Genomic DNA, 72,089 nt, shown 5'->3' on the forward strand with positions numbered 1-72,089 from the left:
TGAAATTCTAATAAAAATTATTCTGGGTAGAAAAATAAGCAACTGTCATAGATGCTAAAAAATGTGTTTTTTTTTTTAGAAGGGGTGGTTCACCTTTAAGTTAACTTTTAGTATGTTATAGATTGGCCAACTTTTCAATTGTCCTTCATTTTTTCTTTTTATGGTTTTTGAAATATTTGCCTTCTTTTTTCTGACTCTTTCCAGCTTTCAAATGGGGGGGGGGGATCGATGACCCCATCTAAAAAACAAATGCTCTGTAAGGCTACAAATGTATTGTTATTGCTAATTTTTATTACTCCTATTCATATTCCAGTTTCTTATTCAAATCAGTGCATGGTTGCTAGGGGAATTTGGACCCTAACAACCAGATTGCTGAAATTGCAAACTGGACAAACTGGAGAGCTGCTGAATAAAAAGCTAAATAACTCAAAAACCACAAATAATAAAAAATGAAAACCAATTGCAAAATGTCTCAGAATATCCTTCTCTACATCTAATTTAAAGGTGAACAACCCCTTTAAGGGAAAGTTTGTCTTTAATTGAACTGTCGGTATGTTATAGAAGGGCCTATTCTAAGCAACTTGGCAGTTGGTCTTTGTTATTTATTTTGCCTAGTGAATTATAGGCCTTCCTGTTCTGGCTCATTCTAGCCAGTAGCTGAAAATTCTGTTGGCAGAGGTCACTGACCCCAGCAACCAATAACATATTGACTGTAAGGCATCAGTGTTATTGTTATTCTTATTTCGTTGCTTATTGGTTCTTTTCAGGCCCTCTCCTGTTCACCTTCCATTCTGATTTTAAAACTGCTCCCTGGTTGCTATGGTAGTGAACTGCTAGCAACCAGATGGACAGAACAAAAAATGAAAAAAAATGGACTGATTGCAAATTATCTGCACCATGCTAAGGATTCATTTGAAGGCGAGAAACCCCCTTACACCAGCAATTTTATATATAACTGGGGACGTCCTGTTCCTCATTGAAAATCATTTTCCTTGTATCATCAAATCTGCTGTCATTGGTCCAATCATATTGATCAGATGGGTCCGTTTCCCCTTTAATCCATAACCACTGATTCCAGATCATTTTGTCCCATTGGGAATCTTGGTGTTGAGTGGAACCACTGACTTGCTCGGAGTCTCGGCTCCATGAGAAATGTCCCTTTCAAACAAAGCGGCGTCTGACTGGCCTTTCAGGGAGAGATATCGCACCCCGATATTGTGCCAGTCTGTCATGTCCTCAATCTTTACAGGGCCGGGGTAGTGCTGCTCTCTATTCCGCTCACCTGGGTAAATAGAAAGATAGTTTCACTTGCAAGGAATGCCCCCAAACATCACCAGGCATGTGTTTTATTACTGTGTCTCATATTTAGTTTATTCTGCATAAGGTTCCATACAGTCCTATAATCATCATCATCATCATTTATTTATATAGCGCTGTCAAGATACGCAGTGCTTTTATCTAACAATACCATGTTTGAGCTGCTATACTGCCTCCCATAGTATCATCCATAGAGTCTAAAGGAAGAGCGCCCCTCTGTGGGAACATTATTAGGAATGTATGACAGGCATGTGGGTGCAGGGACAGTTTTAGGGTGCGCAATGGTCCGCAGCATCACTGGGGTCACGTCGATCGACTAAAGCTCAGGGGATTCATGTCAAGATGGAGAAACCATCCCTGAACAGAGGCGGGGGCCTTTGACACCACCTGTCTGCTACATACAATGCTGATCTAACATCTGTACCCCTGCGGATTCAGAACACTTCACACATCCATTCATACAACTCTCACAAGTAACACCTGTATCTAGGAGTCACATGACACATTGGATAATCCTATCACAGTAACTACACAGAATCAACACCTCTGTGAATTTCTTCAGATGTCACCTCTCTGAAGAGTTACAATGGGCCATTGTGATTGGATTAGTGGAAGAGATTATATGACGAGAATTTCCCACACCAGTCAGTTGTACTGGAGAAGCTGCTCGGATGAGTAGTGAAACGTCTTCATTGATTACTCAGCAAGTCCAGTTGTTTTTAGATTGACCTATACTAGATATACCATGACCTGGATGAATGAAAATCTTCAAAGTCAATGGCCTATGTACCTCCCTCTGCCTGTCCCTTAGTTATACAGCACTCCCGACTACACACAGCACTCTATTCATGTAGTGTGGGTCCAGAAACAAAGTGCAAAAAACATGGCAGATTGTGCCTAGTCCTTGCACTTTGGTCTGTGTGTGCCAGATAAGTAAATTACCCCAGTGTTGGACTAGGCAAGCAGGTCCCATGAATGCCGGGCCAAGCAGGTTTTATCCCAGTGCCCTGAAAGTCCAACACAGGCCAGCTGTAGTGCCCAGATCCAGGCCCACTCCTCCACCCGACCCAGACCATCCTCTCTCCTCACTCAGACCCTCCTCTCTCCACACCCAGACCCTCCTCTCTCCTCACTCAGACCCTCCTCTCTCCTCACTCAGACCCTCCTCTCTCCTCACTCAGACCCTCCTCTCTCCACACCCAAATCCTCTATTTTGATGCAAAAGGTGCAAGGGAACCATGTACTTAACACCTGCCTTGACCCAACATTATGTAAAGGGTTCCTGTTATTTATAATAACACCCAATACACCCAAATCTCTCTCCCCACCCAAATCCTCCCCTCTCCTCACCCAGAACCTCCTCTCTCCCCACCCAGAACCTCCTCTCTCCCCACCCAGACCCTTTGCCCTCCTGTCGCCTCTCTGTGATCGTAGGAGGAAATTGTACAAATGTACGGGGCACACAAGTGCGGGTGGTGGGCCCTTGAAGTCAGCACTGGTGGGCCCCACACGCCCCAGTCCAACCCTGAATGACCCTCATTTTGTTGTTTCACAGTTGGGGGAAAATAAAGACCTGGAGACAAAAGCCCCTTAACCATTAATATGCTGCCTCCTCAGCAGTGTTATCATAGGCATCTGTACAATTCCACCGCTTATTTGTCATTGTTCTGCTTTTCCATATTTGTCCAGTTTTGTGTTTATATCTTATTATCATCCAGCAGAGGTCGGAGCAACCTGACATGAGTCTCCCTCCGTTCTCTTCCTTCTGTCCCCGGGAAACACTGGGAATCTCTATGGAGACTCAGAACTGGACAAGAATTCTTCTCTCTATAACATTGCCCTCTTTATAGAGTTGAACCCTTTTCTTTGATCCATGCCAGGTAACACCATTGTGCAATTCAATAATATTATAAATAACAGGAACCCTTTACATAATGTTGGGTCAAGGCAAATGTTAAGTCCAAAGTTCCCCTGCACCTCGTGCATCATAATAGGTGCAACCGGGAATATTGCACAATGCACTTTCATGGATGCACTTTGTGCATGGAGTCTAAGTGCTAAATTTCCCTTTAACATTAACGGGAATACAAAATAACAAAACCCTCAGCACATGGAGATTCTTACCCTCCGGTGCCACTTGCATTGTTCTTTTGGCCGGAGTTCGAATCCAGCTGAGCGATGTTTGCGCCAAGAGGTCAATAGAGCGCGTGTCCGAGAATCCATCAATATCCTCTTCGCTCATCAGATTTCTGGCATTTGCCGAGCACAATTTTCCTAAAAGAAATCAAAGCTCGGCTCAGTAAGAAATCTCTGCCTGGAATCTTCATATTTGTCTTGAATCGGCTATTTTTATCCAAATTAATTGTGCCCTTACTGAAAGAGAAGCATTTCCTGGAACGTTCCATTTAGCAGCAAGATGATGAGTATACTTAAAGGGGAAATTAACTTTGTACAGATATGGGACCTAATATCCAAAATGCTTGGGACCTGGGGTTTTCCAGATAAGGGATCTTTCTGTAATTTGGATCCCCATGCTTTAAGTCTGATAAAAAAAAAATTTAAACATTAAATAAACCCAATAGGCTAATTTTGCTTCCAATAAGGATGTACTGTTTTATTATTACAGAGAAAATGGAAATATGTTTTAACATTTTGAATTATTTGATTAAAATTTAATCTAAGGGAGCTGAGCTTTCTGTAATTCAGAGTTTTCTGCATAACAGATTTCTGGATAATAAACTTTTAGTGTGATGTGGAGCAGTGATGGCACAGCCTGTGGCTCCACCCCAGGCTGCAAGTGATCTTGGTTCTAATTTAACCATTTATACAATTTACCCAAAACCTGGGTCCTCCATGAAAATCACTGAAAATGGAGCGATCTCTCAGTCTCTCTTCTGGTCCTTATGTATAGAAACATCACACTGTGAAGAATATACATTATACTACAAGAACTGCATTCAGCCCAATTAGACAAGGGTAGATCCTTTCCCCCAAAGTGAAGGTAAATCCAAAGCTGAGCTCAGTGGGTTCTTAATTTATATAACCTTCAGTTATATTATTTTCCCCATTTTACAATTCAGTGGAACCAAATATCTGTTGACAAAGCAGCTGCCTTGGATGCAGAGGACTTATCATTCATAGTGCGGCTCCAGCAGACAAAGAAACAAAGATTTTTTATATTTAATTTTGAAATTTTAGAAATTTTAGAAATTGTGAAATTGTAGAAATTTTTAAATGTTTGCGTTCCATGGGGGATGCAGTTTGGCCCCTGTTAATAAATCAGAGCCCCTGCACTTTCACTATTTTTACAAATGAAGATGTTACCCATTACCATCTTAGAAAGAAAAAAAGCTGTTTGATATTTGCACTTATCAGCGTCACTTTAATGATTTTTCTTCCCTAACGAGGAACAGGGCAAATGAAACACAAACAGTAGTGATCTATTTATATTTGTCTCATTAAAGTCTTTGTACAGAGGGCAGCTCGGGTCTAACAGGAGTCTGACCCTTTTGCTAAGGACACTCTGTTCTTTAATGCTTCCGACTTTCAGGAAATAAACACTCGAGAAGTAAAATACAATTTATTAAAGAAATAAACTATCTGGGGCTGGAAATAGCAACAACACTCACAAATGTGTCAGATTATAAGAACAACACAAGGACCTCTGATCGGCAAAGCCACCAAAGCACAAAAGTCCTAAACAATCTCTGCCCGTGATACATTTGCTGTAGAGAACGCTGGGGAAATTAAAGGGTAAGTCAACCTAAAGTTCAACTTTACCATGTTTTAGATGGAAGTAAGTGACTTTGCAGTTGACAGTTGATATTTCTTTTAAATGTTTTGTAATTAACTTGTAACTCTTTTCTGTGGCAAATACACTGCTGCTAGGGACATTCAAAAGATCTCCGACGGGAGGTCCGGTGAGGGGCGCTTTGTTAGAGCAGAGTGCGAAATATCGCTCTCTGTGCTAGAAAAGCCGAATTTCCAGTTTAATAACCGTAAATTCAGCTCTTAAAGTTACAAGGAGCAGCTTTTTGCCACCCCTAGTATCTTCTGGGGAGCTGCCGCGTGAGGCAACGTACTCACCTTGCCTCATGGCAGAAACGCCCCTGGGTATCACCACCCAGGATAGGACTCCTTTGTTCCACCATGTTGGTTGCAGTAGTGTGCCATACACCAACACATTTGCTAGCTGTAAAGCATATAGTTATTGGACCCATTCACATTACTTTGATACATAAATACACTCTACTAGCGATGTTATCCTAAGTTATATTCCAGATAGTTATCTCTGAAGCCATTTGTCTTTAATGATCAGGCTCAAGAAAATCTTTTTGACATGTGGGATAACTCTAGCTCCATATGTACCCTTAGGTTCCAAGGCATTCCCTAGCATAAGAATATCTCAAATCTACATGGTTTACCTTTGTGCTTGCAAAGTAACTTGATGTAATAGAAGAGGTTGGTGAATAAGTTGAAGGGTGAAGGTGTTCCTGGCTTCCTGGTCATGTCTCTGATCAGTGTGGCTCTTCCAAATTTCCACTCGGTGTCAGATTGGGCTTGTATTCGCTGGTAAGTGTCACTCATCATCGCAATCAGTAGGTTGATCAGGACAATCAAGGTGACAATCAGGTAGACGCCAAACACAAAACGGACAATAACAAAAGTAAACTGGGGAGTTCTGTTGAGTGAGGGAAGGCACCCTGGTTCAACAAGACCAAACAGGGAGAAGAACAAAAGAACTGTAATGTCAATGGGATCTTGAATGTTGGACTCACTGTGGACTGTTTCAGTTTCATTTAGCGATTGAGTAGCAGTGTCGTCGGGATAGACTGGCTGGTAGACGGCCGAGAGTTGCATTGTGAAGGCCACGTGAAACAAAGCCAGTATGACGGCAAATCGAGTCAGGTCCTTTATCAGATCTCTAATGATTATTGCCCAAGGTCCAAAAAGATGGTGGAAGGTGAGGAACTCCAGAAATTGGACAAATGAGAGAGTCATGGCCATGCCAAGTAAAATGTTCCTGGCAAAAAGGCAGTGTAACCGATCTCTGTCGGAAAATAGAAAGGCAAGCAAATGGCAGAAGAAAGCCGCAGCAGAAAATCCCAGAACAAATACTCGTATCCACGCAAGGCCAGCTCTTTCTCCATGGTGGGTGAGTTCAGAGACAAGCATTCCTGAGAGCCAAGCTAAGAGCAACCACTCATTCCAACATGGAACCATGTGCCCTTCATATATAGGGCTCAGTGGTGGGTAGACGATGGTCAGTATGAACAGTACAATCAGGAAGATATGAGATGCCAAGTAACTCATGAACTTCATGATAGGGATCTTGTTAAACCGATGTTTAAGAGGTAGAGAAAACACAAGCCACACAGGTGGACATGCTAGAAATGTAAAGAACAAGAGAACTAATTTCCACGTGGTCCAGTCCAGGTTCCCGTACCAGACTTCTGTCAAGTATTTCTGAACTGCTGGGTGAGCCACCACATCCTTCTGTTCACACTCAATCAAACAATCCAGTATGGTTGTGCATCTGTGGTCTACAGCTCTCAATATGAATCCAGCATTTGTGCTTCCAGACGCAATGGTGAGCAGCTCCGTGGCCATGTTCTCACTGTATTTGGCAGCATTCAGAAGATCCATTGCTCGTTCTTTCTCCTTAAAGGCAGTGATGTTCAAAGCTCTAGAAAGCTTGACTGCAGTGTCCAAGGGGGCACTTGAATTAAGGATAAATTCCTGTATGATCCTGTTATCGTTTAATTTCCCACAGACCATGAGATCAAAGACGAACTGAAAGACAAAGCAAACAAGTAAACAGCTCGTTCCTCCACAATTGTTTCCAGTACAGTAAGATACCTTTGCCATTGGAGTGTTATGGTAATGGGCCAAGTCAACCCTATGGTTACACCCCCCCGCAAATGAGATAATAAAATGTCTCCTTGGGGAAAAGGTTATGCCTCATGTTAGATTATAACACAATAGGATGGTTATGTGAGAGTTTCAAGAGAAGGAAACATACCTTTCGGTCCTCAATAAGCTTTAGGGTGTTGTGGTTTTTTTTCAGCAGGAAGCTCACTACATCCTGATGGTTTTTTGCTGCAGCATACTGTATGGCCGTCTTCCCATCTTTACACTCAAGCGTAGGATTGGCTCCACATTCCACGAGGAACCGAACAGTATCTAAGAATCCAGATCTGGCAGCGAAGTGCAAGGGGCACCATCCATTCTACAGAAGGAATGGACCAAAACAGATAATAACCGCTTGTATTAGACTTCAAATGATTCTGTTTTCTGGATGCTAAGCCTAAATACTCGAAGGCAAATTACATTTCAGGTACGAGAGAGGCATAATAGTTGGACAAATACTTAAACACATAATGAAAGACTATTAGTAAAGTTGGCTGCATTACTTTTGCCCACAAACGCAGAACTTTGATTAAAATGATGTCACCTTGTCTGTCACATTAATTTCTGCTCCTTGTCCAATAAGAGCTCTCATCATTTCAATATGGCCGTTGGCAGCAGCGAGGTGCAGACAGGTTCTTCCCCGCTTGTCCTTCATGTGGAGCTGAGATGTTGATTTACTAAGAAGAAGGCCAACAACTGCAGTGTGACCATTCTGGGCAGCGAGGTGTATGGGTGTTGAACCCTGAGGAACACATGAAAAGCCTGAAATGCATTGAGAGCATCCACCAAAGGTCATCTTTGCCTGCATGGTCAATGACTTATAATAGATATTAATTATTATACTATAGGTACATAAAACATAGTTGGGATTCTTGTTTAATTGGATAATCACAAATTTACAGAATAAAATGGTGATGTGGTATAGTATCAAGATATCATACACGAGTCATTTACTCAAGGGACACTGGAGACAATGAACGCAAGGCCTCATTTTCAGAACCATTCTGGAAAGATCTCAACCATCTAAGGCCTCCACCCCAGAAGCATTCTGGAAGGATCTTGAACATGCAAGGCCTCCTTTCAGAACCATTCTGGAGAGATCTCAACCATCTAATGCCTCCTCTTCAGAAGAATTCTGGAAAGATCTCAACCATCCAATGCCTCCTCTTCAGCAGCATTCTGGAAGGATCTTGTTCATGTAAGGCCTCCTTTTCATAAATATTCTGGAAAGATCTCAACCATACAAGGCCTCCTCCTCAGAACCATTCTGGAAATATCTCAGCTGTGCAATGCCTTCTTTCCAGAAGCATTCTGGAAAGATCTTGACCATGCAAGACCTACTTTTCAGAACCATTCTGGAAAGATCACAACCATGCAAGGCCAGAGGCATTCTGGAAAATTTTTGACCATAAAAGATCTCTTCAGAACCATTCTGGAAAGATCTTGATCATGCAAGTCCTCCTTTTTTTTCTGTTAATATCTCAGCCATGTAAGGCCTTCTCTTTAGAGTCAATATGGAAAGATCTTGACCATGCATGGCCTGCTCTTCAGAACCATTCTGGAAAGTTCTCGACCATGCAAGGCCTCCTGTTCAGAACATTCTGAAAAGATCTCAAGCATAAGGCCTTATGTTAGAGAATGATTCCAGAAAGATCCCAGATGCAAGGCCTCATCTTTTAGCCTTGCATGTTTGTCAACTTTTAGGAATAGTTCCAACATCACTCCTTTTGGAGGCCCCTAATAATGTAAAAAAGACATTGCAATGTTGTCCCTGTGTTATAGACAAGTAATGACTTTCCCTTATTTTGATGTTTATGGCAATACATTATGATTATAATCACTGTAATGTTCTTCTAATATTACAGTGGCACAATCAAAGTTATTGCCTCTGATAAGTGGTATTAGTAGATGATGTTGTCATGAGCTGAGAGCCGGATTATAAGGCAATTGAGTTATTCAGTTACCTGGCGAGTGGTAGCAGTGTCGGCCTGAACACCAGGGTAGTTGAGCAGCAATCGAACCAGACTTTCATGGCCGGACTGAGATGCCAAGTGCAGTGGGGTGTACCCTGACTATAACAGAGAGAAGCGCAAATAACACATTTATTTTTAAGAAGCTTCAAAAAGTTATTTGATTACATTTAAAGCGCCAACATATTCCACAGCGCTGTACAACAGAAGCAGACAAATGACATGCAAAGACCGACCAATCCAGGAGACAAATATTATCCACAGGCTCACCTCCCCACGTTGCTCTTTCATGTGCAGCAAGTCGGGTACTGCTTTTGGGGGTTCACTGGTCATGGTTGCTGGCACCTTGGTCAAAATTTCACGGACAAAATCCAACTGACCAAAATGCGCCGCTACGTGGAGTGCCGTGAATCCGGTCTATAGGGGGAGAAGAACAACACTGGAAGGTTCTCATTGCAAAATTGACTGTAATATGGGCAAAAGTGGCAAAGCTTGGACCCCAGGGGCTGATCCACATACATATATATATATCCATAAGTGCAAGAAGATTTACTAACCTCTTACACCTTGGGACAAATTCACTAAGATCCAAAGTTGCGCCAGCGACAGCTTCGCCGAACTTCGCCAGGCGTAGTTTCGCCAGCGCTACGTATATTCACTAAAATGTGAATTTGCGCTCAGGGAGGCGAACGGTAGCGAATTTGCGCTAGCGTTAATTCATCAAGCAAAGCGAAGTTACGCTAGCGATGCCTAATTTGTATATGGCGCCAAGTTAAAGTTGAATGGACGTATACGTTGCAACAAATACATTACATTACACAAGGAGGGAAAGCTTCATAAAATAAAATAGAGTTATTATATTGCCCTACACATGAGCCCACTGTATAGTTTATGTTCCATGTGTTAGGAAATGTAGGGGGGAAGGAGGTTACCCCAAAAAAATTTACGATCTTTTTCAGCCTATCACCCTTAAAAAATGAAAAAACGTTTTTTGGGACTTAAAAAAAATTTCAACTATTTTTGAAGCAATCCCTATCTACTCTTGGTCTGAGGTGGCGAAGGCAAGTCTGGCGCAAGAGGTAACGTTCAGTAAAATGCGCAAGTTAGTGAATTAGCGTAGTTACATTGACCCTTCGCCAAAGCGCAACTTCACCTGGCGTAAGGGTGTGAAGTATCGCTAGAGTAGGTCCACTTCGCTAGCGAATTTACGCCAGCGCCCGTTAGTAAATCGGCGAAGTAACGCTGGCGAATTTGTGCTAATGTTAGACGCTTCGCGCTTTAGTGAATTTGCCCCCCTGTCTCACACTGAAGCCATTAATGAAAGATGCGGCACAAGGTAAAACAATGACACAAACAGAAATCAGCTAAAAGGAAGAGAACAAAAAAATTGGGGGAATAAAGGGAACATTATAAAATGGAAAAGCTCTAAACTTGGTTCAGTAAGAGAGCGGGTAATGTAACAGGAGGGTGAGTGTTGGTTAAAACCTAGTGCCGTACCTTGGTGCTGGTAATGCGGAAAGAGACACTGCCCTTTAATGCCTCAAGGACATTGATGTGCCCGTTCTTGGCTGCCAGGTGTATTGCGGTCATGCCTTCCTGTCACCAGCAGAAATATCACTATTAGTTGGTTTTTTATAATAGGTTTTTATTTTGCATGTTACAAACAAAAAGAAAACATATTAATATAAGGAAAAAAATAACAACCATGCTCGGCACTTACATAGGACTGGCGACGATTGTTAACCCAAAACTAGTGACTGTTACAGAGAAGAGGGAAGAACAAATAGTCAGGTTATCAGGGTATAAACCAAATTATACATACTGGGGCCCATTCACAAATGGTTATTCGTTATTCCTTACTGCACAAGGTTTATTTAAGGAACGATTCATCAAAGTATTTTCGCATGTGCGAATAGACGTATCGCAAGCGTTAATTCTACATTGTGATAATTCTGCATTGCGATATTTATAGAATAGAATAAATCCAAACGCATAATTCACATTTAGCCATAAAAGAATAAAATAGTGGGATAATTACTGTGAAATTTAACACCTCCCAGGAATAGTCGTTACTTAACAACATCAGATGGATTAATAGCAATTAAAGGCCTTTTATAAGGAGCTGGAGCCTTACCTACAGCCACTAACACATTTTAATGATACTGTGGGCAGATCCACTAATTTCTGTGTCGTGGAATTAGATCAAGTTTCCCAGGAAAACAAATGACTGGAATACTGTAAAAAGAGACTTCTACTCTATCAGTGGCAATGTATTAGGTGCTATAGATTGCACTATTAACGGGTGACAATATCAAATGGCTCAAAATAACGCATGTAATAAAATACTGCACACAATTCAGTGAAAATTTACTTCTTAACTTAAGTCAGACAAGTGGACTTTTAGTGAATCGATCGTTAATTCTAGAAATATAAGAAGTGATGATGATATTGAATTATCCTTCCGAGTCCTACCCGAAGGCATGGGCTCCGTTGCCCAAGTGTCCCAGGCTACCGCCCGTGGACAGCTTGAACGGGTGGGTCCCCCTTCGCCGAAGCTAGTTAGGGCCCACCATCCCCCCCGAAGGGGTTTGGGATTGTTTGGACTCCCCTTCGCCGAAGCTAGGGGGAGTCCCGTCTACCCTGGGTTCTGCCGAAGCTTCCCCCAGGGCGTGTCATGGCCTGGGGTCCAGCCAAAGGACTATGACCCCATCCAGGGTGCTCAAACCAAACATCAAAAAGGTGCTGGAGTGTGCGGTGCAAGGCCATTGATTGCCTTTAGTAAGGCTCCAGCTGGCACCCGGAAAAAGCAAATCAGGTACCTCCCTCATGGGAGCACAGCAAACCAGCTTTCATCCAGCTTCCGCTTGCCAGCCTAGTCCAGAGGACCAAGTGTTTCTCCGTTCTTCACATAGGATCATAAGAAAAGATACTCCTCCTTGATCTTACCAGCCAGAGGACCAAGTGTTTCCAAAGGTACTACACCTGATCTTAGCCAAAAGTGATCTTAGGTGAAAACCGAGTGATGCCATTTTTAAGGCTTGCTATAAATAACGCTCACTTTTGCGACCTTTTGTGAATTGGCCACACCATGGTCGGACTGGAGCCATAGGGGCCCAATGGGGCTGCAAAACAGTTCCCGGGGGCCCCCTCTCAACTTTAAAACTCACGCCGCGAGTATGTGTGAATGCAATGCGCAAAAGACGCGGCAAATGTACGCTGTGGTGGATGTTGTTATGGGCAGCCGGTTGAGCAAGCCAGGGTAGGAGGCCGGGGTAGGAGGCCAGGGTAAGAGGCCAGGGTAGGAGGCCAGGGTAGGAGGCCGGGGTAGGAGGCCGGGGAGCCCAAGAGGGCCGGGGCCCACAGTTCAACCTTGGGCCCCACTGAGTTTAGTCATCTGGTAGAGATACTTTGGTTGTCATTTTGATTAGAGGCAGTGCAGCATTTATTAACTCAACCTATTGTTGGAGTTGTTTGAGAGTTGGGACTCATCCATCTCATATTTACTAACTTTTTTGCATAAAGCATGAGAGAGTGAAACAGTATTCTAGACTTTTGCTGAGGTACTACTACTCTCTGATCTATTATACTTAATAGGAAGGTCTCGGGGGACCTGGGACCTCAGGGAAGGATAAGTATTCATTGATGTATCAAATTTCCAATATGCTGTTACCCTAGGACAGGGGAGCCCAAACGGTATATCGGGATCTACCAGTAGATCTTTAGCCGGTGAATCAGTTAATAGTGCTGCTCCAGCAGAATTCTGCCCCCAGTCATGTGACTTGTGCTCTGATAAACTTCAGTCACTCTTTACTGCTGTACTGCAAGTTGGAGTGATATCACCCCCTCCCTTTCCCCCCAGCAGCCAAAACAACAGAACAATGGGAAGGTAACCAGATAGCAGCTCCCTAACACTCAATAGTAAAACCCATGTCCCACTGAGACACATTCAGTTACATTGAGAAGGAAAAACAGCAGCCTGCCAGAAAGCATTTCTCTCCTAAAGTGCAGGCACAAGTCACATGACTGGGGGCAGCTGGGAAACTGACAAAATGTCTAGCCCCATGTCAGATTTCAAAATTGAATATAAAAAAATCTGTTTGCTCTTTTGAGAAATGGATTTCAGTGCAGAATTCTGCTGGAGCAGCACTATTAACTGATGTGTTTTGAAAAAAAAAAATGTTTTTCCCATGACAGTATCCCTTTAAGGTCACATAAGTAATAGTTGTTTGTTAAATATAACAATACACATTTATTCATAAATCAATATACAAATAATATTTTCCATGGAACAGAACGTGAACGATGTTTTATGGATGTAGATCATAATGGGACTAAAAGTAGACCTGACATTAGTAAATTATGGGCCCTCCTTCTCTAGGACATTCCCATATTCAATAAAGGAATCTGGCCTCCCCCAAACCACATTTCACACAATTGGCTCCTTCAGGCCTTCCCATAGCTTTAAGCCTCAAGGGTTAATGTAGATTTGGTGGATCATTAAATTGGACCATTCTGTCCTTGAGTGATATAAAAAAGGAATATAAATTTCCTCCCATCTAAGGAGGGGATAATTGACAGCCACTTCCATTTGGGAGGATTGAATTATACTATATCCAGTGTATATAGTTGGACTATTACACACACACCAGGGCATTTCAGATCACCGACCCTGCAACTCACCCCATTCTCATCAGAAGCCAAAGCTCCGGTCTCTAACAGAACCTTCACCACATCAGTGTGGCCCCCCGCGGCAGCCAGGTGTAGGGGCGTGGAATCATTAGTCTGGAACAATATACAACAATGTGGGAAACAGGTAGAGACGTCCCCTAGAGACAGGCCAAATAGTAAGAGTGCCCAAGGCAAGACTCCAGCATCATTTTGGGCATCTCCGTCGGTGTACAAGTTGCAGTGCAAGTTTTTCTTATTACATTTGTGTGTAAGTGGCGTCTCTTCCATTCAGTGTCATTAAAGAGGTTGTTCACCTTTAGATTAACTTTTTAAACTTATAAAAGAGATATTCTGAGACAATTTGCAATTGGTTTTCATTTTTAATTATTTGTGGTGCCTCTCCCACCCGTCTCTATTGACTGGAGCACTTTCTATTGCAGACATTGTTTCAGGGCATTGAATGAAGCTACTTGCACAATGACCTGCACCTTGGGAAAAATAACATTTTATTTTTGCACTTTGCCCACCGCATGGGACACTGTAAATGAGGCCTCTAGACTCTTTCATTAGCAATTACATTTCCAACTCACTTTAAAACCAGTGAGAACGAGGAATGAATGGATATTGGGAAGTTGTATCAGGAGTCAGAAGCAGCAGTGCAGAGAAAGGGACAGACACAATGACAGTTACACAGAACTATAAACCCAGTGAGAATGAGGAATGAATGGATATTGGGAAGTTGTATCAGGAGTCAGAAGCAGCAGTGCAGAGAAAGGGACAGACACAATGACAGTTACACAGAACTCTAAACCCAGTGAGAATGAGGAATGAATGGATATTGGGAAGTTGTATCAGGAGTCAGAGGCAGCAGTGCAGAGAAAGGGACAGACACAATGACAGTTACACAGAACTATAAACCCAGTGAGAATGAGGAATGAATGGATATTGGGAAGTTGTATCAGGAGTCAGAGGCAGCAGTGCAGAGAAAGGGACAGACACAATGACAGTTACACAGAACTATAAACCCAGTGAGAATGAGGAATGAATGGATATTGGGAAGTTGTATCAGGAGTCAGAGGCAGCAGTGCAGAGAAAGGGACAGACACAATGACAGTTACACAGAACTATAAACCCAGTGAGAATGAGGAATGAATGGATATTGGGAAGTTGTATCAGGAGTCAGAAGCAGCAGTGCAGAGAAGAGAAAGGGACAGACACAATGACAGTTACACAGAACTATAAACCCAGTGAGAATGAGGAATGAATGGATATTGGGAAGTTGTATCAGGAGTCAGAAGCAGCAGTGCAGAGAAGAGAAAGGGACAGACGCAATGACAGTTACACAGAACTATAAACCCAGTGAGAATGAGGAATGAATGGATATTGGGAAGTTGTATCAGGAGTCAGAAGCAGCAGTGCAGAGAAGAGAAAGGGACAGACGCAATGACAGTTACACAGAACTATAAACCCAGTGAGAATGAGGAATGAATGGATATTGGGAAGTTGTATCAGGAGTCAGAGGCAGCAGTGCAGAGAAGAGAATGAGGAATGAATGGATATTGGGAAGTTGTATCAGGAGTCAGAGGCAGCAGTGCAGAGAAGAGAATGAGGAATGAATGGATATTGGGAAGTTGTATTAGGAGTCAGAGGCAGCAGTGCAGAGAAGAGAATGAGGAATGAATGGATATTGGGAAGTTGTATCAGGAGTCAGAGGCAGCAGTGCAGAGAAGAGAATGAGGAATGAATGGATATTGAGAAGTTGTATCAGGAGTCAGAGGCAGCAGTGCAGAGAAGAGAATGAGGAATGAATGGATATTGGGAAGTTGTATCAGGAGTCAGAAGCAGCAGTGCAGAGAAGAGAAAGGGACAGACACAATGACAGTTACACAGAACTATAAACCCAGTGAGAATGAGGAATGAATGGATATTGGGAAGTTGTATCAGGAGTCAGAGGCAGCAGTGCAGAGAAAGGGACAGACACAATGACAGTTACACAGAACTATAAACCCAGTGAGAATGAGGAATGAATGGATATTGGGAAGTTGTATCAGGAGTCAGAAGCAGCAGTGCAGAGAAGAGAAAGGGACAGACACAATGACAGTTACACTGAACTATAAACCCAGTGAGAATGAGGAATGAATGGATATTGGGAAGTTGTATCAGGAGTCAGAGGCAGCAGTGCAGAGAAAGGGACAGACACAATGACAGTTACACAGAACTATAAACCCAGTGAGAATGAGGAATGAATGGATATTGGGAAGTTGTATCAGGAGTCAGAAGCAGCAGTGCAGAGAAGAGAAAGGGACAGACACAATGACAGTTACACTGAACTATAAACCCAGTGAGAATGAGGAATGAATGGATATTGGGAAGTTGTATCAGGAGTCAGAAGCAGCAGTGCAGAGAAGAGAAAGGGACAGACACAATGACAGTTACACAGAACTAAAAACCCAGTGAGAATGAGGAATGAATGGATATTGGGAAGTTGTATCAGGAGTCAGAGGCAGCAGTGCAGAGAAGAGAAAGGGACAGACACAATGACAGTTACACAGAACTATAAACCCAGTGAGAATGAGGAATGAATGGATATTGGGAAGTTGTATCAGGAGTCAGAGGCAGCAGTGCAGAGAAGAGAATGAGGAATGAATGGATATTGGGAAGTTGTATCAGGAGTCAGAGGCAGCAGTGCAGAAAAAGGGACAGACACAGTGACAGTTACACAGAACTATAAACCCAGTGAGAATGAGGAATGAATGGATACTGGGAAGTTGTATCAGGAGTCAGAGGCAGCAGTGCAGAGAAGAGAAAGGGACAGACACAATGACAGTTACACAGAACTATAAACCCAGTGAGAATGAGGAATGAATGGATATTGGGAAGTTGTATCAGGAGTCAGAGGCAGCAGTGCAGAGAAGAGAAAGGGACAGACACAATGACAGTTACACAGAACTATAAACCCAGTGAGAATGAGGAATGAATGGATATTGGGAAGTTGTATCAGGAGTCAGAGGCAGCAGTGCAGAGAAGAGAATGAGGAATGAATGGATAATGGGAAGTTGTATCAGGAGTCAGAGGCAGCAGTGCAGAGAAGAGAATGAGGAATGAATGGATATTGGGAAGTTGTATTAGGAGTCAGAGGCAGCAGTGCAGAGAAGAGAATGAGGAATGAATGGATATTGGGAAGTTGTATCAGGAGTCAGAGGCAGCAGTGCAGAGAAGAGAATGAGGAATGAATGGATATTGGGAAGTTGTATCAGGAGTCAGAGGCAGCAGTGCAGAGAAGAGAATGAGGAATGAATGGATATTGGGAAGTTGTATCAGGAGTCAGAGGCAGCAGTGCAGAGAAGAGAATGAGGAATGAATGGATATTGGGAAGTTGCTTAGAAATACATTTTCTCATTTTACAATAAACTTGGCTGGAGTTCCCCATTGAGTCAGCTACTCCCTATAGTAACTCCAGTTGGAAATCTTTCAGTGAGTAGGAAAGTGCAGGATGAGTTGGAGCCACTTATTCTGATTAATGAAGAATGTTGGGAAGAGAAAGGGAAGCAGCAATGTAAGCTCGGGGGTGTCCCTATAAGGGGGGGCCCATTAACCTTTCAGCAGAGAAGGATTTGGCCCCAGAACAATTCTATGAGCCTCAGAGGAAGCGGCTAATGGAGCGGCCGGTACAATGCGCAGCTCACATCAAAAGCCTCACAGGAAGGACGGAGACGTCAACAATGGATTTTTCCAAGAAGATTGGGGGGGGGCAATTATAAAGATTTTAAAGGGACACAACCAGGAAAACAATGTTCTATTTGTGTCTGCAAACCTATTAACATTTATGTAACTCATGGGGGGGGGATATCCAAGACAAGATCCCAGCAGCCCCATATCATGACCAATTCTAAGCAACTTTTCAATTGGTCTTCGTTATTTATTTCTTATAGGTTTTTGTTACCTTCTTTTTCCAGTTGTCAAATTGGGGTCACTGACCCCATCTATAAAACAAATGCTCGGCAAAGCTACACATTTATTATTATTGCTACTTTTTACTTCTCATTTTTCTATTCAGGTCACTGTCTCTTATTCAAATCAAGGCATGGTTGCTAGGGTAATGTGGTCCCTAGCAACCCGATGGCTGAAATTGCAAACTGGAGAGCTGCTGAATAAAAGGTTAAATAAGTCAAAATCCACAACTAATAAAAAATGAAAACCAATTGCAAATTGTCTCAGAATATCACTCTCTATACCATACTAACAGTTGATCTAAAGGCGAACAACCCCTTTAATAAGAAACCCTGAAGGCAGTCAGGTGATATAGTGGCAGGCAGTGGTGTAACTCAGGGACCACCCAGAGCAACCACCAGGTGGCGCCGTTCTCTCACCTTATTCCGTGCCGTGGTCACTCCAGTCTTGTTGAACTTGAGCAGCTCCTTGATGACAGCGGCGCTTCCTTTAGAGGCCGCAATGTGGGCGCAAGTGGAGCCCTCCATGTTGGCAGACGTCACCAGCTCAGGTTTATGCTTCAAAAACACCTTCACCACCTCGGAATGATCATTCTCAGCTGCCAGGTGCAGGGGGGTCTGGCCTTCCTGGGAAACCACATGGCAGTCAGTACTGGGTAGGTGTGCTGCAATATTAGACCCTGCCTGCAGAGGGAATGTTTTCATCTCCACTCATTCCATTTAGACGCGTATTTAATTCACCATTTGATAAATATGCCTCTAAAAATCCCACAATAAAAAGTGGGTGAGTTCTAATTTCACGCTTTGATAAACCTGCTCCCAAATGTATCTCTCCTTATGGAGACGGATTCAGATGTTTGCTCTGGATTAGCCAGACATTAGGCATAATTTATGTGGACAAAAGGCTGAAAGGATAAGTAAACCTTAAAAAAAAAAAAGTGAATATAAAATTCACAAAGGGGCTATTCTAAGCACTTTTGCAATGTACGTTGATTTATTTATTTTCTTTAATTCCAAGATATTAAGGGATACATGTGATGTTAATATGAATGAATTTTGTTACAACAGCGCCACCTGCTGGTCATTTTCCCCACCAGTCTGACCAGCAAGTAGTCAAGGAAGTTGTCAGGAGAAAGAAAGAGGCAGATGTTCTTCTGCTTAGGAATAAAATTAGAAACCTTTCTCACATCTTTCCTAAGCAGAAGAACATCAGCCTCTTTCTTTCTCCTGACAACTTCCTTGACTACTTGCTGGTCAGACTGGTGGGAAAATGACCAGCAGGTGGTGCTGTTGTAACAAAATTCATTCATATTAACAGTACATGTATCCCTTAATATCTTGGAATTAAAAATAAAAAAATAATGAACATACATTGCAAAAGTACTTAGAATAACACTCTTGTCAATTTTACATTCACTTTTTTGTAAGATTTACTTATCCTTTAACTAGATGAATACAGGTCTTTTTTTAAACCTTAACTACTATGTAAGGTTTGTCTTGGTGTATCTAAGCTCCTCTGTGTCTGCTGCAAGTCTAGGGCCAGGGAAGAGAAAGCTGCCAGGGAATCCACACTCCTGGCACAGCCAATCACAAATCCTGCTAATATGACAGTTAGTGCTGGTCTGTCGTGGGCACTAAAGACTGTTGGGCAGGAAGGGGAGTTGTGGAGAGTTTCCTGAAGTCCCTTGTGTCCTCAGACTTCAACAATACAGGAAGGAATCCAGTCTGAGACAGACGGACACAGCTTTAAAGTCTCACATTATGCGCCCGGCTGGTGAGCCCTCCATGTAACTGACTGCCGACTAAACACGTCATTGAGCCGGGCACACGGCATGGCAGTCGCCTTCCTGACACGCACACACGTGTATATACTGACAGCTGTGTAATATTGTATTTAGTGACATAAAGGGAACGGCCGCTGCAGCCAAATGAAACTCACATTTATTAAATTCACTTATTTGTGACGCAACAATGGGTTTTCCCTACTGTACTCACTCCCCGGAATCATGGGAAATGCGTGAGGTTTATCGAAATGTGAAAACTCGTCTTGAATTTCTCACCGAATTTCACGTGTGACTGTTTCTTGACTATTTTATTCATCATTTGTCTCTGGAATTTCGGAAAGGGTGAAAAGGGACTTGGGATTTGTGGAGTGTGTGGTTTGAAAGGATCTTGAAAACTTTTCATAAAAAATATCAAAACAAATGAGACAAAATGATAAATAAAAGGAAAAATTTAAAAATGATAATTTGCAGGAGTAAGACATTTTCTTCTCAACATTTAATGCCCCTTTAGTCATTCCCTGTCCCTAACCCTAATACACAGGCTCCTTTAGTCATTCCCTGGCCCCAGAGAGCTCAGCAAATATCACCCTCTAAGGCTGCCGTCATTGGTCAGATTCAGTATGACTGGTGGCAAATTAGATCTTGATTCCCTATCAAAGAAGTAATTTAAAGGAATTGTTTGGTGTAAATATAAAAACTGGGTAAATAGTATGTTTAAAATAAAAAAAACGTTTCTAATATAGTTAGTTAGGCAAAAATGTAATGTATAAAGGCTGGAGTGAGTGGATGTGTAACATAATAGCCAGAACACTACTTCCTGCTTTTCAGCTCTCTTGCTTTCCACTGATTGGTTACCAGGCAGTAACTTGACTTGATGGGAGGCCACATGGGTCATATCTGTTGCTTTTGAATCTGAGCTGAATGCTGAGGATCAATTACAAACTCACTGAACAGTTACTGTATGTCCCATGTGGCCCCCCCTTATAGTCACTGACTAATAGTGTTAGAGTTAGAGCTGAAAAGCAGGAAGTAGTGTTCTGGCTATTATGTTACACATCAGTCACTCCAGCCTTTATACATTACATTTTTGCCTTACTAACTAATTATATTTTTTATTTTGCACAGTCTATTTACCCAGTTTTTATTTTCACACTGAACTGTTCCTTTAATAGCCTAGCTCCAGCACCCCAACCCTAACACCAACCCCAACCTTAACCCCAGCTCACCAACCCTAACTCCAATCCTAGTACCCCAAACTTAAACCCCAGTTCCCTACCCCAGCTTTCCAACCTTAACTCCAAACCCAGCTTCCCAACAATAACCTTAACCTCATTCCCAACCCCCTAACCTTAACCCCCAACCCAGGTTCCCCAATACTAATCCCTGTTCCCTAACACCAAACCTAACGACAACCCTAGTTCCAGCTCCCCAACCCTAACCCCAACCTTAGCCCCAGTTTCCCAACCCTAAGTCCAGATCTAAGACTCCAGCCATTGGGAATCCACAAGGAATGCAACCAATGAATGCAGATTGAGCATCAATAACGTGAGTCTGACAGTCTTGTTAGATAGAGTTTAGGGCACTGGTACCCATGTTGTTTAACAATTTATAAACACATTTTTAACTGTTTTTAATCTACAGCTTCAGGTTAAAGAGTAGGGAAATAATAATGATGATGAATAATGACAGTTAGGCTGAAGGTGCAGCTGCCACTTACAATATCAGTTGCATTGACATCGGCCTTCATGTTCAGCAGGCTGTTGCACACGTCCAGTTGGCCATTCAGTGCCGCCATGTGGAGGGGGGTCCTCTTGGTCTGTAACAAGGAAACTTATTAAAAAGGAACCAACATTCTTTATGGAAAACTTACTACTGTTTGTATTGGACGAATGGGGAGCCAATGGGGAGATAAAGACCTACCTTGCTGGTACCTATAGCACTGCCTCTTTGCTATTTACAGGGCCACCATCTATGGGAACATGTGGGTGACCTGCCAAGGGTTTGGTCCCAGCAGGGGGTCAGATGTATTACTATACCCAAGTTTTCTGCTAGAGAATCCATCTTACCAAGGCCATGGCATCGATGCTGGCTGAGTGGGTGCCCACGAGCAGCTTCACCAGGTGGTTGAACCCATTCTGAGCGCAGAGGTGAAGAGGCGTCAGGCCCAGTTTGGTTTTTGCATTGACAAAGGCTTTGTGCTTCAAGAGGATATCCGCTATCTTGTCGTGCCCGTTCTCCGCAGCGAGATGCAACGCAGCTTTACCATGCTTTAGGAAAGGAGACAAACTGCACAGATTGCAACAAGTGGGGTGCATGGGTCCCTATGTGAGGTGACATCTATCTCTGCTAGAACTGGACCAATGAGCAGTGAGATGGACTAATATAATGTTCTGACACTTACAAATGATGGATTACAGTGGGTGCTCCCTACCCAGAAATTATGGTTACAGTAGGTGCTCCCTACCCAGAAATGATGGACTACAGTAGGTGCTCCCAACCCAGAAATTATGGTTTACAGTAGGTGCTCCCTACCCAGAAATAATGAAATACAGTGGATGCTCCCTACACATAAATTATGGTTTACAATAGGTGCTTCCTACCCAGAAATGATGATTTACAGTGGGTGCTCCCTACACAGAAATTATGGATTACAGTAGGTGCTCCCTACCCAGAAATTATGGTTTACAGTAGGTGCTCCCTACCCAGAAATTATGGTTTACAGTAGGTGCTCCCTACCCAGAAATTATGGATTACAGTAGGTGCTCCCTACCCAGAAATTATGGTTTACAGTAGGTGCTCCCTACCCAGAAATTATGGATTACAGTAGGTGCTCCCTACCCAGAAATTATGGATTACAGTAGGTGCTCCCTACCCAGAAATTATGGATTACAGTAGGTGCTCCCTACCCAGAAATGATGGATTACAATGGGTGCTTCCTACCCGGAAATTATGGATTACAATGGGTGCTCCCTAACCAGAAATGATGGATTACAGTAGGTGCTCCCTAACCAGAAATTATGGTTTACAGTAGGTGCTCCCTACCCAGAAATGCCATTACACGGCAGCAAGTTGACCCGCTAGTAATATCAAGGGCAGAACAGTCAGAACAACCATGGGTCCTACTTACCTCATCAAAAACATCCACTCGGGCCTGATTCTGGAGAAGGATTCGCACTATCCCCGTGTGACCCTGTTCCGCCGCTACCAGCAGAGGGGACCTTCCATTCTGATTAAAGGGGAAATAACCATCAGTCCTTCTTGTTCATGAGAATTATTTTGATCAGTTACAAACATATGTTAATGTTATCCTACATTACAAGGAGCCTCGAGCTCCTATATCATTGCTCTTTCAGCCCTCCAGCTGCCCAGGTCCAACTACACTCCCCAGAATTCCATTCCCAGGGTCAGTTCCTACCTTTGCTTGTTTGTTCATCGTCTGCTGCATTCGGCTGGAGCTAATGTGTCTAATCATTTCCAATAAAACGTCTTCATTGCCCACCCTGGCGCAGTAATGCAGGGGGGTCTCCAAGGTCTGCAATGAAATACATTAAAGTCAATGGACGTATTTTCTCAAATTTTTTCTCATTCCAAATACATTAAAGTCAATGGGTGTTTTGTCTTACTCCAAATGCATTATATAGGGGTTGTACACCTTTAAATTAACTGTTAGTATGATGTAGAGAGGGATATTCGGAGACAATTTGCAATTGGTTTTCATATTTTATTATTTGTGGTTTTTGAGTTATTTAGCTTTTTATTCAGCAGCTCTCCAGTTTGCAATTTCAGCTGTCTGGTTGCTAGGATCCCAATTACCCTAGCAACCATGCATTGATTTGAATAAGAGACTGGAATATGAATAGTAGAGAAAGATGAGTAATAACAAATAGCAATGGCATTAAATGTGTAGCCTTACAGAGCATTTGTTTTTTTAGATGGGGTCAGTGACCCCATATGAAAGCTGGAAAGGATCAGAAGTAAAAGGCAAATAATTCAAAAACTATGAAAAAGAAAAAATGAAGGCCAATTGAAATATTGCTCAGAATTAGCCATTCTATAACATACTAAAAGTTATGTTTTTCTCTAACTCCAAATACATTAAAGACAATGGATGCTTTTTCTAAAGTTTTTTCTCACTCCAAATTCACTGAAGGGAATCTGCATTTTTTTCTTGGCAATTCTCTTATTGGGGTGACTTTGTGCCTGTAGTTTTGCAAAAACTCCTCCGATGGCAAAATGCGGAATTTTTCAGCAAATCCATGAATGTTGCTCATCACTAGCCATTGACAATGACTATTTATTGGGCCAGAGGTGGCAGTTTGGGTCTATTTTGAGTCTAAGTTCAGACCTGGATACAGGGATATATCAGACTATACTGGGATAGTAGTAAGTCCCGCTGGAAACAAGCCTGGAATCACAGGAAAACATTTCACTCAACACAATTGTACAAGGGTACGGCCCCTCCTCATTCGCATCCACATTAACAGTCTAAATATTGAAGCTGACAGTTGGTGCAGATATTGGAGGCAAGACAAGACCATTAAAGCCAGTGAATAAATTCAGCCCAGTATAGAGGTCTTTATCAGGAAGAGGAGGAGGGAAAATGTATATTGGGAAATAGACTTGCTATGGGATAGATTATCACTGTTTATTGCAGTTGGTCTCTTTTTAAGGTGAAGTCACCCTAAAACTTTAGCTACAAGATCTGGCTAATTCCTTGTTTGCCATAATCCTGGGGCAACTCCTTGGTGCAGAACAAACTGCAGTAAATATTTTGAAAACCCCCCCTCTGCTCTGAGCTCAGAGCCCCCTGGATTATTTATAAGGATTGAGTGTTCTAAACAGAATGGTGATGAGAAAGAAGCTGGATCTGGGCCACTCGTGTATCAGAACTGTCCTAGGAGAACCCGTTGCTGGAAGCAGTTCTTATAGCTGGGATTATACTTAACATAAACAGAGAAGGAGACGTGGCTATTAGAGGGGAGATTTAAGAGCAAATGTAACAGCCTCTAGACGCCTCCTATAGCCTTTGATGAGTGTCTGGATTCTGGATGTGGCTCTTTTTGACCATTGGTCCATACAAAATCTCTCCAGTTCAGTTAAATGTGATGGCTGCCGAGCATGGACAGTCTGCTTCTAATCATTCGGGAGGACCCCAGAATACTGTACTTGTCCCTCTGCATAAATGTCTTTGTAGATTTCCAAGTGAGTTTAGGGTCATTGTCTTGTTGGAATATCCAACCCCTGCAGAGTAACTTCAACTTTGTGACTGATGCTTGAACATTATCCTGAAGAATTTGTTCATATTGGGTTGAATTCATCCCACCCTTGACTTTAACAAGGGCCCCAGTAGTCCCTGAACTAGCCACACAGCCCCTGAACTAGCCACACAGCCCCACACCATGATGGAAACTCCACCAAATGTGGAGGTAGCAGGTGTTTTTCTTGGAATGCCGTGTTCTTCTTCCGCCATGCAAAGCGCTTTTTGTTATGACCAAATAACTCAATTTTTGTCTCATCAGTCCAAAATGACTGTGACTTGTTTAAATGAGCTTTTGCAACAGCAAATGGCGCCGAATTGTAGAACGATGTACAGATACACCTGCATCTGTAGCAAGATGTTTTTGCAGGTCTTTGGAGGTGACCTTTGGGTTGTCTGTAACATTCTCAGAATCCTCCGTATATGTCGCTCCTGTATTTGTCTTGGCCTGTCAGACCTGGGTTTTACAGCAACTGTGCCTGTGGCCTTCCATTTCCTCATTACATTCCTTACAGTTGTAACTGACAGTTTAAACCTCTGAGATAGCTTTCTGTAGCCTTCCCCCTAAACCATGATACTGAACAATCTTTGTTTTCAGATCTTTTGAGAGTTACTTTGAGGATTCCATGCTGTCACTCTTCAGAGAAGAGTCAAACAGAAGCACAACTTGCAGTTGGTCACCTTAAATACCTTTTCTCATGATTGGACACACCTGCCTTTAAAGTTCAAGGCTTAATGAGCTAATCCAACCAATTAGGTGTTGCCAGTAATCAGTATTGAGCAGTTACATGCATTCAAATTAGCAAATTACAAGGGTACCCACATTTTTGCACAGCCAGTTTTTCACATTTGATTTAATTCCATACAACTGAATACAGCTTCACTAAAAATCTTTGTTCAGTAAACACCCCAGTACTGGGAAATGAAAGACATACCACTGTTATCTTTTTTGCTGAAAGTGGAGTCAATTATTATGCAGGCTGAGAGGGGTTCCCAAACTTTTTCACATGACTGTATATACACTAAATAGCAGTGTTACACAATCCAAATACCCGGAGTATCAGTCAGATATAACTGCAAAATTGTGGCCAAATATGTTTGCTCTGCTTACTTTAGACTTTTACACCTTTATAAGGGGAGTTTATGTTGTATCTTATCCTCTGATTGGGTCCTGGATTTGCACTGGCTGGGGCCAAGCTACATTTAAATGGGTTGTTCACCTTTAAATCAACTGTTAGTAGGATATAGAGAGTGATATTCTGAGACAATCTGCAGTTGGTTTTAATTTTTTATGATTTGTGGTTTTTGGGTTATTTCGTTTTTTATTCAGCAGCTCTCCAGTTTGCGCTTTCATTAATCTGGTTGCTAGAGTCCAAATTCCCCTAACAACCATGCGTTGATTTGAATAGGAGACTGGAATATGAATAGGAGAGGCTTGAATAGAAAGAGGAGTAATAAAAAGTAGCAATAACAATACATTTGTTTTTAGATGGGGTCAGTGACTCTCATTTGAAAGCTGGAAAGAGCCAGAAGAAGAAGGCAAATATTTTAAAAGTATTTAAAAAAACTAAAAAAGACCAATTGAAAAGTAGAATTAGCCATTCTATAACATACTAAAATTGAATTTAAAGGCAAACCTCCCCTATAATCACACAAATACAAACAGTTACCGTGTTGGTGGGACGAGAGATATCGCCATCATGTTCCATTAGGATCCCAATGATTTTAACATCCTCCTCTTTCGTGTGGATCATTTCTTTCTTCACTGCCGCAGCCAAATGCAGCGACGTCTCCCCGGCCTGAAACAGAAACAAGCAGAGGGTTACTAATGCCTGTGGTGCCCCAAAAAATGGCCATTTCAGCATTTTCATGGCAAAATTCTACTGTTAAAAGTGTTGGCATGTGGTTGTCCTTTAAGGCTCAAAGCAGAGTGAGGAGATGCACTTGGTGCCCCAGTCTAATCCCTGGAGTAGGAACACTAATGAGATCAATGGTAATTGCTAGAAATTGCTTCAGCTCTGGGGGTAAATCTAACAACTATGGCAACTCCCAGTGACCACGAACGAGTCCACTCACCTTATTAGCTTGATTAACACAGCCGACTGCATCTGCTCGACCTCTCTCATTTATAAGGTGTTGGAGGAGAACTTCTACTATAGGCAAGTGGCAGTGTCTCACGGCAGTGTGAAGTGGGTTCTCTTGATTCTGCAGGTGAAAAAAGTACAGTCATCTACGGTCTTTATATTACTGTATAACTCAGCCTGCAGCCTTGTGCCTTTATATGGTCACAGAACAACCCCTCAGTGACTTCTAATATCCTTATCATTTACAGTAGGGGGTACATTATCCCTTATAATACATGAGTGATACTCAGAGTTCCCTGTATAACTCAGCCTGCAGCCTTGTGCCTTTATATGGTCACAGAACAACTCCTCAGTGACTTCTAATATCCTTATCATTTACAGTAGGGGGTACATTATCCCTTATAATACATGAGTGATACTCAGAGTTCCCTGTATAACTCAGCCTGCAGCCTTGTGCCTTTATATGGTCACAGAACAACTCCTCAGTGACTTCTAATATCCTTATCATTTACAGTAGGGGGTACATTATCCCTTATAATACATGAGTGATACTCAGAGTTCCCTGTATAACTCAGCCTGCAGCCTTGTGCCTTTATATGGTCACAGAACAACTCCTCAGTGACTTCTAATATCCTTATCATTTACAGTAGGGGGTACATTATCCCTTATAATACATGAGTGATACTCAGAGTTCCCTGTATAACTCAGCCTGCAGCCTTGTGCCTTTATATGGTCACAGAACAACCCCTCGGTGACTTCTAATATCCTTATCATTTACAGTAGGGGGTACATTATTCCTTATAATACATGAGTGATACTCAGAGTTCCCTGTATAACTCAGCCTGCAGCCTTGTGCCTTTATATGGTCACAGAACAACCCCTCAGTGACTTCTAATATCCTTATCATTTACAGTAGGGGGTACATTATTCCTTATAATACATGAGTGATACTCAGCCTGCAGACTAACATGCGTATAATGCTCAGTAGGGGTCACATAGACACTATGAACCCTCTTTCTAGGTGGCTACAAGTAGCAGCTACTAATCTACCTGTGCCTTTAAGGAGAAAACTCACTTCTAGATTAAATAAAATATAGTCTGAAGGGGCTGAAGGAAAGAAGACAGTTGGGTGTCTCTAGAACGTTCTCAAGCACTGAGCACAAAGCCGTGAGCTAAAAGGTTCCAGAGTGATGGATAATATGGATTAATATGAATTACCTTTGACTGCCAGGTGGGTTCTCCTCCTTCCTCTATGAGGGCAGTTATCATCTTTAGGTTTCCGTGCTGGGCAGATATGTGCATCGCTGTCTCTCCATTCTATTAGAGGGAGTCAGATAATTAATAGGGATCATGAGGAGCAGTGACCCAGTCAGATACATTAATTGGCCTCTATAGACATTGTGCCTCCCTCAGGCTGGACAGGGAATAACATGGGAACTGTTTGTTTATTCCAGTAGCAAATCTGCCCCTTCCCTTTTTGTACATGTTCTGGGACAGAAAGCAAACGTTCCTGATCTGCCCCTTACTGACAGTTGTACAAGTTCATCTCAATGAGCGTCTGCATCTGAGGGTCGGTAGTTGCCCCATGGGCCTCCTGTGGAACATTGACACCTCTCAGAGAGGCCAGGAATGGGCAGAGTTAATGTTATAGACAGATTTATACATTTAACCCCAATCAATTACCTCCTGTTCCACATTAATGTCGGCTCCGCTCTTTATTAGCATCTCAGCCACCTTCTCCCCATCTTTGATCCGAGCTGCAACATGCAGGGGGGTCTCCTGTGCCTGAGAAACAAGTTCAGAATTAATAAATATATTCAGTACAGGCTATGAGCAAACTTAGGGGGCAGTAATGGAACTAAGGAGGGGTGGGACCAGGTGCAGGCTGTGCCGCTTGACCCCCCTGCATCCACATCCATAGGGCCCCAATGGGGTGCGGACCCAGGTACGAACACACCTACTGCACCCCCAGTAGTTATGTTAGGGGACTGTTCCTGCTGAATTGTGCTTAGTACAGGGAATACCTATGCTGCCATAGTTTTATGGGATCTCTCTGTACAGACTATGAGCAAACTTAGGGGCTGTTCCTGCTGAATTGTGCTTAGTACAGGGAATACCTATGCTGCCATAGTTTTATGGGATCTCTCTGTACAGACTATGAGCAAACTTAGGGGACTGTTCCTGCTGAATTGTGCTTAGTACAGGGGAATACCTATGCTGCCATAGTTTTATGGGATCTCTCTGTACAGACTATGAGCAAACTTAGGGGACTGTTCCTGCTGAATTGTGCTTAGTACAGGGGAATACCTATACTGCCATAGTTTTATGGGATCTCTCTGTACAGACTATGAGCAAACTTAGGGACTGTTCCTGCTGAATTGTGCTTAGTACAGGGAATACCTATGCTGCCATAGTTTTAGTACAGGGAATACCTATGCTGCCATAGTTTTATGGGATCTCTCTGTACAGACTATGAGCAAACTTAGTGGCTCTAGAAACATTATTTTATCAGCAGCCTGTGAATTTCCCTCTATCGTGGTATTGTGATTGGCAATGATAGAGATTTGGTTATTAGTACAGATGCCCCCCAGCTGCCCCTATGCAATTGTTTCAATAATCAGGACAAAATTAACCATTTTCTGGGGATTAAGTGAGGAATCAGCAGCATATTAACTGCACATAATATTGTAGCCTGGGATACAGTTTGGCGCCACCTAGTGTCCATGTAGTGCAGAAATTCAGCCCCTTTATACAGAGTCTGCAGTTTATTAGACCAGGTAGGGGCCCTGGGAATAATTGTTGGTTGGAAATTGGCCACATTGGGTTTGAAAATCCCATTAGACAAGGATTTGCCTAATTTTTATACATTATTCTTCTCCACAATAGATCACCCTCTTCTACTGCAGTTTAAAGGACCAGTAACATCAAATTTTTTTTTACAAAAATTCATTAGTAAACATCAAAAAATAAACACCAACACAAATTAAACTTTTAAATTGTAAAGCCTTTATTAAAAAATAGCTTACTGAAACTCCACTTCCGTTCTTCTGGAGAAAAGGCGAAAGGGCGACCATCCGTTCTGCAGCAGTTGATTTCTCCTCCCTGGCTATCTCTCCCGGCCGCTCTGCTGGCAAGATGGGGCAGCACTTCTAAGCGATACACAGACATGTATCCTCCAGCCGACGTCGCCATTGCCTGCCAGTTGCTCCATACCACTTCACAGTATTGCTCCTCCGTCTCACGCTGACTTTTTTTTCCCGCACCTTGCAACTTCTTGCCTTGCTTCTCAACAAGTTGCGCACACCCGTGTCAGTAGATGCTGTGCGCGATCGCACCATGACTAGTGCGTGTTGCAAGTTCCGACTCTTGCCAATCATACCTGGAAACTTTTCAGAGGCAAATTCGCAGAAGGTACAGAGGTAGAAATGTCTTTGTACTGAAAGCGCAGTTCCCTCAGCACAACATAGCGCTCAATACAGTGCAGTTACACTAATGCGCTTTCATTTTCTTCCCGCACCCCCAGCCCCCACACTGCGCTGCCCCCCTGGAGCAGTGTAGGCAGCGTGGGGAGAAGAAGGCAAAGTTGGCAATTAGCAAAAAGGATTTTTCACTTCAGCGGGCAGACGAGCAAATGTCAGGGCGGCAGGTGCAGCTCTCTCCTGGAGGCGGAGCCGGGCTGGTCGAGCGGCAAGGCAAGAAGCTGCAAGGTGCGGGAAAAAAAAGTCAGCGTGAGACGGAGGAGCAATACTGTGAAGTGGTATGGAGCAACTGGCAGGCAATGGCGACGTCGGCTGGAGGATACATGTCTGTGTATCGCTTAGAAGTGCTGCCCCATCTTGCCGGCAGAGCGGCCAGGAGAGATAGCCAGGGAGGAGAAATCAACTGCTGCAGAATGGATGGTCGCCCTTTCGCCTTTTCTCCAGAAGAACGGAAGTGGAGTTTCAGTAAGTTATTTTATAATAAAGGCTTTACAATTTAAAAGTTTAATTTGTGTTGGTGTTTATTTTTTGATGTTTACTAATGAATTTTTGTAAAAAAAAAAATTGATGTTACTGGTCCTTTTTAAGGATAATGCTTTAACTAAATGCAGCACCTATGGCAGCTCCCACTCATATATATAAATGATAATATGTTCAAAGCACAAAAGAGAATCTATTTACCCATTTACCGCTCTTCCTAAGGGAAGTGAATTATAGAGCTGTCTGATAAGTTTGCCTTTAATCATTAACAATATTATTATACGAGGGTCTCATTCATTATAATTTACCTTTCCTCCTTTGAGTTGCACTTGGGCCCCAAATCCGAGCAGAGTCTGTACCACTTGGGGTTTGCAGTTCTCAGCAGCGATGTGCAGGGCCGTATAATTATCCTTGGTACGAGCATCTACGTGCGCCCCCTTCTGCAGCAGAGCTTTCACCACCGCCGTGTGCCCCCTCTTGGCCGCAGCATGGAGACACACCGCTCCAGACTTGGTGGGAGGCAAGAAAAATAGAGAAGAGGGGGTGCGGGTAGAGGGTAAATATCCCAATTGATCTACTGTCATATTTAAGAGGAACTATGCTAAAAAAATGAAGCAATTTTTGCAGTTTTATGCTGCTAATACTAGGCTTTCTGCTCAGCCGCTCTCTTTCAGTCAAAGTGTCAGTGATCCTTGGTTTAACTGCCTATGCGGGAAATGAACAGGCAGTTAGGGTCACTCTTTTAACGATGGCTGTTAAAGGAACAGTAACATCAAACAATTTAAGTGTTTTAAAGTAATAAAATTATAATGCAGTGTTGCCCTGCATTGGTAAAACGGGTGTGTTTGCTTCAGAAACTCTACTTTAGTTTAAAGAAATAAGCTGCTGTGTAGCCATGGGGGCAGACATTCAAAGGAGTATAGGCTCAGGTTACACAGCAGATAAGCTCTGTAGAACATAATGGTGTTATCTGCTATCCAATATTCAACCTGTGCCATATAGTCTTTTTTCAGTTTTCACCATTGCTACACAGCAGCTTGTTTATATAAACTATAGTAGTACTTATCTGTTATCTACTGTGTATCCTGTGCTTGAATGGCTGCCCCCATGGCTACACAGCAGCTTGTTTATATAAACTATAGTAGTACTTATCTGTTATCTACTGTGTATCCTGTGCTTGAATGGCTGCCCCCATGGCTACACAGCAGCTTGTTTATATAAACTATAGTAGTACTTATCTGTTATCTACTGTGTATCCTGTGCTTGAATGGCTGGCCCCATGGCTACACAGCAGCTTGTTTATATAAACTATAGTAGTACTTATGTTATCTACTGTGTACCCTGTGCTTGAATGGCTGCCCCCATGGCTACACAGCAGTTTGTTTATATAAACTATAGTAGTACTTATCTGTTATCTACTGTGTATCCTGTGCTTGAATGGCTGCCCCCATGGCTACACAGCAGCTTGTTTATATAAACTATAGTAGTGTTTCTGAAGCAAACACACCAGTTTTACCAGTGCAGGGCAACGCTACATTATGTTTTTTTATTACTTTAAAACACTTTCATTTTTGGTGTACCTTTAAGCCAAAGGCCAGGTATTAGCAGTCTATAACTCCAAGTATCTCAGGAACCACTAAAAATTTAAATGAATGTAAATTGCAAAAGTGCTCAGAGCAGCACTGACTATTTTTTGGTTTTTAGATCCCCTTTAATACCAGAAAACAGAACATTCCGCAAACCCTTTAAAACTGCAAAATGTTATCCGGGTGACGCTACCTTGTTAGGCATGTGCAGCAGGACCCCTCTCTTTAGGAACGCCAGGGCTGTTTCGGGGTGACCACACTGAGAAGCAATGTGCATTAGAGTGTTTCCATCCTGCCCGAAGAAACAGAGAGAATAAAGATCAAACAATATATAAGAGTAGAGGAGAGGAATGAACACTCGCTGTAGGGGGCGCCGTGGTGCACCAGGCACAATCCTTTATATATTTATAATAGGAACAAACAAGATTTACTGCCCCGGGACCCATGATGATGATGATGATGACAAAGAATTGCACTTGTGGATCCCAATAAACACGGCTGCCCCCGTATAGGAATAATAACTGGGGTCTCATCGACTTGCCTTGGTCCGAGCCAGAACATTGGAGCGGAATTTCTCGGTCAGAATTTCTACGACATTGGTGTTTCCTCGTTCTGCTGCGACGTGCAAAGGAGTCCGCTCCATCTGTAGCCACAAGTGCAGAATGTTTACTGACCAATCGCATGCACAGTGGGAGGGGTTAAAGGGGAAGTCTAGACCATTCAATGTCAAGTTCAATGTAAATTATTTTCGTTTTTGTTTTAATCATGTTGGTTCTGCAACTCTGCAGTGCAGCATGGGAAATACATGGTGAAATGACTTCTCTTTCATTCTTTTAAAGGGAACAGTAACACCAAAAAATTAAAGAGGAGGACAACAGGACATTATATTGTCATTCCTGTAAACTACTTTCATATTTTGGTGTTACTGTTCCTTTAAGTTAACTTTTAGTATGTTATAGAATGGCTAATTCTAAGCAACTGTTTAATTGGTCTTCACTATTTATTTATTAGTTTTTTAATTATTTGTTCTTCTGACTCTTTCCAGCTTTTAAATGGGGGTCACTGACCCATCTAAAAAAACAAATGCTCTGTAAGGCTACAAAAGTATTGTTATTGCTACTTTCTATTACTCATCTTTCTATTCAGGCCTCTCCTATTCATATTCCAGTCTCTTATTCAAATCAATGCATGGTTGCTAGGGGTATTTGGACCCTGGCAACCAGATTGCTAAAATTGCAAACTGGAGAGCTGCTGAATAAAAAGCTAAAAATCTCAAAAACCGCAAATAATAAAAAAATTAAAACCAATTGCAAATTGTCTCAGAATATCAATCTCTACATCATACTAACAGTTAATTTAAAGGTGAACAACCCATTTAAAGGAGAACTAAAGCCTAACTAAAGAAGTAGGTAGAAATGTTGTACAAGATGTTTTGTGCTTCTCCAGCCCAAGGCAACCACATCCCTTTAGCAGTAAAGATCTGTGTCTCCAAAGATGCCCCAGTAGCTCCCCATCTTCTTTTCTGCTGATTCACTGCACATGCTCTGTGTTGCTGTCACTTACTGAGCTTAGGGAGCCACTCACAATATACAGTACACATAGAATAGAAATGTCACAATATAAGGCTGATTAGTAATTAATACACACAATTACTACATGGCAGCACAGAAACCAGTGCAATTAGCATCAGAATTGAATAATCAGCAAACCTGTAGCATCGGCTTATATTACAGCCAGGGAAGCTCATTTTCTGCTGGATAATTAGTGACGAGCCCTAAGCTTAGCTTCTCAACAGCCAATCAGAGCCCACTGAGCATGTGAGTGTCACAGACACTTTCCAAGATGGTGACCCCCTGTGACAAGTTTGAAGTCCTGGATCATTGCTGCTATTGACAAGCTCAAACTTTAGCCTCGTGCAATAAGTTCACTATATAAAATATGCCAGTTTTAGCCACATTCATTTATAGGGTTTAGTTCTCCTTGAATCTGCTCCACTGCTACAAACAGCTCCTAGTTACTACAATATTACCAAACTGCTAATTGCAGAGTAACCACTAGATGGTGTTCCTCATTCAGATTCTTACTGCACTTTTGTTTTTGGTTTTTTTAAACATTGGGATTTGTGTGTGTGGGGGGAGAGGGTGTTGGGAATTTATTACCAGCCTGGCCAGTAAAAAAGATGTGTGATGCCAATGTTATTAATAGGAAAAAAACTGCAAGAATATAGGCCTGGAATTTTTTTCAAGAAACAATGGCAACCCTATTGGGCAGTGGATATTTGGTGTATGGGGCCACAGTGTTCCTTACAGCAACCCTCAGACTGTCAGAAGGAACATTCCCGCCCCAGGATTAGGAGAAACTTTAAAGGAACAGTCGGTGGGTGCTGCACTCTACTGACCTTATCTGTTATATTAGCGTTTGTCTTACACTGGTGCAGGAACTTCAGCATCATCTCATCTCCTGCCCAAGCCACAATGTGCAACGGTGTCTGTCCTTCCTCCTGAAACAAAATATAACCAGCGTAGGGAATATACACTATATGCTAATCCATATATATGATAGGGGTAAGTGCAACAATGATGGGAGCAAATAGGATCTGTGCAGCCACTGGGACAGAATGTTCTGTTATACAGATAGATAGAATCTCAGCTGCCATAAAGCAGGACAGGACTGCTGCTTACAATGGGGATCAGATATGATCTGTGCAGCCACTGGGACAGAATGTTCTGTTATACAGATAGCTAGAATCTCAGCTGCCATAAAGCAGGACAGGACTGCTGCTTACAATGGGGATCAGATAGGATCTGTGCAGCCACTGGGACAGAATGTTCTGTTATACAGATAGCTAGAATCTCAGCTGCCATAAAGCAGGACAGGACTGCTGCTTAGAATGGGGATCAGATAGGATCTGTGCAGCCACTGGGACAGAATGTTCTGTTATACAGATAGCTAGAATCTCAGTTGCCATAAAGCAGGACAGGACTGCTGCTTACAATGGGGATCAGATAGGATCTGTGCAGCCAGTGGGACAGAATGTTCTGTTATACAGATAGCTAGAATCTCAGCTGCCATAAAGCAGGACAGGACTGTTGCTTACAATGGGGATCAGATGGGATCTGTGCAGCCACTGGGACATAATGTTTTGTTATACAGATAGCTAGAATCTCAGTTGCCATAAAGCAGGACAGGACTGCTGCTTACAATGGGGATCAGATAGGATCTGTGCAGCCAGTGGGACAGAATGTTCTGTGCTATACTTGGGAACAGGGAATGCCTGTAGAACTGAGTAGAAAGATAGTGAAAAATCAGTAATACTCACATTCTGGCAGTCGACATTGGCTCCATATTCCACCAAGAGTTTAGCCGCATCCACGTCCCTTTTTCTACAAGATGCATGAAGGGCCGTGTCACCATATTTCTGTTAATAACAACGTTTTCATGAGAGATTCTGCAGCAAAATCCTTTGTGCATTTTATGAGCAACATTCCGAGGCATGTGAAGGAGAGCTAAATCCTGGAAATGACTATGGAATGCGTTTACCAATGAGATTCTCTAATACATTCCAAGCTGAGGAGCTGATAAGTCTGAAGGGATGGATCATTACTACTATATACAGTGGAACCTCAATTTTACATCCCCTCATTTTAAGTTTCCCCTCATTTTACATTGTTGTTTTCTGGTCCCACCATATTATACATAATACATTTCCCTGATTTTACATTTTCCTGGATTTTACACCGTTTTTTTTCTGGTCCCCTGAAAAACGTAAAATTGAGGTTCTACTGTATTCTATTAGCCCTCCCTGTCGTGGCTCAGAAATAACATGATAAATAAATGCACTGATTTACCCTCTTACTTTGCTAACGGCTCTGAGTTGGGATTCGGGGTTCACCAGCAGCAGCTCTTTACAGATCCCCAGATTTCCGGCTTCTATGGCTAAAAACAGAGGGATGCAGCCGTCCTGCAAATTGCAATGCACAATAGGAAATATATTTCACAAGAGCTCCGAGCAACACCTATAGGGTTAGACATATAAGAAGCAGCAGGTGTATCTCTGGATAAAAGTGGAAGCGTTATTTCCCTGAGTCGTGCCAATATCCTGCATTTAATGCCCAATGAGCAGCAGCTAAATAAAGGGTCTGTATTTACAGATACTACTGAGCTACACACCTTGTCTGGGGTCAGCCTTGCGTCCTTGTGTGATGCTCTCAGTAGGGTTTGTGTCACATTGATGGCGCCGTTGGGTCGGAGAGCTGTGTAATGAAGGGGCAACTGGTCCTTGGGCTTAGGAAAGAACATACAGGATTAAACAAAAAAAAAGTCTTTGTCTTGAGGGTCCCCTAACCAGCGAGACTAGAAAGTCCTAACTGGAAGTTCCATGGTTCTTCCAAAAAACCCTTCTTTCCTGTGGGCCTCACTTACATCAATACTTCCAGTCTGTGCACCCCTTTATTTAGCTCCCTATAGCTGGTGGAATTACAGGGAGTTTAAGGGAACACCCAAGCCCTACAATAATGTATTTAACATTGTCTGTGCCAATCCGTGCATGGGCAATATTGCAGAAACGATGGCGGGCTCAGCTATGCCGAGAAGCTTGGTAAAGAAGCCAAACAGTGGCACGGCCATGGGAGAAGTGTCCTTGGATGAAAGAGACCAATAGAATCAATGTATTACGGACTGTGTGTATTTAGAGAGAAGCTGCTCAGGATATATATGGAGTCATTGTACAGTAGGGGAAACACAAGGGCCCTGAATTGGCACCGGCGTTGAATTAATTCAGACTCTCAGCCAAGGATTCTGCTTTTTGGGCATTGCCATTTATGAGCGGATTAGACTGCTGAGAAATACCTTCTTTTATGTGACTCGTTTAACCCCTTTTCTGCCACACAGACGACCAAATAACCATATAAACATGGGATTTCTATTGTTTATCCCACTGTGCAACAGCAACCAGAAATGGGTTAGAAACTATTATTTCTGAATATCTTCCCACTATTGGCTGGGGAATTTAGGAATATGCTGAATCACTCACGTACCCCTCCAGGGATGTTGGGCTCGGCCTTTTTGAGGAGAAGAAGTCGTACGATCTCGTCCTTGGAATGAGCGGCAGCGACGTGGAGAGCCGTGAGACAATCCTGAAGTGACATTTAGATTTGTCAGAAAGCAAAAAAAAAAACCCGTCAGTCTCATGGACAGTTTCATCAGGGTTTAGTGGGGGGTTTCCATGCACTAAACTTAGGGTTGGCGCTCCCATGTATAGTCAAAAGATTAGTTCCATAGCCCCATAGGGGTTGGAACATAACTTGTGAGCACTATATTGCAAATGGTCTCAGAATATCCCTCTCTACATTATACTAACAGTTAACTCAAAGGTGAACGACCCCTTTAAAGGATCAGTAACATCAATTTTTTAATTAAAAAATTTCATTAGTGTAGAACGAAAAAAAAACCACAAAGACAAATTAAACTTTTAAATTGCTAAGTCTTTATTAAGAAATAACTTACTGAAACTAGCGATTTAAAAGTTTAATATGTCTTTGTGTTTTTTTTTGTTCTACACTAATGAATTTTTTAATTAAAAAATTGATGTTACTGATCCTTTAAAGGGGTTGTTCACCTTTCAATTAACTGTTAGTATGATGTAGAGAGTGATATTCGAATTTGTTTTCGTTTTTTATTATTTGTGGTTTTTGACTTATTTAGCTTTTTATTCAGCAGCTCCAGTTTGCAATTTCAGCCATCTGGTTGCTAGGGTCCACATTACCCTAGTAACCACACACTCATTTGAATAAGAGACTGGAATGTGAATAGGAGAGGACCTGAATAGAAAGATGTGTGATACTCAATAATAACATATTTATAGCTTTACAGAGCATTTGTTTTCAGAGGTCGGTGACCCCCATTTGAAAGCAGATTTGAACAATTAAACTATAAAAAATAAAGACCAATTGAAAAGTTGCTTAGAATTGGCCATTCTATAATATACTACAAGTTAACTTAAAGGTGAACCACCCCTTTTATAATCGCTGGTAACCAGAGAACTGATTCCAAGTGAGACGCCGGCTCAGAGGTTGGGGTAACGTAATCCAATCATTAACTAAGGTACCAGTCACAGAACTCAACTCCCAGCATTCCCTGCGAGGCAAATCAATAGACTGTGTTTGTTCAACCCCACCGGTATTTTCTTCTTCGCTCCCCTCTCAGATTCCCTTGGTGTTGGTTCACACTCACATTAAAGGTACAGTGGGTCTCATTTATAAACATTGGGCAAATATGCACATGGGCAGTAACCCATAGCAACCAACCAGTAACTGGCTTTTCTCAGGCAGCTGCAGGTTGAACAGTAATAGCCAACATTTGATTGGTTGTCATGGGTTACTGCCCAGGTGCAAATTTGCCCAGTGTTTATAAATGAGCCCACAGTCACAATTTATTACTCTACTGGTTAACAGCAATATATATATATATTATGGATCTTTCCCCTGGACCAACCGGTACCTTAAAGCAGCCGTGGCTCTTAATTGATGCATTTAGAGTGAACGTCCCTGAGCTGCTCATAAAAGAGAGATCCTAAACAGTGTATTAGATAGACTTGACATTATTGTCTAAATTATTGGTTTTTGAAGACTGATAATTTGGTGGAGGGATTTCTCCAGCATTCTTTATAACAGTAGTTCATTATTCGCTGGAGACCCATTGTTGCTAATATTTTGTGATGTGAAGGAGGAGACCTATGTTTCTTCTCTTCTAGGCGCTATCAGCAGTTTGATCACTCAGATTCCAATGGCAGATTGTCCATCTTGAGCCATAATAATCCAAGTTCAGGAGAAAGAAATACTCATTGGCTTGAGCTGTTATATGTTTATGTAGGGAGCATTGTCACCTATAGAGGTTTGAGAATGGCCAATGCCACCACATATACATATTGTATCACACTGACAACTCCCAGTTCTGCCAATTCCTTATGTTCTTGCAATATTGTGTATTTGGCACTTCCCAAAGTCTACAATACTCCACAATTAGCGCTGCCTTCCCTTAAGTACTTCTCCTTAGATATAGAGGAGCAGCTCCTATGTTGGAGGCACAAGCACCTACACAACAAGATACATCACTACATAAGCCACAGATACTAATTTTGTCACTGTCTTTCCAAAGGTGGTCTACTCACTGGGTCCACACTGGAGGGCAGTTTCACTGGAATTCACAGTAAGCTCTATGGTGCTGACACTCTCAACTGTGCCATTGTATTTCTCCTTGTTGCCTTGTAGCTTGCCCAGCAGCAGGCCAACCTCAGTGTGTGGTGTGGTGGAGATCCAGGTCTCCTGGCCAAGTTCCCTGTCTACTCTGCTTAACAGTCTTCTTGAGAGTTGCAGCAGGGGGCCTTTGGTCATCCTTGTTTTAGGGTGACAAACCCAGGCTCATCCTGGTTACTTCTTCCTTCCAATGCATCTAGTGGTGTTTCTAGCATCTGAATCACATCACTGGTGGTTGGGGGGAGGTGGACAGCCCAGAAAGATTGTTGGAGGGCTGCAGAGAATGGGAGTCAGCACCCTACATCAAGAGAACAGTTTGATTTATTTATGGCCAATAGGGGTGCTAAATCATCAATATGTACAGTCTAGGGCGAAGTCAAAAAAGTTTCAGATGTATCTAGGAGAGCAAATGGCCCTTCTCATGAATGATCACCTGTGTGCCTGCCCTATGCTCCCTGTGTGTGCCCTATGCTCCCTGTGTGTGCCATACTCTGCCTGTGTGTGCCATACTCTGCCTGTGTGTGCCATACTCTGCCTGCCCTATGCTCCCTGTGTGTGCCATACTCTGCCTGCCCTTTGCACCCTGTGTTTGCCATACTTTGACTGTGTGTGCCATACTCTGCCGGCCCTATGCTCCCTGTGTGTGTCATACTCTACCTACCCTGTGCTAGCTGTGGGACATGAGCCTCATAGTGTTGGTTCTGGGGGTTTGTTAGCATTTGGAAATTGTTGTTAGGGGCCTCTAATCATGTGCTGGGGGGAGCTGTGTTATCCACAGGGGAGGAGGAGGCATGTAGATTCAAGGGGTTGTCTTAATATGACTTTTCTATTACTTGGCATATGAGCACCAAACATTTTTTTGTGTAATACCACCTTTAATGTGGATATGGTCTTAAAACGTCTTGTAGTAACATGGGTGTGGTTTAAAGTGGGTGTGGTTTAAAAACAGGGAGTGGCCAATAGTGACTTTCATTATTGGCTCTCCATGACATAGGCTAGGAAAAATTCCAGCCCTCTGTACCACAGAAGTCGGATAGCACTGAGCTAAGGAAATACATTGATTATTGAAAACTTTGGGTGCATCTTCCTTAAAAAAAAAACCATGATTCCTTTAAATTCCGAGAAAAGCTCTAGCCAGGAGACTGCAGGCCAGCTTTCAATGAAGGAAGTTCATACAAAACAGAATTATCAGACTTTTCTAATTGCTTGTTGTAATTACCCGTAATTATCGGCCAACAAAGCAGCTCCTGCATACCTTATTCAATGTATCACGCATCTCATGTTTCTCCTACCTAGGGAACACAAAGGCCGGTTACCTTCAAGGGGCGCTTGGTAAAGGCTGGAATTTTCGGCTGTAAAACTCAGCTTCTCGGCATGGCCTTTGAGACAGAGCAGTAAAAGTTCCTTTATTGTGGCGGGGGGAATGTAATAAACACAGATGTGTGACTCCTTTGTGAATAGCGTTCTATTGATTCCCCATCTCAGCAGTAGGAGGTCATGTCTACAGAACAGTTTCCAAGGGCAATAAATACATTGAAAGGTCATTGCCAGGCTCCAGGTTGCTCCTATTGCTTCACTATGCCCCGTGCTGCTTTGTATTCCCCTCACCCAATGCTCAGAGTGAAAGGTCACCACCCACATTCCATAAATGAGTTATGAGAAGAGTCAAGGGGGCCCCTTATCACAACACTTATTTGCCCTTATTCATCTGCTTCATTATCATAATGTCTAAACCCAAGGCTTCAACAAATTGGACTATAAATACATGTCGTCGTCATCATCATCATCAACTTTTACACTTTTTAGAAATGGTGGACTATCACTACCACTCTTCGGTCTTCAGCTTCCTTGACTTGGCCTGGACAGTTACAACTCCCTGTAACTCCCAGTAAAGCATGCATGGCACAGGACTCTTTCTCCCAGTTGGGTCCCATTCTGTGCGATGGAGGAAGGGTTATCCATACTGATCATGGAGGAAAGTTTATCCATACTGATAAATATATAGGAAGGCTGGTATTTTTTTCCAGAAAAGGTGGCAACCCTGGACCCAACTGGCAGAATGAGTCCTGTGACATGCAGATCGTTCAATAAGTTGGGGGCCAGTGCTTCTTTAAAACAACAGTTGACAGACCTGCTACATTCCCATCACAGATATTTCAGATAAAACCTTGAAGGTATCAGGCACAGGTAGGGCAGTAGACTCAGACAGAGTTAGGACTCACTAGCAAGTGTCCAGTCCCCAGGGTATAAAGCCCTCACAGTGGTGGGGAATCTCTCTATTCCTGAGCTTGGCCACTAGAGGTGCTATGCTGATAGGCCACACCCAGGGTATTTATTGCTAACTACCCTCAGCCTGACTCTCACTGCTAGAAGGAGCTATAACCAGATCTATTGTCATGCTGGATACTTCTACTGATGCCTCCTACCTCAGGCTCTCACCAAAGACTAATTGAAGGCTTTCCACTGGAAAGTAATTTTTTTTTGGGGAAGACATTATGGTCTACCTATGTCCATAAGTTCCTACACCAAAGGGTAGTGCCATCTTTATACTACTAGGTGGAGCTTCAGGTATCTCTACTAACTAGCCATAACCATCCTTTGCTAGCCTAACTAACGTTCCTTAATGGGTTACCAATCCACAACTTCCACTAAAGTCTGATCTTACCCCATGGTTCTTTCACTGGGGCTATTCCTACTATAGGATTCTGGCACCATATACCGTCCTCCATAAAAGGAGTCCAAGTGACCAAGAATCGTTACCTTTAAATTTAAACATTTTTTGCCATTAGGGAAAGCACCACTTGATACCCCTATAGCAATGAGAACCTTCCCACCATCTCCAGTCAACACCTAGATGGTACAACACTTCACACCACCTACACAGAGCAGCTTAAGGAGGTAACGTTTAGCCAATGATTTGTTTGTTTAGTAGCCCAAACACATTGGCTCCTATGAGAATCTCCTGCAGTTTCCATCTGTAAATGACCTTCTGTGTGATTTATCCTTCATGTGATTAATTGCTATTTTGTGTTCCCCCAAAAGATCTAATGTATCTGCCTCACATTCCCCCAAAACTGACAGCTGTGTTTTATTTCTGTCTTTGAAACCAATGGGCAAACTCTTGTTACATGATGAGATAGTGAAACCACTGAAGATCTTCATCTGTAGAGAAGACAACTGCCCCATCCTCCCATCATGCTCAGCTGGTGGGAGGAGCAGGACTCAAACATGGTGCTTACCTGTGTCCTCTCATTAAGATCGACTCCCAGTTCCAGGAACCTCTCAACAATGGCCAGTCGGTTTTCCCTCACAGCGATCATAAATGGCGTTAATCCTGATTCCTAAAGGGGAAGTAATAATTTAGGATACTTTCATATCTGCCCACAGAAAAACTAAGGCCCCAACAAAGATTTTAGCCAATGGAAAAGGTTCTTTCATAAATATTATCCCTTATAATGCACAAGTGATCCTCAGAGTTCCCTGTATTACTCAGCCTTAGGGTTGCCACCTGGCCGGTATTTTACTGGCCTGGCCGGTAAAAATTATGGTTGATCCTAATGTTATTAATAGGGAAAAACGATAAATAAACAGGAAGGCCGGTATTTTTTTCTAGAAAAGGTGGCAACCCTACTCAGCCTGCAGCCTTGTGCCTTTATATGGTCACAGAAAAACCCCTCAGTGACTTCTAATATCCTTATCATTTACAGTAGGGGGTACATTATCCCTTATAATACATGAGTGATACTCAGAGTTCCCTGTATAACTCAGCCTGCAGCCTTGTGCCTTTATATGGTCACAGAACAACCCCTCAGTGACTTCTAATATCCTTATCATTTACAGTAGGGGGTACATTATCCCTTATAATACATGAGTGATACTCAGAGTTCCCTGTATAACTCAGCCTGCAGCCTTGTGCCTTTATATGGTCACAGAACAACCCCTCAGTGACTTCTAATATCCTTATCATTTACAGTAGGGGGGTACATTATTCCTTATAATACATGAGTGATACTCAGAGTTCCCTGTATAACTCAGCCTGCAGCCTTGTGCCTTTATATGGTCACAGAACAACCCCTCAGTGACTTCTAATATCCTTATCATTTACAGTAGGGGGTACATTATCCCTTATAATACATGAGTGATACTCAGAGTTCCCTGTATAACTCAGCCTGCAGCCTTGTGCCTTTATATGGTCACAGAACAACCCCTCAGTGACTTCTAATATCCTTATCATTTACAGTAGGGGGTACATTGTCCCTTATAATACATGAGTGATACTCCGAGTTCCCTGTATAACTCAGCCTGTAGCCTTGTGCCTTTATATGGTCACAGAACAACCCCTCAGTGACTTCTAATATCCTTATCATTTAAAGTAGGGGGTACATTATCCCTTATAATACATGAGTGATACTCAGAGTTCCCTGTATAACTCAGCCTGCAGCCTTGTGCCTTTATATGGTCACAGAACAACCCCTCAGTGACTTCTAATATCCTTATCATTTACAGTAGGGGGTACATTATCCCTTATAATACATGAGTGATACTCAGAGTTCCCTGTATAACTCAGCCTGCAGCCTTGTGCCTTTATATGGTCACAGAACAACCCCTCAGTGACTTCTAATATCCTTATCATTTACAGTAGGGGGTACATTATCCCTTATAATACATGAGTGATACTCCGAGTTCCCTGTATAACTCAGCCTGCAGCCTTGTGCCTTTATATGGTCACAGAACACCCCCTCAGTGACTTCTAATATCCTTATCATTTACAGTAGGGGGTACATTATCCCTTATAATACATGAGTGATACTCAGAGTTCCCTGTATAACTCAGCCTGCAGCCTTGTGCCTTTATATGGTCACAGAACAACCCCTCAGTGACTTCTAATATCCTTATCATTTACAGTAGGGGGTACATTATCCCTTATAATACATGAGTGATACTCAGAGTTCCCTGTATAACTCAGCCTGCAGCCTTGTGCCTTTATATGGTCACAGAACAACCCCTCAGTGACTTCTAATATCCTTATCATTTACAGTAGGGGGTACATTATCCCTTATAATACATGAGTGATACTCAGAGTTCCCTGTATAGCTCAGCCTGCAGCCTTGTGCCTTTATATGGTCACAGAACAACCCCTCAGTGACTTCTAATATCCTTATCATTTACAGTAGGGGGTACATTATCCCTTATAATACATGAGTGATACTCAGAGTTCCCTGTATGACTCAGCCTGTAGCCTTGTGCCTTTATATGGTCACAGAACACCCCTCAGTGACTTCTAATATCCTTATCATTTACAGTAGGGGGTACATTATCCCTTATAATACATGAGTGATACTCAGAGTTCCCTGTATAACTCAGCCTGCAGCCTTGTGCCTTTATATGGTCACAGAACAACCCCTCAGTGACTTCTAATATCCTTATCATTTACAGTAGGGGGTACATTATCCCTTATAATACATGAGTTGTCCCTACATTAACAACAATTCATGGCACCCACTTGGTCGATTTCGGAGCTGCCCATCTCCCCTTTATCGATCCCTTTTAACGTCTGCTCCAGGGTGATCCACTCGGCCCGGCACGTCAGGTGTAGGATTTTACTCCTCACATCCAAATTGCCGGAGGAATTCCTTTCCGGATCTGACATTTTTTCTAAATCACATGAAATTCTTCATCCAATTCAATAAATATTTCCCTAACTCTCCGACCGGCCAATCACAATGTGCTCCATTATATGAAATATAAATCAATAGAAATATTCAGATTCTTCTCTGTGTCTCAGTTGCAGGTGGAGCAGCCGAGCCCGGGAGATGGATGGGGAGTCTCTGTGTCTTGGTAGGAGGTCGGGAGAGTTTCTCTCTTTACTTGCACTGACTCCCAATCACAGGGACCGGCCCGGTGCCCTCCTGCCCCCCCAGCTCCTCCTTTGTGTGCCCGTTACCTTGGCACCGGCTACTTGAATTGGGGGGTGGAGGCATCGGCCCATTCTCTTCCACACAGAACAAAAAACATTCTTTCTCCATATAAAGCTTTTATACACATTCCCTGCCATTCCAGACTCACATGTGGGATTAAAAGAGAAATTATTCCTCACTGTTAAATTTCCCAACAAGAGGGAAAACAAACAAAAATCTTTAAACTGAGAGATACAGAGACGAGAATAATGAATAAAATATATTTACTGATAGTGACGCATGATCAATAATACTGACAATCCCTCATCGTGTAATTTACTGTAATACAAAATATCAGCATTTTTTCTATATATAAAAAATACCATAATGAATTTTAATTTTCTTATTTCTTTCTTTTCAACTGCTAAAACAAACCAGATTCCCAGACAGGACTGCTGCTTACAATGGGGATCAGATAGGATCTGTGCAGCCACTGGGACAGAATGTTCTGTTATACAGATAGCTAGAATCTCAGCTGCCATAAAGCAGGACAGGACTGCTGCTTACAATGGGGATCAGATAGGATCTGTGCAGCCACTGGGACAGAATGCTCTGTTATACAGATAGCTAGAATCTCAGCTGACATAAAGCAGGACAGGACTGCTGCTTACAATGAGGATCAGATAGGATCTGTGCAGCCACTGGGACAGAATGCTCTGTTATACAGATAGCTAGAATCTCAGCTGCCATAAAGCAGGACAGGACTGCTGCTTACAATGGGGATCAGATAGGATCTGTGCAGCCACTGGGACAGAATGTTCTGTTATACAGATAGCTAGAATCTCAGCTGCCATAAAGCAGGACAGGACTGCTGCTTACAATGGGGATCAGATAGGATCTGTGCAGCCACTGGGACAGAATGCTCTGTTATACAGATAGCTAGAATCTCAGCTGACATAAAGCAGGACAGGACTGCTGCTTACAATGAGGATCAGATAGGATCTGTGCAGCCACTGGGACAGAATGCTCTGTTATACAGATAGCTAGAATCTCAGCTGACATAAAGCAGGACAGGACTGCTGCTTACAATGAGGATCAGATAGGATCTGTGCAGCCACTGGGACAGAATGTTCTGTTATACAGATAGCTAGAATCTCAGCTGCCATAAAGCAGGACAGGACTGCTGCTTACAATGGGGATCAGATAGGATCTGTGCAGCCACTGGGACAGAATGTTCTGTTATACAGATAGCTAGAATCTCAGCTGCCATAAAGCAGGACAGGACTGCTGCTTACAATGGGGATCAGATAGGATCTGTGCAGCCACTGGGACAGAATGTTCTGTTATACAGATAGCTAGAATCTCAGCTGCCATAAAGCAGGACAGGACTGCTGCTTACAATGGGGATCAGATAGGGATTTTTTTATTAGTAAAAACTTAACAAATTCTAAAATCTTTCAAATCAAACAAAACAATACATAACAATATTCATCATATTAGCAAATATGAGTCAGTTTTTTTTGACAGTACATGGGATAAAGCATTTCCATACAGGCTCTCCATTCTCCACACATACCAAAATAGCAAAGACAAGGAACTTGTTTGCAGTAATAATGAGGTGCTGGTACCAACCTACAATATTCAATTGTTACTATTGCAATTTCCCCAGTATCGTTGGTACAATCTTCCTTAAAGGCAAAGAGAAGAACAAGGGCATTTAAAGATTTATATTCCTCCATTTTGAGCCATTTGAGGTGCAGTGTTTGATCTCTGGCTCCTTCAGGAAACCCAAATCACACAACACTGACTTTACTATCTGGTCAATAGCAACATCTTCTTGGCCAAAGGATTTCCTACAGCGGCATTGCCACAGATGGGACCTCATCACTGATATTATCAGGTACATCGTTCCTCTGTCAAGTGGGTGCTGAGTAGACAAAACGCCATAGGCCGCGTCAGCAAAAGAAAGTTGTCTAATGTGGGGAACCTTCAGATCCTCTGCCAACTGACACCTCACAGTTTTTGTTACAGGACAATCAACTAGAAAATGTTCCAGGTTCTCGTCAGTGGAACAGCCCCACGGGCACTGCCTTTCAGCAAATTGCCCCGAACAAAAAGCTTTCCCTGAAGAGCCAGCCAGTTAAGATCAAAGTATTTGGGGGGCAACCTTCTGTCATTGAGCCACTGGAGGCTCTGAGAAAGAATATCCCCCACACAGTCTCTCAAGGCCAAGGGGACAGCGAAATAGGTTCCCAGGATTCTGCAATAGATCTGCTTTCTCGGGGCAGAACCCAGTTCCCCAATTCCGACATCCCACTTCCTCAAAAGTTTCAGCCCCAATTCAAGATGTGGAGGGAGACGACAACCGCGCACCGGGACTTTCTTCACACTACCGCCGAGCAGCCAATCTCCCACCAGAGGCAATACCCAATTCCTGATGCAACTCTCCCACAGGGAATCAGTTCTTTGGCCCAGGATCCCAAAGTTGAACTTCAGGAAGATGGATCCAAAGAAAGCCACTGGACATAACATGCCCAACCCTCCCTCTTTTCTCTGCAGGTAAGTAATGCCCCTTTTTACTGGATTCAGCCTGTTCCCCCAGATTAACTGTAAGAACAGACTGTGGATCTGAGCATAGAGAGCTTCTGGCAGCGGATACACGTAGGAAACGAACAAAAAGATAGAGACCAGGTAAGTCTTCACGAGCTTCACCCTTTTTTTGTAGGACAGCTTCCATCCCTTCCATCGCTGTACCTTTGCATTTCCGGCATCCAACTTTTCCTCCCAGTTTTGCCTACCATCATCTCCCTTCCCAAATTTGATCCCTAAGATTCTAATCTAAGTTGGGGCTGTTGAAAATTCCTGGAGCGGAAAGGCCGGCTCCTCTTCTAATGACCAAAAAGCTTGAGACTTATCCATGTTGACCAGAGACCCAGAGGCCTCTGAGTAACTTCTGACTGTCTCCGACAACACTCTCGCATCTTCAGGACAAGAGACTGCTACCGTGACATCATCCGCATAGGCTACTGACCTGAGGGGCTGGCAACGGGGAACAGAGAGACCCTCAATTCCACTCGCCTGCAAACGCCTTAAAAAAGGATCAATTGCAAAAACATAAAGCAGAGGGCTTAAGGGACACCCCTGTCTCACTCCTGCCCCGACATCAAAGTTTTCACCGCTTACTGCAGAACTGGACAGGAGATAATAAAGTGCCTGAAAATGAACTCAATCTAGTATAAAGTATCTGTGCAAGAAGCTTCCTATCAGTGTTGAGAAGGGCAATTGGCCTCCAATTGTCAACCTGCTTTGGATCCTTACCCTTTGACAGCAGGATCAAAGAAGATTCTCTCATAGAGGGGGGTAAGATACCCCCTTCCAGGCAGTCTCTAAAGACCTCTACAAGAACCGGAGCCAGCTGATCTTTAAATTTCTTATAAAATTCGGCTGGAGCCTTCTTTTTAGGGAGGCAGTCGATGGCAGCTTTGACCTCGTCCTCTGTGATCTCAGCTGTCAAAGGCTCAAAATCCAAATTAGTTACATCTGGCCCTGGGGTTGCCTCCAGGAAGGATGAAGTCCTCCCCTTATCCAAAGCCTTAGCCCGGAACAGAGAAGTGTAAAAGTCTCTCACAATCCCAAGGATGTCCTCCCTTGATGTTTGTAACTCACCCTTGGGATCGATCAGACCGGTGACAAGTTTTCGCCCAACATTCTCTTTGCAGTTTAAAAAAGGGTCCGGTGAGTGAAAACTCCTATAATCCCTTTCCTGCACAAGAGATTTGTACCGGCTGTACTGACATTCTCTGATCTGGGCCTTCAGCTGGGCAATTTTTGACCCCTCCACCCCATCCGAAATAGAGGACTCCAACTTCTTTATAAGAGTCAGATACTTCTTATACTTATTGCCCTCCCTATGTACAAACAGATTTTGGAAGAAAGCCCGGAATGAGCGCTTAACACTCTCCCACCACAATGACACAGAGTCATAAAAATCAACTCTCCCAAACTGGTGCTGAAGAGCCTCAAAAGACTGTTGTACTGCCTCACCCTCCAGGGAATCTGTTCTGAGCCGCCACAGCCCCTTGCCCTTCTCTGGAGTAGACAAAGTGCCCAATGTAAAGGAAAAGGTCATATGGTCTGAGTACTCAACCCCGATTTCCTTAACATCAGCAAACTCCTCACCCATCTGGACAAAAGCCATATCCAGACGGCTACTCCTAGCCCCACACCTGTAAGTATGAATCGCTCTCCGGCCTCCCCACGTGGCAACATCAACCAATCTGGCTTGTTGGATGAGTTGTTTAAAGAAAAAGCTTTCTGATCTACCTGATCTTCCTGACCGATCTTCTGGTCTAAGGACTTGGTTGAAATCGCCAGCCAGGATGACAGACAGCGATGTATGTAAATAGGGCCTGATTTCAGCCAGCAAAGCCCTCCTACCTGACATAGACTGCGGCCCATAAACATTTATAAGACGAAAACGTCTGCTATTTATTGTCACGTCCAACATCAAACAGCGCCCCACTTGAATCTCGAGGAGACAATGTACTCTTATATTGAGGCCACCTCTAAATAATATTGCTACACCTCCACATGGCTCCTCCGCTATGGACCAGAATGAAGGCCCATGCCGCCAGTCAGCCTTTGCCTTTCTCAGTTCTGCCTGAGTAGTAAGACGGGTTTCCTGAAGGAAAAACACCTCAGCGTCGGAGTTACCTAGGCTTTCAAAAGCCAAAAATCTGGCTCGCTGAGTTCTGACACTACACACATTAGATGTTAAAAACCTAATTGGAGACGACGCCATCATGAATATTTGTCATAGATTTGCCTTTCTTTCCCTTTGCTGAAAAACCAACTGCATCCCCATATCGCTTAACTTGGGGCCCTGACTGCAGCTGCTGTTCTTCATTTTCACTCACTGGGTCTCTGGCCGGAGTCTGGGGGCTGTTTGCAGTTTCTCTTACACCTTTCTTACTGACCGGGTGCTCACCCCCTTCCCTAGTTCTTTTCTTTGAAGCCAGTTGAACCTCCATATCCTCCTCCTCCAACTCCCTTGGGTTCCTCTCCCCGGCTTCTTCCATCTCTATCCTCTCCAGCTCCTCTTGCTCTTCTCTTTCTGCCCTGTCACACCAGGTCTCAGAATGATTATCCAGCACTGAGAATTTATTCCCAGTACTAAGAGAGAAAGTATTTATTCCTGAGAGACCTTCTCCTGGATCTAACTGATGGGCATATTTTTTAGACTTTTTGTTTTTAACTTTTTTCCAACCATCTTCTTCATTGCCATCATTTGGTACCTCAACTTCACTCCCTCTAGCTGCCTTCTCTGGTTGCTTTCCTTTTTTCTGATTATTTGTTGGCTGCCTAAACCTCTGCCGCTTAGGAATGACTTTTTCCTGTGTTGCTGGTACCTCCTCCTCTTGCTCCTCCTCTCCTTCCCCTTCCACCGGCTCCATTACCTTTCTCATCTCCCGGTCTATCTCAGGGAAAAGTCTGACCATGTTATGGTATGCTTCAGGACACCTCCTGTGGGAATGGCCCATTCTATTGCACAGGTTTCACCTGACCTGGTCACAGATATTTGCCTCATGCCCCACAGCATTGCACAGTACACACTTCAGTATAGCGCAGGCTTTTGCCAGATGATCTCTAGCCCCACACTTAAAGCACTTCCGTGGCTGGCCTACATAGAAACAAGAACCTTTTTCCTTTCCTATGAAAAAAGCATTGGGCAGATGGTTGGGTACATTGCCTGTCACCTCCAGCCTAACTTTTGTGCGCCAAACACCTCCCCAGACATTATCCTCATCATAGACCTTTACCAATGGAGACAAAACCGTACACTGGCGCTGCAACCAAACCAAGATATCCTCCTGGGGAACCGCATCATTTCTCATTACTATAGTAATGAGTTTAGTCTCAGGCTTGGTCATTGGAATGACAAATAAGTTCTCTAGGGGCAGCACTAGATGTAAATCTGAAGTTGAGGAGCAAAAGCTACAGAAACATGTCTTGCTCTTTACATAAGGAATTTAACCCAAGCTCAGCCGTTCTGTTGCACTTGAATAGTCTTCTACTGGAGTTGCACAAATAATTGAAGATTCAGTACTTAAAGTCTCCAGCAGGGGGCAGTGTTTCACCACTGATGCACTCAGCCCTCCCAGCAGCAGTGCCCATGTAGAGGAATAATGAAGGCAGGAGGGCTGCCCTTGAGAAGAGGAAGGATACAGTAAGGGATATAAGGAAATGAGGATACTCCCCTTTATCTGATCACAGGGGATTAAGAGGAGGAAGACAAAAGGAATCCAAAAAAGGGATATAAAAATAAACACAGTGTGTGATTTCCCTCCTATTTTTTACTGGCAATCTGTGAGTTCTGGCAAATGCCAGAGGGGCTGCTATAAGGTGCCATAGAAAGTCAGTATTTAGTGGGCTGATGGAGGCTGGTTGGGCCTCTATGTGGGCTGATTGGGCCTCTGTGTACCTGAAATGCCAGGGCCTATTTTAATTCTCAGTCCGGACCTGAGCAGGGCCGCCATTAGAAATCACGGGGCCCCGTACAATAAAATATTTGGGGCCCCCTGGGACCCGCCCACGCTGGCGCCCAAGCCCCACCCCAGATCCCGCCCACTCCACATAACCGTTAGACCACACAGACATCTAAAAAAAGTAACACCCCCCACACACACAAGTTCTAAAAAGCTATTGATGGTCAGGGCCCCCTTATAAGTTAAAAAAAAAAAAACATTGGCGCCAGAGCCCCCTATAAAAGTTTTTTTAAAAAATCATTGGCACCAGTGCCCCCCTTAGAAGTTAAAAAAAATTGGGGCCCAAAGATAATTTTTTAAAAAAACATTGGCGTCAGGGCCCCCCTTACAAGTTAAAAAAAATTGGGGCCCCAAAGAATATTTTTTAAAAAAACATTGGCGTGGGCCTATAGAATATTAAAATAATACATTAGTGGCCAGGGGATGAATGAAAAACACAAACTGGTGTTCAGTAGAATTGAGCTCGTGGCTTCAGGACATCAACTTCGCCTCCTTTTGTGACTTCGGGTCTTTTCGCCACTTCGGGTCCTTCGGCTGTTCGGCACTTCTGCATTTGGGACTTGCAAAATGGCCGCACTGCTCGGGCGCTCGTAAGGGGGGGGCGGCTTTTTCAAAACTGCAGCACTGCCAGGCCCCCCCCTTCATGGCCAGGCTCGGGCCACTTGTCCCTCCCCATTTTTTGTGCATGGGGACATTATGGTGCTGAATCTTGGATGGACCTTCCCCAAACGGTTCCACAAAGTAGGAAGAACAGAATGGCCAAGATGATGGCTTAAAGGAAAACTATACCCCTCAAACAATGTAATTATCTATAGACCAGCTCATGTGCAAAACTCTGCTTCATGTAAATAAACAATTTTCATAATAATATACTTTTCTAGTAGTATGTGCAATTGGTTAATCATAAATAGGAAATTGCCATAAGGGCCACCCCCTGGGATCGTACGATTCATGGTGCACACAAACAAACCATACTTGTTAGGTCACATGAGCCAACAACAGACAGAGTTGTGTCTTTTCCTTCCACACTTCTTTCTGTTACAATTAGAGCTGCAGTATTTCTGGTCAGGTGATCTCTTCCTGTTACAGCTAGAGCTGCAGTATTTCTGGTCAGGTGATCTCTGAGGCAACACACAGACCATCACTAAATGGAGGCTCAAGGCAAGAGATGTAAAAGGACAATATTTACTTAAATATATATTCCAGTTTGATAAGATTCTTTAATATGCCATTTAATTAGATATAAACTTTCTTTTGCTCAAGTATTTATTTTTGGGGAATAGTTTTCCTTTAAATAGACAACGATAATAAATAGAATGGGGTCTCCAGATAGTTTTGGCCATAAAGCGTCTCTCTCTCTGTACAGCCAATGCACAAACTAAGGAGGTTGGTTCATTTCAAATACCTACAAATTCTGATTCTTCTAACCTTGCAGCCTCAGTTGAAACACCAAAAACGTACAAACAAGGGCTATTTATTGTGAAACATTTTCCTTCCTAAGGAGCGAGTCTAGAATCCCCACGACCAATGGCAAGTGTCTGTTTTGGTGGTTTAAACTCCACCAACCCTGAACTGCGCAGCAGCGGAAACGGAATTGTTCTTCACCATCTGATTGGCACATCTGAGTTTAAGAAATTGCAGGAGCACTGGTGTAACTAGTGCAGACCCTGAGTTAGCAGGGGGCCCCCAACCGTGGGATCTACTGCCTCTATAGTTTTCAAGAATTCCCATCTCCCCAGGTACTCTCTTACATGTGGGCATGGAGTCTGGGGATGCTACAGGGGTCCTGCATAGGAATTGCTGAGCACTGGGACCTCACGAGAACAGAATGCCAAGGCTGTCTCTGCATGTGGTTCTCCTTTAAAGGGATTCTGTGATGATTTTTATTTCTAAATGACACTGCAAAAAAAAAAAAAAAAAATGTCATTCCTGAACCAGCAAGTGTATTTAGTTGTAATATTGGTGTGTAGGTGCATCTCAGGTCATTTTGCCTGGTCATGTGATTTCAGAAAGAGCCAGCACTTTAGGATGGAACTGCTTTCTGGCAGGCTGTTGTTTCTCCTACTCAATGTAACTGAATGTGTCTCAGTGGGACCTGGATTTTACTATTGAGTGCTGTTCTTAGATGTACGAGGCAGCAGTTATCTTGTGTTAGGGAGCTGCTATCTGGTTACCTTCCCATTGTTCTGTTGTTAGGCTGCTGGGGGGAAAGGGAGGTATTAATATCACTCCAACTTGCAGTACAGCAGTAAAGAGTGACTGAAGTTTATCAGAGCACAAGTCACATGACCAGGGGCAGCTTGGAAACGGACAATATGTTTAGCCCCAGGTCAGATTTCAAAATTAAATATAAAAAAATCTGTTTGCTCTTTTGAGAAATGGATTTCATTACAGAATTCTACTGGAAGAGCACTATTAACTGATGTGTTTTGAAAACATTTTGTTTCCCCATGACGGGTTTAATTTTAAACCAAAACCACGTTTCACTTGCTTCACGGAACAACAGAACAATCCACTCCATTCTCCAAGGGAAGGTTTGTCGCCAACAGTTTCTGAAAAGAACAAGTAAAACAAAAACTTGTGGCAAATAACGTATATAATATATAATAAGGCTTTATTACGCACTTGTACTATACAGGACAGAGTAGATCACATTTTTCCCCAATTCAGACAAAGTACACACGGAGCCTGAAACCTTCCCTAGGACGACCCCCAAACCGTACGGAGGTTACAGGTTTCAAAGCAACACGACTACACGATACACCCCCCCCCCCCAAATGAGACCCAAGATTTACAGGTTTCTTTTTATTAAATAAAAGCTTCAAAAACATCCCTTGTGTCATTAAAATGTAACAGCCTCCTATTTCAGAAGGGAATAAGCTCAGCACCAGAGTCAGGCACCAAGCTGAAGAGCTGACACTTATAAATGATATTGCTATAGAGCCTCCCCTCCCCCTCCTTTGCATTATTTGTCTTCCCTGATTTGTTTATACCATGTGGCACAAACAGGACGGTAAAAAAGTGGTTGGTGCCTATGAAGTGTAGTTTGATGGGTAAGTGGGTAGGGGGCGCTGTAAAAGCCTTGTCTAGGGGTGTTAAGTTGTACCGTGGCAGCCATTCAACTACAATGAGAAGTAAGTGGCCGTGGCACTGTATGGAGTCCAGCTTGCCAGACAGAATGGGGGGTAATATGGATCCCATCGCTGATACACAGGCATTATAATAAATATCGGGGTTCATGACTGCTAAGTAATGGCATGAATAGAAAGAACCCCAAAAAGACAGAATCAGAACCTTAAACATTAAAAAAGGAGTGCTATGGCATTCTGTGCTACACTATAGTCCCCAATATAGAGCAGCACGTCAAGAATCCAGGGAAAGTGTCATTACTTGTCTGCCTAAAGGTGGAGTTCACATATACATTGTGTTTCTATATCTGGCTGGGGATTCCAGTCCTGTAAGTCTGACTCTTTCATATCCAGCTTAATTTCCGCTTAGTCAGCAGTAACAGCTCAAGCCTGGTTTATTCTTAAAGGGATACTGTCATGAGAAAACATTTTTTTTTTCTCCAAAACACATCAGTTAATAGTGCTGCTCCAGTAGAATTCTGCACTGAAATATATTTTTCATATTTAATTTTGAAATCTGACATGGGGCTAGACATATTGTCAGTTTCCCAGCTGCCCCCAGTCATGTGCTCTGATAAACTTCAGTCACTCTTTACTGCAAGTTGGAGTGATATCACCCCTCCCCTACCATCAGCCTAACAACAGAACAGTGGGAAGGTAACCAGATAGCAGCTCCCTACTGGTAGATCTAAGAACAGCACTTAATAGTAAAATCCAAGTCCCACTAAGACTGATTCAGTTACATTAAAGTACCAGTAACAGAAATGTTTCTTTACAACAACAAAAAAAAAAAAACACCAATACAGTTTTAACTTTTAAATCGCAAAGCTTTTATTAAGAAATTACTTATCGATTCTCTGCATGCACTCCTCTTCAGAAACGGGGACAGGGCAACGATCCATCGTGCAGAGCTCGATTTCTCCTCCCCGGCTATAGCCTATAGAAGGCAGGGAGGAGAAATTGAGTGCCGCACAATAGATCGCTGTGCTTTCACCGTTTCTGAAGAGGAGCGCATGCAGAGAATCGATAAGTCATTTCTTAATAAAAGCTTTGCGATTTAAAAGTTAAAACTGTATTAGTATTGTTTTTTCGTTGCAAAGAAACTAAATTTTTTTTAATATTATTGATCCTTTAAGAAGGAGAAATAACATCTTGCCAGAAAGTAGTTCAATACTAAAGTGCAAGCACAAGTCACATGACTGGGGGCAGCTGGGAAACTGACAATATGTCTAGTCCCATTTCAGATTTCAAAACTCAATATAAAAAAAAAAAAAATGTGTTTGCTCTTTTGAGAATTGGATTTCAGTGCAGAAGTCTGCTGGAATAAAACTATTAACTGATGCGTTTTGAAAAAACATGTTTTCCCATGACAGTATCCCTTTAAGGGTAAGTTCAGCTGAAGAACGCACAACATTGGTGGACATTTAGTCTTTCTGGGGTGCATATATAAATGTAGGAGAATATATAGCGAGTTACTTTAAAGGCAACGCTTGGTAGTTGCAAGATTAAAACCATTTCTGTGCCTGGCTTTGTACACAGGGGGGCTTATTTACCACTGCCTGGTGTATTCTGCACCTATTTTTGGCAGGGCCCAACAGTTTAATCTCAGGGGAATAGCAATGGTATGGCATCAATTTTAAATACACGATGAGTTTACATTCTATAGCTTGTCATATCAGCGCTTGCACCACAACACCAACACAAGGAACGTGACCCAATGAATGTGGGAGCCCTTTTTGAATTGAGGCAGGTTTTAAAGGGGCCTATTGACTGCCGCTGGGGAAGTTCCCAAAGATCAGTATAGCCAATGGCTGCCTTTGCGGATGGGTGGGGAGGAGCCTATTAGGCAGAGGCTGAATTAAAGAGACTGTATACACTAGGGATGCACCGAATCCAGGATTCGGTCTTTTTCAGCAGGATTTGGCCGAATCCTTCTGCCTGGCCTAACCGAATCCTAATTAGCATATGCAAATTATGGGCGGGGAACAAAATCGCGTGACTTTTTGTCACAAAACAAGTAAAATGATTTCCCATCCCTAATTTGCATATGCAAATTAGGATTCGGTTCGGCCAAATCTTTCGCCAAGGATTCGGGGGTTCGGCCGAATCCAAAATAGTGGATTCGGTGCATCCCTAATATACACACAGCAATAGAAGGTCTGCAGAATGGAGGTTTGATCCCACCGTGGGGCTGGTATTCTGGAACAACCCCTCTTCTCCATCTTTAAGCAATTGATGACCCCAATCGAGATAATATCCTTGCAATTGGCCTTAACTGTTCACGCCTCTAACTAAACATTTTTTTGGATCCACTCGACCCATTCCCCAAAATGATTTTCCCGTTATTAAGTCGGAATCATCGCACCCAAGTCCGTGTCCCGAACGCTTTGCACAAGTCTCGAGTTCCAACACAAACAGAGGCATTAAGAGCAGCAGGAGATGTGGATTATACAAATATCCGCGGATTCAGAGGGGGGGCCCCCCTTTGGCCGCTCGTTTCCCTGGAAAGAGAAATTCCTCGGAAGCTTAAAAAGGAGTTTTCATGAGAACAGACAATAGCGTCTATTGAGCAGCATATTATTATTGCTCAGAAATCCTCATTTCCAGGAAGAAATTGACCTCAGAAATTGACATTAACGTCTGCAGAACCCATGGCAGTGACTTGGTACATGTAAGCCCTTGAGACGAGGGGGGGTAACATGAAAGAGAAGCTGGAATTATGAGACTAATCTCGACACTTACATAAACGCAGGCTTGGGAAAGAAGCCAATTAAAGGAAAGATATAGAAGCCCACTCCCCCATTCTGCTGATTTAACAGAAATAAAGGGGTTCTTATGTGCCACAATAGGAACAAGGCAACAGTAACTAGGTGACGGAATATGGGGGGCATGAGAGAGGCAGCAGTGTATTGTGGGTATTGGCAATATACAGGTTGGTAGTCACATGCACCACATTATCGCATTCAAACGCTGCAGTATATCAGCATCTGTGCAGTCCCTGTATGGGGTCGTCAACTAATAATTGTGCTTATTCCCAATCAGGAACCCGCACACTAACAACTTCATTTCTTCCATTCACCACCCACACAGATGAATTCAAGGGCACCACACGCCACAAATGTTCCTGCTGAATTGGGCTTAGTACAAGAGAATAACCACACCAACAGTAACATCAAAAACATTTTTTTTAAAAAAAAAATTCGTTAGTTTACATAGAAAAAACCCCAAAACAAAACAGCAAGACAAATGAAAATTTAAAATCGCAAAGCTTTTATTAAGAAATAAATTACCCAAACTCCGCTTGAGAAGGCAGGGAGGAGAAATCGAGCGCCGCACGATGGAGGAGCTTTCTAAAGAGAAGCACAAGTGGTGTTTCAGTAAGTTATTTCTTTGCGATTTTAAAGTTTAATTTGTCTTTTTTTTTTTTTTAATTTTTTAAAAAAAGTTTTTGATGTTACTGGTCCTTTAACTACAGTGCTCCACCCAGCACTAAAATTTGTATAGGTACTTGGTGCATAGCGATGCCTACCTGTGTCCTTTGTTCCCATTTGCAAATAGGAAAGTGGCTGGGATGGGAGTTCCCTGAGGCCCCTTTTCATGGGGTCTGCTTTGTATAGTCACATGAGTGTATGCTAGTATAGTATGAGCAAACTTAGGGGACTGTTCCTGCTGAATTGTGCTTAGTACAGAGGAATACCTATGCTGTCATAGTTTTATGGGATCTCTCTGTGCAGACTATGAGCAAACTTAGGGACTGTTCCTGCTGAATTTTGCTTAGTACAGGGAATACCTATGCTGCCATAGTTTTATGGGATCTCTCTGTACAAACTATGAGCAAACTTAGGGGACTGTTCCTGCTGAATTGTGCTTAGTACAGAGGAATAACTATGCTGCCATTGTTTTATGGGATCTCTCTGTACAGGCTATGAGCAAACTTAGGGGACTGTTCCTGCTGAATTGTGCTTAATACAGAGGAATACCTATGCTGCCATAGTTTTATGGGATCTCTCTGTACAGGCTATGAGCAAACTTAGGGGACTGTTCCTGCTGAATTGTGCTTAGTACAGAGGAATACCTATACTGCCATAGTTTTATGGGATCTCTCTGTACAGGCTATGAGCAAACTTAGGGGACTGTTCCTGCTGAATTGTGCTTAGTACAGAGGAATAACTATGCTGCCATTGTTTTATGGGATCTCTCTGTACAGGCTATGAGCAAACTTAGGGGACTGTTCCTGCTGAATTGTGCTTAATACAGAGGAATACCTATGCTGCCATAGTTTTATGGGATCTCTCTGTACAGGCTATGAGCAAACTTAGGGGACTGTTCCTGCTGAATTGTGCTTAGTACAGAGGAATACCTATACTGCCATAGTTTTATGGGATCTCTCTGTACAGGCTATGAGCAAACTTAGGGGCTGTTCCTGCTGAATTGTGCTTAGTACAGGGAATACCTATGCTGTCAGTTTTATGGTATCTCTCTGTACAGACTATGAGCAAATTTAGGGGGCTGTTCCTGCTGAATTGTGCTTAGTACAGGGGAATACCTATGCTGCCATAGTTTTATGGGATCTCTCTGTACAGACTATGAGCAAACTTAGGGGACTGTTCCTGCTGAATTCTGCTAGAAGTATTGGCTTTGAGCACATGTATTGATTATTTCAGATAAAAGTTCTATAAGGCAATGTTCCTGCCGCAGTTCTGCTTTTAAGAATGACTAGTAGCCATTTTCAGATGTCATCAACCTCATATTAGCAAACTTCAATGTAAGTAATAGAATCAATGTCTGAATGAACCTGATCCAATCAGATTTCAGGTCCTAACTTTGGACTTGAAGCGGTGGCTTTGCCTAGTGGAAAGGGAATGCTGTGAAGTCATAGGGGGACCAATCAATATCATTCCATTCAAAGGCCAAATGGCACAGGGGGCAGCAACTCGCCTCATATCGGTTCATAGTCTGGAGAGATAAAACAAGTTCTGGTGATTCCTTGGTTCAGACACCAGATACTCTACAGCAGTGTTTAAATTTAAAATCCAATGAAACACAATGGCCGACACTGATTGATCGTGGTAATTAGCAATTTCAGATTAGAGCAGCTCCATGGGCACAACAATGTCCCCCTAGTTTGTGGGAAGCTTCTTCATATCACAGCCCTGGGCAAATCTATTCCTCTGCTTTCCGTGAGTGCGACTGTTCTTGGAACTTGTGTGCACTCGCCACTCACTAAACTGTCAGATATATTAAAGGGGGAAGTTTCATGGCTCAGTTACGGAGTATGAAGCTGTTGTTCAGTTCAGGCTATTCCTGTGTGTAGCAGAAAGCTAACGCAATCTAAACAGAGGTGCAAAGTCAAGTTCAGTTTTCCGGCAGCTCAGTGGGTACAACTATGTCCCCCGTGTGGTGTTTCACATTTGTTTTCTCCTGTTGGGTTTGAAATAGAACATTTTACAGCTCCCCCAACAGCCAAGAACGAAAACCACTTACGTGATAATCGGCGACAATTATGTGTGTCAAGAGACATTCGCTTTAGTAAGGCATAAAGCAGACATTTTATTGGTTAGCTGGTTCTGCAATCCTAAAAAAAAAAAAAAAAAAAAAAATATGTTTTATAGAACATTCGTCTGACAGTCGTACAGATTTCATGCAGGTTTCTTCACAACATCTTTAAACTGAAGGCGAGTTGCGTAACCCTCTGCAGGGAGAGGTAGATCGGACCCTGTTACAGGCAAGTGCTTGACGCAGGTTCTACAGAATTCGGGCTACGGAACCACCAAACAGCATATGAAATAGAAAAGGGAAACAAGTAATTGATTTCCCTCGAAGCCCTCGCAGTCGCCTTCTGTTTCACGGAGAGGATGCGTCGTTTAAAGTTTAAAAAATTCTACAGAGAGTGTACAAGAGAAGGTCATAACGTTCATTAAAGGCAATGGCTCCGTTATCACCTCCATTTTGATTTCATAATAAAAACCCATGAAGCTGCTCTTGCGCAGGGTTGTGGGGCTCATTCATCAACACTGGGCAAAGTTGCCCATGGGCAGTTACCTATAGCAACCAATCGGTTGAAACCAGCTGCAAGTAGAACAATGAATGCAACAATCTGATTGGTTGCCACGGGTTACTGCCCATGGGGGATATTTACCCAGTGTTGATAAATGACCCCCAGTGACTATTGCATGACGATACACAGAAGGTTCATTCTTTTCTCAAACGGATACCTGCAAATCCCACTTTTGGTTTGTTACAGGCGCGTGAAACAGTGCGAAGCTCGGGGCGAGTGCCGAGCCCAGGGTTTTCGTTACTTCTTATAAAGCAGTCGAAGCAAGCGAAGGATTTCCTGGAGGTGCCGGGATTGTAAGAAATAAAGGAGCACGGCACAGGAACAAATAATAATCTTACACGGGGCAATGCCCGGCTAATACGTTTCCAAAAACTCACCACTAGGAAATACACTTGATTCCGGACGCAGCAAATACGTAACAATGCTCTGGAGAAAACCATTTGCAGGAAAGAAAGGGGGAAAAAAAAGGTATATATACGTATAGAAAAATGAAATTATTTTACCCCCTCCCCTCTAGGCTCATTCTGGGTTCTTTTTCTTCACTCGTCGTCTAAACTGCTGAATAGTGATAAACCGGATACAAATCGGGAGAGTTATTAAAAAAAAAAAAAAAAAAGTCTTAGATAAATACAGTCTTATCCTTTATTCTGTACGACATTTGGTGATTGAGGAGCCAAGCGGCAGTTCATGGTTCGACACAGTCCACCGACTTCATAGTAAAAACCCTGTGTGTTTCGGAGGAGGAAGAGGAGGAGGATGAGGGCCCTGGGTGTATGTGCTTTGGCAAGGCACACGGCGGTCACATGATGCAGCATTTGTTCTTGTGGTTGTGAGGGTCCTTGAATCGGAGCCGCTGCTTGGGCCGGTATTTCTCCAAGTACGTCAGCTGCTTGCTGTTAATGGCCCCCCGGCGCTTCCTGCAAATGGACGAGAGGAGGGTTATGGGAATTCTTTGCCAGGACAGGGAAGGAGTGCGTGTGTGTGTAGGACCTTTTTAGGAACTGGACAATATCTAAGGAAGATTGCAGAATATTTGCCGGACCCATCACATGGCTTATCCCTACACTTCCTGTAGTAATCACTTTTTTTTGGGCACCGCTATAGTCACATCTAGGACGATGCTTGAATCTAGAGGAACAGTATCACCAAAAACTGAAATTGTATCAAAGTTATTAAAACGAAATGTACTATTGCCCTGCACTGGTAAAACTGTGTGTTTGCATCAGAAGTACTACTATAGTTTATATAAACAAGCTGCTGTGTAGTCATAGGGGCAGCCATTCAAGCACAGGATACACAGTAGATGACAGATAAGTACTACTATAGTTTATATAAACAAGCTGCTGTGTAGCCATGGGGGCAGCCATTCAAGCACAGGATACACAGTAGATAACAGATAAGTACTACTATAGTTTATATAAACAAGCTGCTGTGTAGCCATGGGGGCAGCCATTCAAGCACAGGATACACAGTAGATAACAGATAAGTACTACTATAGTTTATATAAACAAGCTGCTGTGTAGCCATGGGGGCAGCCATTCAAGCACAGGATACACAGTAGATAACAGATAAGTACTACTATAGTTTATATAAACAAGCTGCTGTGTAGCCATGGGGGCAGCCATTCAAGCACAGGATACACAGTAGATAACAGATAAGTACTACTATAGTTTATATAAACAAGCTGCTGTGTAGCCATGGGGGCAGCCATTCAAGCACAGGATACACAGTAGATAACAGATAAGTACTACTATAGTTTATATAAACAAGCTGCTGTGTAGTCATGGGGGCAGCCATTCAAGCACAGGATACACAGTAGATGACAGATAAGTACTACTATAGTTTATATAAACAAGCTGCTGTGTAGCCATGGGGGCAGCCATTCAAGCACAGGATACACAGTAGATAACAGATAAGTACTACTATAGTTTATATAAACAAGCTGCTGTGTAGCCATGGGGGCAGCCATTCAAGCACAGGATACACAGTAGATAACAGATAAGTACTACTATAGTTTATATAAACAAGCTGCTGTGTAGCCATGGGGGCAGCCATTCAAGCACAGGATACACAGTAGATAACAGATAAGTACTACTATAGTTTATATAAACAAGCTGCTGTGTAGTCATAGGGGCAGCCATTCAAGCACAGGATACACAGTAGATGACAGATAAGTACTACTATAGTTTATATAAACAAGCTGCTGTGTAGCCATGGGGGCAGCCATTCAAGCACAGGATACACAGTAGATAACACAAGTACTACTATAGTTTATATAAACAAGCTGCTGTGTAGCCATGGGGGCAGCCATTCAAGCACAGGATACACAGTAGATAACAGATAAGTACTACTATAGTTTATATAAACAAGCTGCTGTGTAGCCATGGGGGCAGCCATTCAAGCACAGGATACACAGTAGATAACAGATAAGTACTACTATAGTTTATATAAACAAGCTGCTGTGTAGCCATGAGGGCAGCCATTCAAGCACAGGATACACAGTAGATAACAGATAAGTACTAGTATAGTTTATATAAACAAGCTGCTGTGTAGCCATGAGGGCAGCCATTCAAGCACAGGATACACAGTAGATAACAGATAAGTACTACTATAGTTTATATAAACAAGCTGCTGTGTAGCCATGGGGGCAGCCATTCAAGCACAGGATACACAGTAGATAACAGATAAGTACTACTATAGTTTATATAAACAAGCTGCTGTGTAGCCATGGGGGCAGCCATTCAAGCACAGGATACACAGTAGATAACAGATAAGTACTACTATAGTTTATATAAACAAGCTGCTGTGTAGCCATGGGGGCAGCCATTCAAGCACAGGATACACAGTAGATAACAGATAAGTACTACTATAGTTTATATAAACAAGCTGCTGTGTAGCCATGAGGGCAGCCATTCAAGCACAGGATACACAGTAGCCATGGGGGCAGCCATTCAAGTTGATGTAAATAAGGCACAGGTTACATACAGTAGCAGATAAGGCAACATTGTATTGGACACGGCTTATCTGTTATATGCTATGCAACTTGTGCCTTTTCTCCCTTTTTCCCAGCTTTGAATGGCTGCCCCTTTAAAGGGGTTGTTCACATGCCAAGACTTTTTTTCCAGCTAAGTTGGTTTCAGACCGTTCATCAGAAATAAAGAATTTTTTTTAATCACTTTGTATTTGTGGACATTTCTTTCTAATATTTTTCGAATATTTAAGTTTAAAGTTCTGAAGCAGCTCTGTAACAAATCTAAATTGATCCATTAGTTGATCCATTTCTTATCTTTGTCCCTGTTAAGCAGAATCCCTGAGTTTCTCTAAAAGGCAGCTGTTAGAATTGATACAATAGTTGTAATATTCCCTATAGTCCCTACTGAGAAACGGACGCCCTGGTCTTCCATGAGACTTACTGTCTGATGAACTGAATGGCATCTTCATATTTCATCCCACTCTCGATAAGTGCAAGAGCCACCAGGACGGGCGCCCTGTAGAGACAAAGAGAGACCCTGTTACCCCACAATCTCGCACTCCCGTAACACGCAGACATGAGAATCCGGAGCCCTGTAGAGACTAAGAGAGACACAGTTACCCCCACAATCCCACACTCCCCTAACGCACACAATCCCGTAACACACAGACACGAGAATCAAAAGTGTTTTTCTTGCAAAGGGAAAGTAAAGCAGCCTACCTGGACTACTAACAAGTTGTCTGGCTCACTGGTCACTAGGGCACAGTCACTTACCTTCCCAAACCAGCCACACAATGAACAGCTACGCAGCAGCCGGGATCTTCACAGAATTTCGTCTTCAGTAAATTCAACCAGTCGTCGACAATTTTACTGGGAGGTGGTGCCCCGTCATCGAATGGCCAGTCCTATAGAGACACAGACAGAAATATCATGACGGGGCTACTGAATGTTCAAGGGGAGCCCACCTTCAATCAACTGGTTAAGGTCAGTGACCCCAAAATTACACAACCGTAACCCCCATATGGCATAAAACGCACTAATTTTGCCCAGGAGCAGTAATCCATAGCAACCAATAAGATGTTTTCTTTAAACAGGTGACCAGTAAATGCTACCTGCTGATTGGTTGCTGCTCCTGGGCAAACTTAGCACCTTTTATTATATAACCCACTTAATGTATTAACCTTGAACAGGAACACACCTATTTAACATACAAATATGCCTCCACTGCTTAATCGGCAGCATTCAATATAACCTGCTATAGAACAGCACCTCTAGAGGTCATATCTATATATCTAACATATATATTAGGCACCTTATTTGTAACAAAAGAATATAAGTACAGGTTCCATTATCCAGAAGCTCCATTACGGAAAGGCCGTCTCCCATTAACTCCCATTTTATCCAAATTAAAAATGATTTCCTTTTTCTGTGTAATAATAAAACAGTCGCTTGTACTTGATCCCAACTAAGATATAATTAATCCTTATTGGAGGCAAAACCAGCCTATTGGCTTTATTTAATGTTTAAATGATTTTCTAGTAGACTTAAAGGGGTTGTTCATCTTTAAATTAACTATGTAACTATGTTAGTATGATGTAGAGAGGGACATTCTGAGAAAATTTGCAATTGGTTTTCAATTTTTTCAATCTTATTTAGCTTTTTATTCGGCAGCTCTCAAGTTTGCAATTCCAGCAACCTGGTTGCTTAGGTTCAAATTACCCTAGCAACAATGCACTGATTTAAAAGAGATTGGGATATGAATAGAGAGATCCCATAAAACTATGACAGCATAGGTATTCCTCTGTACTAAGCACAATTCAGCAGGAACAGTCCCTAAGTTTGCTCATAGTCTGTACAGAGAGATCCCATAAAACTATGGCAGCATAGGTATTCCCTGTACTAAGCACAATTCAGCAGGAACAGTCCCCTAAGTTTGCTCATAGTCTGTACAGAGATCCCATAAAACTATGGCAGCATAGGTATTCCCCTGTACTAAGCACAATTCAGCAGGAACAGTCCCCTAAGTTTGCTCATAGTCTGTACAGAGAGATCCCATAAAACTATGGCAGCATAGGTATTCCCCTGTACTAAGCACAATTCAGCAGGAACAGTCCCTAAGTTTGCTCATAGTCTGTACAGAGATCACATAAAACTATGGCAGCATAGGAATTCCCTGTACTAAGCACAATTCAGCAGGAACAGTCCCCTAAGTTTGCTCATAGTCTGTACAGAGAGATCCCATAAAACTATGGCAGCATAGGTATTCCCTGTACTAAGCACAATTCAGCAGGAACAGCCCCTAAATTTGCTCATAGTCTGTACAGAGAGATCCAATAAAACTATGGCAGCATAGGTATTCCCTGTACTAAGCACGATTCAGCAGGAACAGTCCCTAAGTTTGCTCATAGTCTGTACAGAGAGATCCCATAAAACTATGGCAGCATAGGTATTCCCTGTACTAAGCACAATTCAGCAGGAACAGCCCCTAAATTTGCTCATAGTCTGTACAGAGAGATCCCATAAAACTATGGCAGCATAGGTATTCCCTGTACTAAGCACAATTCAGCAGGAACAGTCCGTAAGTTTGCTCATAGTCTGTACAGAGAGATCCAATAAAACTATGGCAGCATAGGTATTCCCTGTACTAAGCACAATTCAGCAGGAACAGTCCCTAAGTTTGCTCATAGTCTGTACAGAGAGATCCAATAAAACTACGGCAGCATAGGTATTCCCTGTACTAAGCACAATTCAGCAGGAACAGTCCCTAAGTTTGCTCATAGTCTGTACAGAGAGATCCCATAAAACTATGGCAGCATAGGTATTCCCTGTACTAAGCACAATTCAGCAGGAACAGTCCCTAAATTTGCTCATAGTCTGTACAGAGAGATCCCATAAAACTATGGCAGCATAGGTATTCCCTGTACTAAGCACAATTCAGCAGGAACAGTCCCTAAGTTTGCTCATAGTCTGTACAGAGAGATCCCATAAAACTATGGCAGCATAGGTATTCCCTGTACTAAGCACAATTCAGCAGGAACTCAGGGCCTGGGGTTTTCCAGATAATGGATCTTTCCATAATTTCTATTTTCATACCTTAAGTCTACTAGAAAATCATATAAACATTAAAAAAACCCAATAGGCTGTTTTTGCTTTCAACAAGCAATTATATCTTAGTTGGGATGAAGTACAAGTGACAGTTTTTTTAAAAAAAAATTCGATTTGGATAATCTATGGGAGATGGCGATTCCATAATTTGCATCTTTCTGGATAACAGATCCTATACACACTTACATATACAGGATGAAGATAAATTTGTATAATATAGCATTTTTTTCACTACAGTGAGTGCTGATGCTCCTAATGTGATCTATGCTAATTTGCTCGTGCACCACCATCTATATAATATGATGTATTTAGCACAATTTAGCAGAAATTAAGAGATTAATAGCCCGTTATTTACCCAAGTTTCATCCTGCTAAAGCCTTAGACATAAATACATATTTGGTGTAGTTTTTATATTTGAGTTGCATCTGTTAAATGTTCTTGGCTGGCTTTACAGAGGATTCCTGAGCAGAATGGATGCCTTCTCATCAGTATAGTACATTGGCACAGAGAATGAGATTCCACACAAATTGCTGCTGCCCGTGGGAGTAAATAAACAGCGATGTGTTTGCCGGCACTTTCTGTCATTTGAACTGTGCTGGCGGCATTATCCTAATTTCTGGTTTAACCATTTTGTCACCATGGAATGAAAAAGTGTCCCTTTTCTATAAGCGTCAGCTCTTGGACAAGGGGGGCCAGGGACGTGCCATTCACTCAGGAGGCCGAGGACCCAATTAGAAGGGATAAATATAGCGAGTGTATCAAGGGGGACCAAGGACGGTTATATTTAGTTCAATGTAAACACAGCACCAGGCGGAGGGACCGATAAGGATGGAGCATTTCAAACTCATGTTGGAATCGGGTTCTCTCAACAACCACATCATTTTTTTAAACTTTATTTACAAATCAATGGTTTTAATTATAGGGATACTGTCATGGGGGGAACCGTGTTTTTTTTTAAAAACACATCAGTTAATAGTGCTGCTCCAACAGAATTCTGCACTGAAATTCAGTTCTCAAAAGAGCAAACAGATTTTTTTACATTTAATTTTGAAACCTGACATGGGGCTAGACATATTGTCAGTTTCCCAGCTGCCCCAGTTATGTGACTTGTGCTCTGAAAAACTTCAGGCACTCTTTACTGCTGTACTGCAAGTTGGAGTGATATCACTGCCCCCCAGCAGCCTTACAACAGAACAATGGGAAGGTAACCAGATAGCAGCTCCCTAACACAAGATAACAGCTGCCTGGTAGATCTAAGAACAGCACTCAATAGTAAAATCCAGGTCCCACTGAGACACATTCAGTAACGCTGCCCATACAGATAAAAGCTGCAGACACACTGAGTCGGCAGCTTATCGGCTTGTGCGCGTGGCTCTCCGACAGGATTCCCCGATAGGCTGAAAGTCGGCCAGACGTCGATTGGGCAGGGTTAAAAATCCTGTCGGATCCAACGGCCCGTATTGGCAGCATTACGATCGAATCGTTGGGCCCTAGGGCCCACGATTGGATCAGCCCAATATTACCCACCTCAATGTAGGCATATCAGGGAGAGATCCGCTCATTTGGCGAAATCACCAAACGAGCAGAATGCAAATTAGGAGAGGGAAAGGAAAAGGTGGGAGAAATTTTTTTACTTCCTTGTTTTGTGACAAAAAGTCATGTGATTTCCCTTCCCACACCTAAATTTACATATGCAAATTAGGATTTGGATTGGCCATGCACAAGGTTTCAGCCGAATCCTAATCCTGCTGAAAAAGGCCGAATCCAGAACAGAACCCTGGATTTAGTGCATCCCTACTTTATATTGAGTAGGAGAAAACCGCCTGCCAGAAAGCAGTTCCATCCTAAAGTGCTGGCTCTTTCTGAAATCACATGACCAGGCAAAATGACCTGAGATGCACCTACACACCAATATTACAACTAAATACACTTGCTGGTTCAGGAATGACATTTTATATTGTACAGTGAATTATTTGCAGTGTAAATAGTGTCATTTAGACATAAAAACGACATCATAAAATTGATGACAGAATCCCTTTAATGACAGAGTGCTGCACTAAGTCTATTTGAGGGGTAGAACACGGCTTGTGGGTGCGTTTCAGCAGGAACGTTGGGCTCTAACTCTACAGTTGTGTCAATCAACTTCTACCGCTGCCAAGTTCCCCCCGGAGAGCACCATAAAGAGCAGAGGAATGAGCGCCTGGTATCCGTGTTCTTTTAGCACCAGATCAAATACCCCTGAGAGGACTAATCCCGGGAGGCAGTGGATGTGCTGATCATAAAATTTCCCTTCTGGCTCCATGTGGGATATACTAGACGTGTTTACAAAGCCACTTGCAAAGGTTAAAGGTCTGCAGTGATCCACCAAACTAATATTAAATGGATATTATGCAATAAAGAAGTGTATTGGTGTTTGTGACTGAGAATTAAAAGACTTACGGCTTTATTTGCTCTGCCCAGGCCAAGCTTTCTTATTTCTTTCAGCTTAATCCATCAGGAAGAAGCAAACTGAATATCGCCACCATTCGCATTGCTATTTACTGTATATTTACTGCACTGCTGCCTGGCGAGAGGTCACAGTGTGATTTAGTGAAGATAATTGTAGGGATATTTACAGCAGTGCCGCATGGTGTGGACAAGAGACTGCAGTTGCTCAGAACTCTCCAGGCAGCAGTGCACTAAATGTCACTACTAAAATAATAAGCAGGTCATTTGGAGCTTTCTTGAAGTCAGGAATCAGAACAGGGAATAACGGAACATGCTAATTGCTTCAGCTGCAGGTAGAACAACATTAATGCTCTGGGAATAACTGAACATGCTAATTGTTTCAGCTATAGGTAAAATATTAATATTTGGGAAATAAGCGAACATGCTAATGCTACAGCTATAGGTGAACATTATGCTAATGCTAACATTAATAATAATGAACATGAATGCTACAGCTAAAGGGGAACATGCGTATAGGTAGAAGACATTATGTCTGGAAACTGAACATGCTAATGCTACAGGTAATGACATTAATGCTATGCTAATGAACATGCTAATACAAAGGTAAAGAACATTAATGTTCTGCCTAATGCTACAGCAAGAAGGTAGAAGAAATGTTCTGGAATAAACATGCTAATGCTACAGCTATTTACATAATGTTCTGTGAATGAACAAATGCTACTAAATCATTAATGTTCTGGAATAAATGAATATGCTAATGCTAATAGTTCTATAAGAAACATTAATGTTCTGGGAATAATGACTGCTAATGCTACAGCTATAGGTGAACATTAATGTTCTGGGAATAATTGAACATGCTAATGCTACAGCTATAGGTAGAAACATTAATGTTCTGGAATATTAATGCTAACATAGCTAATAAGATTAGTCTAGGAAATAACATGCTACATTAATGTTTTGGAATAATTGAACATGCTAATGCTAGCTATAGGTAGAAGACATTAATGTTCTGGGAATAACTGAACATGCTAATGCTACAAGTGATAGGTAAAACAAATGTTCTGGAAATAAATGAACATGCTATGCTAGTATAGGTAAAAACATTAATGCCTGGGATTAAGGTGAATTGCTAATGCATGCTGCTATAGGTGAAATAAATGTTCTGGGAATAACTGACAGCTAATGCTACAAGTGATAGGTAAAAAATCATTAATGTTCTGGGAATAAATGAACATGGCTAATGCCATAGCTATAGTAGAACATTAATGTTCTGGGAATAAATGAACATGCTAATGCTACAGCTATAGGTGAACATTAATGTTCTGGGAATAATTGAACATGCTAATGCTACAGCTATAGGTAGAAGAACATTAATGTTCTGTGAATAACTGAACATGCTAATGCTACAAGTGATAGGTAAAAAATCATTAATGTTCTGGGAATAAATGAACATGCTAATGCCATAGCTATAGGTAGAACATTAATGTTCTGGGAATAAATGAACATGCTAATGCTACAGCTATAGGTGAACATTAATGTTCTGGGAATAATTGAACATGCTAATGCTACAGCTATAGGTAGAAGAACATTAATGTTCTGTGAATAACTGAACATGCTAATGCTACAAGTGATAGGTAAAAAATCATTAATGTTCTGGGAATAAATGAACATGCTAATGCCATAGCTATAGGTAGAACATTAATGTTCTGGGAATAAATGAACATGCTAATGCTACAGCTATAGGTGAACATTAATGTTCTGGGAATAATTGAACATGCTAATGCTACAGCTATAGGTAGAAGAACATTAATGTTCTGGGAATAAATGAACATGCTAATGCTACAGCTATAGGTAGAAGAACATTAATGTTCTGGGAATAACTGAACATGCTAATGCTACAGCTATAGGTAGAAGAACATTAATGTTCTGGGAATAACTGAACATGCTAATGCTACAAGTGATAGGTAAAAAATCATTAATGTTCTGGGAATAAATGAACATGCTAATGCCATAGCTATAGGTAGAACATTAATGTTCTGGGAATAAATGAACATGCTAATGCTACAGCTATAGGTAGAACATTAATGTTCTGGGAATAAATGAACATGCTAATGCTACAGCTATAGGTAGAAGAACATTAATGTTCTGGGAATAAATGAACATGCTAATACTACAGCGATAGGTAGAACATTAATGTTC

The 72,089-nt window shown here is 42.5% G+C and overlaps 2 protein-coding genes across 8 annotated transcripts in view; both read right to left on the reverse strand.

The window, feature by feature from the left end:
* Positions 1-425: 425 nt before the first annotated feature.
* On the reverse strand, positions 426-46,065 carry XB5813854.L (provisional ortholog of ankyrin repeat domain 52 L homeolog). Of its 4 annotated transcripts, XM_018266681.2 has the most exons (28): positions 45,242-46,065; positions 42,978-43,079; positions 37,522-37,620; positions 36,656-36,769; positions 36,342-36,446; positions 35,805-35,903; positions 34,884-34,985; positions 33,027-33,128; positions 32,679-32,777; positions 31,208-31,408; positions 28,624-28,725; positions 28,159-28,257; positions 26,933-27,061; positions 26,527-26,655; positions 23,015-23,131; positions 22,727-22,825; positions 21,666-21,866; positions 21,317-21,415; positions 18,236-18,442; positions 13,878-13,979; positions 10,695-10,793; positions 9,468-9,614; positions 9,192-9,299; positions 7,772-7,969; positions 7,340-7,546; positions 5,742-7,110; positions 3,442-3,591; positions 426-1,282 (listed from the first exon to the last, which is right to left on the reverse strand). In XM_018266681.2, exons 1-28 carry the CDS (start codon positions 45,386-45,388, stop codon positions 1,080-1,082), a joined length of 4,935 nt encoding a protein of 1,644 aa, XP_018122170.1. In that variant the 5' UTR covers positions 45,389-46,065; the 3' UTR covers positions 426-1,079.
* A 14,773-nt stretch (positions 46,066-60,838) lies between these two features.
* Positions 60,839-72,089, reverse strand: part of ptp4a3.L (protein tyrosine phosphatase type IVA, member 3 L homeolog) — a 60,577-nt gene continuing 49,326 nt past the window's right edge. For 3 of the 4 annotated variants that reach the window (XM_018266434.2, XM_018266432.2, XM_041565419.1), the window contains 3 exons: positions 65,112-65,242; positions 64,780-64,854; positions 60,839-62,283 (listed from right to left, as the gene is read on the reverse strand). In XM_018266434.2, coding sequence (XP_018121923.1) covers positions 62,166-62,283; positions 64,780-64,854; positions 65,112-65,242 — 324 coding nt within the window. In that variant the 3' untranslated portion in view covers positions 60,839-62,165. 4 annotated transcript variants of the gene reach the window in all.

This window comes from Xenopus laevis, chromosome 6L (genome assembly GCF_017654675.1).
Source record: "Xenopus laevis strain J_2021 chromosome 6L, Xenopus_laevis_v10.1, whole genome shotgun sequence".
In the NCBI taxonomy this organism is placed as follows: Eukaryota; Metazoa; Chordata; class Amphibia; order Anura; family Pipidae; genus Xenopus; species Xenopus laevis.

Excerpts from the sequence above, each read along its gene's own strand:
- XB5813854.L (XM_018266681.2), bottom strand. The coding sequence starts at position 45,388 with ATGTCAGATCCGGAAAGGAATTCCTCCGGCAATTTGGATGTGAGGAGT. Across the intron at positions 34,986-35,804 it reads CCAATGTCGACTGCCAGAAT|GAGGAAGGACAGACACCGTT; the intron begins GTGAGTATTACT and ends ATTTTGTTTCAG. Across the intron at positions 23,132-26,526 it reads TCTCTCGTCCCACCAACACG|ACCTTGGAGACCCCCCTGCA; the intron begins GTAACTGTTTGT and ends ATTTCATTGCAG.